General features: G+C 42.0%; 1 protein-coding gene across 1 annotated transcript; it reads left to right on the top strand.

Moving 5' to 3' along the window:
* The first annotated feature begins 41,435 nt into the window (after positions 1-41,435).
* LOC145067789 (uncharacterized) lies at positions 41,436-58,437 on the top strand. The gene is made up of 9 exons (XM_079014836.1): positions 41,436-41,572; positions 43,221-44,097; positions 44,143-44,654; positions 44,811-44,902; positions 45,475-46,136; positions 46,248-46,313; positions 46,425-46,480; positions 58,244-58,337; positions 58,390-58,437. The coding sequence occupies exons 1-9, from the start codon at positions 41,436-41,438 to the stop codon at positions 58,435-58,437; spliced, it is 2,544 nt and encodes an 847-aa protein (XP_078870962.1).
* The last annotated feature ends 13,652 nt before the right edge of the window (positions 58,438-72,089 follow it).

Below are 72,089 nucleotides of genomic sequence, written 5' to 3'. Positions count from 1 at the left end.
CCTTGCCTTTCTCACAAATTTATTGAAGTTCCTAAAAAAAATTAATAACAATTGGGTAAGCACGAGGCTTACTGAGTATCCCAAAACACCATATACCACAGTACATATACATGTATACAAGCCATGGCTCACGGTCTGCCAATAAGATATGTATTTTGGATTAGGCTCCCTACCTCCTTAACCGTTCCAACACAATCCCATAATTAAATCTATGAAAGCTTATAGGCTCCCGGCCTCATTAACTACTCCACCGTCACCCTCTATCCAAGTCCAATATCACAACAATTATACACATAGAGATTACATTCTAGATTTTGTAATGCCCGTAGATCAGGGCTAGTCAATTTAGAGACAATAAACATAAAAAATGACCTAATGATAGAAGATTATTTTGAATGAATAATCTTAACTAAGCTGTAGTATATGTTACAAGCATTCCGTACATATAAAGAACGCCGAAATCCGAGTTATAACGAAGAAGTTATGACCTGTCAAAGTTTCGCGACAGAACCAGCACGACGCTAAATGACGTAAAAAGTGAATTTACGTTAGAGCGATATTTAGCCTTAGTGATCTAAACTAAAGTCGTAGAGTTCGTTAAACCGAGAGAGTGCATAAAAAGAATGCCCAAATCTGACTTCGTATGAGGAAGTTATGATTTTTCTAAGTTTCAGCTTAGCAGTATGCAGCCCGAAGTTCGATTACGAGATCGAGTGATTTCTAGCCGAAGCAATCTAAATGAGAATCGAAGATCTCGTTATTAGTAGTGCAACGATAAAAAGACAGACGAAAACGGACGTCAGATGAAGAAGTTATGAATTTATAACGGAGTTTTCCTGTGCCGGCCTACTAAAGATAAATAAAAAAAATAAAATTCAAAATTAGCCGACGGAGTCTAAATGAAAGTTGTAGAGCGTAGTCTCACCTACGCATGGATAAAAAGAACGTCGAAAACGGAGTTCGTATGAAGAAGATATGAATTTTGGAAGTTTATTAAATAATTAAAATATTAAATTTAATTATAAATGTCTGATATTATCCGGGGGGGGGGGGGGGGGGGGGGGGAGTAACCGAGCTTATCCGGGTTACGCCCAACGTAAATCGAGGATCCAACCCACTATAAAAGGAAGTCGAGGTTGCCGAGTTCTTTGCTCCTTTTGTCTTCTTCCTCTCTCATTTTTGCATCGTTTTCGTGCAAGAAATATCCCGAAGCCCCAATATCATTCCCAGGACCCGAAGCAAGTCCGGAAGCCCCGAAGATCCTGAGAAGTAAAGATTCTGAGCCGAGGCTCTGCCCACGAGAAGCCCGGTTTTTGTGAATATCTCCCAGTTTCACCGAAGACTACTGTGACAACCCGAAAAACTTCTCGCATGCACTCTTCAATTCTTTCCAATATTAGACTTATTTTACTATATAGTAGTACCCTTTAGAGTCTAATGAAGCATTATAAATGTGATATAATCAAGCTAGGAGTGTTAAAAAGGGTTAACTCGAAGTGTAGGAATCAAAACCGGGCCAAACACTCCAACACATGGAGTGTGCGGCCACACACTCTTGTTTGCGGCCTCACACCTTCCCAACCGCACACTCCACCTATATATGCCACACTTAGATCATTCTTGAACACTTCCTTCACTTATTCAAGCATATAGCACGAAAATCCTCTCAAGTATCATCCATTCTCCTTGAAGATCTTCATAAAAGGTACCAAGAACACCAAGAACAACAAGATCACCATCTGGCCGCACACATGGCAGCACACACCATCTGGCAGCACACATTTCCGCACACATGTGCTGGCAGCACACTAGGCCGCACACCTGGCCGCACACACACATATAGTGTGTATTTTGGCCATACACCCTCTTGTATAGCCTTATAAACCCTCATACAATCATATATTATTATAACACTTCATTATAAGTGTTTACTAGTCCCTAAGGTGGTCCCAAAATCATCAACTAGTTTTTCATAACGCTAATTATATCCATATATGTGCCAATATATGCTAAATAGGATTCGCGCGTGTACTCAAGTCACCACTTGACACCTAGCGTCTAATCCAACATTTTCATCAGAACCACTCACTACAGGTGAGTTCATACCCCTTTAATTAAACTTTGAAATACTTTTGAATGTTTTAAATGCTTTTATGGGGGGGGGGGGGGGAATACAAGTTGAATGCTTATAGTTATTACATCAATCACATGTGATTAATAACTACAAAACCAATGACTTCATCACTGTTTCAAAATGTTTATCAAACTGTTTTACTTCAAAATGTTTGACAAACTCTTTTACTTATCAAATACTTTTATTTAAACTTTATTATACTTCTTATAAATTGCATGTCCATATATGTATAGATATATAAGAAATGTTTAAAAGGCTTAGGAAGGTCATCCGCCCTATTTCCTTTTCCTCGATTTGGATGTGGTCTGGTGGGATGTCGGGAAGCCGTCCAAGGGTCGTTTCAATATTAATTATATATCATATATGCATATATAGACATAAAAGTACTCCCATATTCATGCGTATTAGTTACATCAATTAGTAAGTTACCATCGGGGTAACACATGATCATACTACTACAATATCTAGATCAATGAGTCAGTTCATTCATGAGTCAATACTTATTACTATGAAAACATATACATTACATTACTATGAGAACATATACATGATATTACTATGCGAACATATACAACTATACTAGAAAGAGAACATATACAACGATACTAGAACATGAACAATACATTACATATACATACATACACTTACATAAATGTGATCCACTGTATCGGAGCATGCCTTAAATGTCATGGCCCGAGTTGTAACCAGAGTCTCTTGGAGGGAGAGCGTGAGTTTGCGTATAGATCTATACTGGATTGACTATCCTACACCTTGCTGCTAGCTACAGCCGGACCTGCAGGTCTGCGGCTGCCACACGTCATACCTTTTTACGACCTACATTTGTCGTTGATTTCTCAGTCGATAGTATGGTACAACTAATCACATGATACCTTAATATAAATCCGTTTTAAGGTAGTTAGTACATCAGTAGTTCCTATAATACAACACTACAGTACTACATTAATTTACCCATTACATACATTTAGTGATTATTTCACTTAAACATTTATGTACAAACTATATTTTGTTAATGATAGTTACACTTGGGAAATTACACACTTTTACAACAAACGAACATAGAAAAGAGTTAAGACTTGGTAGAAGGCTACTTTAATAGAAAATATAGGTTTTTCTAAGAGATTCAAACTTTTACAAACACTTACAAACATTTACATACATTTTACAAACTTACACTTGAGACATGTTCAAACGTTTTGATAACAAACACCGACACTAAAATACTTATGAACTCACCAGCTTAATGCTGATGCTCGTTTTCAAAATAACTTGTATTCTCAGGTCATCAGTAGGCAGGTACCGAGACCAGCTTTTGAGAAGATGGAGCGCATTCAGGACTCATCTCTTTATTTTGATTTACATTATTTTTGGTGTCTATAACTGAACACACTTGTATTAAAAATTATATATTTAATGCAATGGATGATGTTGTTTGCTTGTTTACTATTATTGTGTTGTGATACATCACATGACGTCCTCCGCCCCAGAACGTTTCCGTCGTTCTTGGTTTTGGGGTGTGACAGATTGGTATCAGAGCATTGTTTATAGTGAATTAAGTATATCAACCCATAAAAGATATAATAAACTATAAACCCATTCGGTGTCACAATGACAAGAACAAAAGTATTACGATTGTTAAATATCACATGTAAGCTCGGGGATGTATGGTCTGTCTTGGGAATGGCATAGCCTGATCAACTATGCTGGTCCGAGGAGTGATTAGCATATGCCCTAGAATGGTTGTGATATGTTAACAAGTCTAAAAACTTACCAACACTACTACGATAAGAACATTGGAATATAACATAAGTCTAAAATACTATAGGAGTAATTTGGCTTACTATAACTACATACCTGAGAACTAAAAAGGGTCTTTATCAAGTAGGTCAATAATTTTTAAGTGTGTACGCTAAGGTTATATGAAATTAGACTCAGAATCTGTGACCTTTGCCTCACTTCCTGTTACTTGTTTGGTTGTGGATTTGGAGTTAGGGCCACTTATTCGAATGACTATCCTACTCTAATTTCATATAACTGGTATACACTACACAAGTATTGACATAACTGATGAAGATCATCTTATAATTATCTTAGTTTAGTACGCCTAATTATAAAAGATTCTTATATCCCTTTTCTCGCATAGATATCATGGCTGGATTCCATCACGACGACCCGTACTTCCCAAATGAAGACAATGCAGGATGGCTCAAAGCAGAGTCCGATGATGAGCATCCAATCCCTTTGGATGATCACCTCGCAGAAGGCTTTTCTGACGGATCCGACTCCGAGCCGGAAGTCAACAATCTACCTCCCATAGGTCAAGCCCCAAACAACGATCCCCGACCAGCATTTCTAGGTCCCACTCCCTTGTGGGTGAACAACTTGAATCGCTGGAGCGACGAACAGGGTCAACCTTTACCTTACTTTGGGGACCGAAGCTTTTACAACGTTAGCGAAGGTGGTTCTGCGGATAGAGCTCTGCTTGTCATGGTCTGTAGAATTGCTCGAAACGTCGAACAAGGTCGAGCAGCCATCGACCGAGTCATGGAAATTGATGCCAACTCAGGCGTTAATACCATCCACATTCAACATCTAGAAGAAGCGCTCGAAGGGACGAGGAGAACCAATGATGCACTGCGACAACAATTAACCACCGAAATCGCAGAACTTCGAGTCCGCCAGGGAGCTCACGAACGACACCTCCGAGAAGTGGTTCGTCAACTGGCAGATATGAGGATTCGCCCTAGAAATTCCCGTCGTCATTAGAAGATGTCTAGTACATCTTTGTCTTTTGAATTAAGAAATAGCCTTTAGTATCTGGGCTCTTGGTAACGCTTGTCTGTAAAATATTCCTAACTCACAGTACGCTAACTAGGAATCTAGTAACTGTCAAACTTTTTCGTATGGTATGATGTAAGACCTACTGCTAGGTTGATTTTTCCCCGAACTTATTACATCAATAATACCAGTATTATTGACAGCTAACTAATCTGTGAGAAAATTTTTACACTTGCGTTTTCCTACTATTCTTCCCTATTGTGAATTCAATTCGTACACTCATTCAATTATTGGGCTATGGTTAGTTAGTCCATGTGTCACTCTCAACTTGCTTACAATTGATTCTTACCATTGTATCTGTCTTTATAAACTTATAGCTGAAAGATGCCTCCTCGCAAATCTCCCTGGAATAACCCTGCACCTCCACCACCTCCTCCTCCTGTCATCGATACCGCGGCTCTAAATGCTGCAGTAGCTGCGGCAGTGGCAACTGCCATGGCTCAATATCACTCAACTAACAACAGCCAAGGTGGAACCCCTGTTGAATCTACTCATGCTGAGATCCTGGTGCGCACGAAAGAATGCTCCTACAAGGATTTCACCAATTGTAAGCCGAAGTCCTTTTATGGAACCGGCGGAGTCATTGCCCTCTCGCAATGGTTCGAGAAGACTGAATCAGTCTTCGAAATCTGTTCATGCCCTGCTGCGAGCAAAGTCAAATATGCCGCATGCACCTTTGAAGGAGAGGCCCTGACGTGGTGGAACGGCCACGTTAAAGCTCTAACTCTCATCGGAGCCAACGACATGGGCTGGGAAACAATGAAAGACCTCATGATTAAGGAGTATTGCCCGAGGGGCGAAATCCAGAAATTGGAACAGGAACTTTGGAGCCTGACCATCAAGGGCACCGACGTGGTCGCTTATACCGCCAGATTTAGCGAACTGGTGGCTCTCTTCACCAATATGGTTCCCACTGAAGGGAAGAAGATTGAAAGGTACATCTGGGGACTGGTGCCTCTGTATCAAGGAAATGTTCTATCATCAAACCCCGCTACTTTTGACAGTGCCAAGCGACTGGCACAGTGACTCGTCGACCATGGAATTCAATCCCCAACAGCGACAACAACCCTAGCCATCCCGGAACCCTCCAAACCCGCTGACTCTAAGCGGAAGTTCTGGGATGACAAGAAGAAGCAGCGAGCTGCCAAAAAGCAGCAAATTGTGGTTGTACATGCTGCAATAACCCCTACTGCTGCTACTGCTCCAGTGAAGCAATATGCTGGAAGTTTGCCTAAGTGCAACAAATGCAACTTCCACCATAACGGCCCCTGCCGTGAAATGCAGTGTTCTAACTGCGACAAGAAAGGACACACTGTCCGTTTCTATAGGTCTCCGACAAGACCGATCACTCAAGTCCCTGGCTTAGGCGCGAGCCCAACCTGCTATGGATGTGGTGAAGCAGGCCACTACAAGAGGGACTGCCCCAAAGCAAAGAATGCAGGTGGATGGGGGAGAGTACTGGCATTAAGCCATGGGGAAGCGGTTGCTGACCCGACGGTGGTGACTGGTACGTTCCTTCTCGATAACTCCTATGCATGCATTTTGTTCGATAGTGGAGCGGAGCGAAGCTTCGTGAACCATAAATTTGCTCACATACTTAAACATCAACCACACGCACTTAAAGAACAATTCACGGTAGAAATGGCTAATGGGAAAACTGAAAGCACCAGGAGCATATACATAGGATGCAACCTAACTCTAGATAACCATTCATTTCCAATCGACCTCATGCCATTTTCCATTAAAAGTTTCGACGTTATCATCGGCATGGATTGGTTGAGTCTTCATCGCGCCGACATCATGTGCTTCGAGAAAGCAATCCGTATAAACCTCCCATCTAACGAAACTCTTATAGTCTACAACGACAAACCCAGTACAAGTCTTCGTATTATCTCTAGTATCCAAGCACATAAATACCTACGTAAGGAATATCGCGCATTCCTTGCTCACGTTGTCGATACAAGCCTCGAAACGAAAGAACTAAAGAACATTCCAGTAGTGAGCGACTTCCCCGACATTTTCCCAGAAGAACTACCAGGATTACCTCCACAACGACAGGACGAGTTCAGAATCGACTTAATTCCAGGAGCTACCCCAGTAGCCATGTCGCCCTACCGATTAGCACCAGCTGAAATGCAGGAATTATCTGGTCAACTTAACGAATTGCTCAGCAAGGGCTTCATAAGACCAAGCTTCTCGCCTTGGGGAGCACCGGTCTTGTTCGCTAAGAAGAAAGATGGATCATTCCGTATGTGTATCGACTACAGAGAACTCAACAAACTGACAGTCAAAAATCGTTACCCTCTGCCTCGCATCGACGATTTATTCGACCAACTCCAAGGGGCGACTTATTTTTCCAAAATTGATCTGAGATCCCGATATCACCAGTTACGAGTGCTAGAGGAGGATGTTCCGAAGACAGCCTTCCAAACTCGTTACAGACACTACGAGTTCGTGGTGATGCCATTCGGACGGACCAATGCACCCGCAGTCTTCATGGATTTGATGAATAGATTATGCCGACCTTACTTGGATCAGTTCGTTATTGTTTTTATTGACGACATTCTGATCTAATCCCGGAGTAAGGAAGAGCATGGCAATCACCTACGACAGGTTTTAAGAACTTTACGAACGGAGAAGCTCTATGCGAACTTCTCGAAATGTGAATTTTGGATCCGAAGAGTCGAATTCTTAGGACATGTGGTAAGAGAAGAGGGAATCCACGTGGATCCATCCAAAATTAAGGCTATTGAGAACTGGTCAGCACCAAAGACGCCTATAGAAATTCGTCAATTTCTAGGTCTTGCTGGCTACTACCGCAGATTCATACAAAACTTCTCCATTATTGCAAAACCTCTTACAACACTGACCCAGAAGGGCGTGGCCTTTGACTGGGAAGAGAAACAAGAAAGAGCATTTCAAACGCTCAAGCGAGCCTTGTGCACCGCACCAATACTATCCCTACCCGAAGGAATAGAAGACTTCGTAGTCTATTGCGATGCGTCAAACCAAGGGCTCGGTTGTGTCCTGATGCAACGGGGTAAGGTCATCGCCTACGCCTCGAGACAGCTGAAGACACACGAAGTCAACTACACCACACATGATCTTGAGCTGGGGGCAGTTGTGTTGGCCCTGAACATCTGGAGACATTACTTGTATGGCACAAAAAGCACTATTTTTACCGACCTCAAGAGTTTACAACACATATTCGATCAGAAGGAGCTCAACATGAGACAACGATGGTGGGTCGAGCTACTCAATGACTACAAATGCGACATTGTTATCATCCGGGTAAAGCCAACGTAGTAGCGGACACCCTAAGTCGGAAGGAATATTCTGGTCGAAGAGTCAAGTCGTTGACAATGACTATCCATTCGCACTTGTCTAAACAAATTCAGGCGGCTCAACTTGAAGCTATGAAACCTGAACATGTGGCGAATGAATCCCTCAGAGGAATGGATAAGAACTTAGAAGCCAAGGGTGGCGGAGCCCTATATTTCATGAACCGGATCTGGACCCCAAAGCACGGTGGTTTCCGAGACTTGGTCATGACCGAGGCGCACAAGACTCGGTATTCCGTCCACCCAGGTTCAGATAACATGTATCTGGATCTTAAAAAGCTATACTGGTGGCCTAATATGAAAACAGAGATTGCTACCTTCGTAAGTAAATGCCTTACTTGCGCAAAGGTCAAGGTCGAATACCAGAAACCCTCTGGTTTACTGCAACAACCAGAGATCCCAGAATGGAAGTGGGAGTGGATCACTATGGATTTCATAACCAAGTTGCCCAAGACAACGGGTGGACTTGATACCATACGGGTCATCATCGATAGATTGACCAAGTCTGCACACTTCCTGCCTATCAAAGAGACTGACAAGATGGAGAAACTTACGAGAACATACATTAGGGAAATCGTGCGACTACATGGTGTTCCTATGTCCATTATCTCCGATAGAGATAGTAGGTTCACCTCAAGATTCTGGCAATCACTACAACATTCCCTGGGAACAAGGCTAGACATGAGCACAGCCTACCATCCACAGACCGACGGACAAAGTGAGAGGACCATCCAAACACTGGAAGATATGTTGAGAGCCTATGTGATTGACTTTGGAAAGGCATGGGATACTCATTTACCCCTTGTCGAGTTTTCCTATAATAACAATTATCACACGAGCATCAAGGCTGCTCCATTTGAAGCCCTCTACGGCCGAAAGTGCAGATCCCCTCTGTGCTGGGCTGAGGTAGGTGATACCCAATTAGCTAGGGGGCAAACTTCTGACAGTACTCTCACAGGTCCGGAAATCATTCGGGAAACGACAGAGAAAATCGTACAGATCCGTGAACGATTGAAAGCCTCTAGAGACTGACAGAAGAGCTATGCTGATAAACGAAGAAAACCTTTGGAATTTCAGGTAGGAGACCGAGTCCTTCTCAAATTCTCACCCTGGAAGGGCTTGATACGCTTCGGAAAGCGTGGAAAGCTAAATCCAAGGTACATTGGGCCTTTCGAGATTCTTGCAAGAATCAGCCCAGTGGCTTACAAACTCAATCTACCGAACGAACTTCGTAACGTACATTCTACCTTCCGTGTTTCCAATTTGAAAAACTGTCTATCCGACGAGATTCTTGTAATCCCACTCGACGAGATCGAGATCAACGAGAGCCTCAACTTCGTGGAAGAACCCGTAGAAGTCATGGACCGTGAGGTCAAGCAGACGAAGCAAAGCCGTATCCCGATTGTGATGGTTCGCTGGAACGCCAAGCGCGGGCCGGAATTCACTTGGGAACGCGAGGATCAGATGAAACTGAAATATCCTCATCTTTTTACTTAGTTATTTGTAATAATCTAGTAACTTAAACTCAAATTTCGGGACGAAATTCCCTTAACAGGGGATGATGTGACCACCCGAAAAACTTCTCGCATGCACTCTTCAATTCTTTCCAATATTAGACTTATTTTACTATATAGTAGTACCCTTTAGAGTCTAATGAAGCATTATAAATGTGATATAATCACGCTAGGAGTGTTAAAAAGGGTTAACTCGAAGTGTAGGAATCAAAACCGGGCCAAACACTCCAACACATGGAGTGTGCGGCCACACACTCTTGTTTGCGGCCTCACACCTTCCCAATCGCACACTCCACCTATATATGCCACACTTAGATCATTCTTGAACACTTCCTTCACTTCTTCAAGCATAGAGCACGAAAATCCTCTCAAGTATCATCCATTCTCCTTGAAGATCTTCATAAAAGGTACAAAGAACACCAAGAACACCAAGGTCACCATCTGGCCGCACACATGGCAACACACACCATCTGGCAGCACACATTGTCGTACACAGGGCCGCACACATGTGCTGGTAGCACACTAGGCCGCACACCTGGCCGCACACACACATATAGTGTGTATTTTGGCCATACACCCTCTTGTATAGCCTTATAAACCCTCATACAATCATATATTATTATAACACTTCATTATAAGTGTTTAGTAGTCCCTAAGTTGGTCCCAAAATCATCAACTAGTTGTTCATAACGCTAATTATATCCATATATGTGCCAATATATGCTAAATAGGATTCGCGCGTGTACTCAAGTCACCACTTGACACCTAGCGTCTAATCCAACATTTTCATCAGAACCACTCACTACAGGTGAGTTCATACCCTTTAATTAACCTTTGAAATACTTTTGAATGTTTTAAATGCTTTTATGGGGGGGGGGGAATACAAGTTGAATGCTTATAGTTATTACATCAATCACATGTGATTAATAACTACAAAACCAATGACTTCATCACTGTTTCAAAATGTTTATCAAACTGTTTTACTTCAAAATGTTTGACAAACTCTTTTACTTATCAAATACTTTTATTTAAACTTTATTATACTTCTTATAAATTGCATGTCCATATATGTATAGATATATAAGATGTTTAAAAGGATTAGGAAGGCCGTCTGCCCTATTTCCTTTTCCTCGATTTGGATGTGGTCTGGTGGGATGTCGGGAAGCCGTCTGAGGGTCGTTTCAATATTAATTATATATCATATATGCATATATAGACATAAAAGTACTCCCATATTCATGCGTATTAGTTACATCAATTAGTAAGTTACCATTGGGGTAACACAGGATCATACTACTACAATTTCTAGATCAATGAGTCAGTTCATTCATGAGTCAATACTTATTACTATGAAAACATATACATTACATTACTATGAGAACATATACATGATATTACTATGAGAACATATACAACTATACTAGAAAGAGAACATATACAACGATACTAGAACAGGAACAATACATTACATATACATACATACACTTACATACATGTGATCCACTGTATCGGAGCATGCCTTAAATGTCATGGCCCGAGTTGTAACCAGAGTCTCTTGGAGGGAGAGCGTGAGTTTGCGTATAGATCTATACTGGATTGACTATCCTACACCTTGCTGCTAGCTACAGCCGGACCTGCAGGTCTGCGGGTGCCAAACGTCATACCTTTTTATGACCTACATTTGTCGTTGATTTCTCAGTCGATAGTATGGTACAACTAATCACATGATACCTTAATATAAATCCGGTTTAAGGTAGTTAGTACATCAGTAGTTCCTATAATACAACACTACAGTACTACATTAATTTACCCATTACATACATTTAGTGATTATTTCACTTAAACATTTATGTACAAACTATATTTTGTTAATGATAGTTACACTTGGAAAATTACACACTTATACAACAAACGAACATACAAAACAGTTAAGCCTTGGTAGAAGGCTACTTTAATAGAAAATATAGGTTTTTCTAAGAGATTCAAACTTTTACAAACACTTACAAACATTTACATACATTTTACAAACTTACACTTGAGACATGTTCAAACGTTTTGATAACAAACACCGACACTAAAATATTTATGAACTCACCAGCTTAATGCTGATGCTCGTTTTCAAAATAACTTGTATTCTCAGGTCATCAGTAGGCAGGTACCGAGACCAGCTTTTGAGAAGATGGAGCGCATTCAGGACTCGTCTCTTTATTTTGATTTACATTATTTTTGGTGTCTATAACTGAACACACTTGTATTAAAAATTATATATTTAATGCAATGGATGATGTTGTTTGCTTGTTTACTATTACTGTGTTGTGATACATCACATGACGTCCTCCGCTCCAGAACGTTTCCGCCGTTCTTGGTTTTGGGGTGTGATAAATACTGCTTCTACTAGTCGTAGTGTTGTCCGATCATCTTCTGATCAAGTGAGTGTATAGTTACTTTCTTATAACACATAAATATAAAGTATTAGCTATGAAATACGTGCTATGTGTTATATATTATTTGTCTATTTGAGCTGGAATTGGAATTGATGTTTTTATACGGGTGTTAAATGATTTAAAACTGTATATGTATTTTATATCTACAAATATGTTGGGTAGAACATGGGTAGATGAAGTAGTGGCGACTATGAGACGTAGTGCCTATTGAGTAAGCCTTGGTGACGATGTGACTTCGTGCCAATTGAGTGAACTTTGGTGACGATGCGACTTCGTGCCTATTGAGTAAGCTTTGGTGACGATGTGACTTCGTGCCTATTTGATAAACCTTGGTGACGATGTGACTTCGTGTTTGTTGAGTAAACATTGATGACTATGGAGTTAGCGCCAGTTAAGTGAACCTTGGTGACTATGGAGTTAGCGCCTGATAGCTATGGATTTAGTATCTAATAGATAAACTTTGGCAGCAATGGACTTCATGCCAATTTCTTAGGTAAATCCTTAGGAATGAATGAATGAAGGACAACTGGTTCTTAGGGTAAACCCTTAAGAAATAAAGGAGATATGGGGATGGGTATTTGGGTTGATTGTTTGATGATTGAATAGTAAATGTATTATTGTTGGTTGAAAACCCTATATGTTCACCAGGCTCCCAAGCTTGACCTACTCAGTTTTCTTTGTATTACAGGTAATGACACAAGAGTATAAGTTGGTGGACTTGACGAGAGATTTTGGATTATAGATCAGTAGTTATAAATAACTGTTGTAAGGTCTATTTTATACTGTTTATGCTTTTGGTCTGTATCGGAACATGACATCCTGAGGTTTTATTTTTTAATAAAAATACATTCTCTTTGAGAAATGTTTTGATAAATAGTTGTCACATTTTGTTTTTGGGACAAATTCCGTAACTGTTTTGTTTAAAAGATTACTCTGATTTTAAAAACAAAGCATAAAAAAATCGGTCTTTTCTAGCCATGAAATTGGGGATGTCACAGATTCTACTAGTATAGACACATTTATATTTTATACTTTACTCAAGAAAAAGAGATTTTGCTATTAGTTCTTATTTAGTAAATCTCTAACCTAACACACATCGGTATCTATTGTACTACATGATATAATGAGATAACTCACCTGGATAATTTACTTACATGATTGACAGCTAATTGGGTGATTCGGGTAACACGTTGAACACGTATTAACCTATAATACTTTAACTTATTAACTCCTATGACAATCAATGAAAGTTAATCCTTCACTAATCCCAATTAATACCGAGGTTTCTATCAAATAAGGATCGACGAGGCAGGACAGTTAGGAGACACGATCTTTTCGGTATATAGCTTTTGTGAAATTCAACAACAAGCCAATGTGACCATTCTAGGCACCTATCCCATAAGCAGATCAAACAATATTATAACTGTAGGTATTGATAAATCTTATTTATAGGTTCATAATAACAACTATGAACACAAGTATAAATTACATTGAAAGGGATATAAGTGTAACCTAACTTACAAAGATTTTTCTAAAAAAAGTCCAACAATTGCACTGGCAGAATTCTGGCCTGATAGCTACCAGCTGTCAGGCTCTCAGGGACCATAGGGCTTCACAAAAATACTAAAAACTAACGAATGACTTACATGTGGCGTTCATTGAAAGGTTCAACGTGGCAAAGCGGGTAAGTGGGGCAGATCTTCAAAAAATCATATCACAACCATATGAACTCCATTTTTCATGTTCTCTATATCCATGTATAGGTATTTCCAAGTAATAAAACTTTTATTTTGAACACATTTGCTAATTCTCAACTGATCTTAAATTTAACAGTGTACAAATATTACACTGTTAACGACCATGTAAAATTCATAACTTTCACATACAGACTCTGTTTTCGACTGTCTCTATATCGGACTCCTTAGTATGAGATCTTTAATTATTTTTACACTGTTTTGGTTAAAAATCAACCGATATAAAATTCAATTTATATGTCCGCAATACTGCACTGAAACATCGAAAAATCATAAATTCATCATATGTAGTCAGATTTGGACATTCTTTCTATGCACGCTCTCGATTTTACGATACGCTGAGTCGTAACGGTTTAATCACGAAACTTCGAAGAAGTATAACTTCTTCATTTAAAGTCAGATTTTAGCATTCTATATGTCTACGGAAATTGTATTGACGTTTCCTACAAGTTTATGACGATTAATTGGCCAATAAATAATATATTTTTTTTCGAATTTTATAAAAGACGGTTTATCTTGAATTCTATCGAAATACGAAAATGGGGTGTTACAACTCTCATCCACTTATAAAGATTTCATCCTCGAAATACCGCTCCTTGTGCACCTTAGGATAAGGCATACACTATCCTTTTGGGGTTTTACAAGATCAACCTAAGATCTAGCTAGCGTTGTTGCATTGAATTTGCCTATCTGTACTTAATTAGTCGTAGGACTTCGCTTTCTATCGTAGACATATCTCCGAATTCCTATGAAATTTTTTCAAAAACGGAAATTCTTCGGTTTAAACTTCCATAAATTACATGCTACATTTGGCGATCGCCTTTAGATGTAAAATGTCAACACCATCGATTGGTTATGAGGTGGTTAACTCTGAAATTTTATCTGTGACATTCTAATAGAATCCATTTTCAGGAACATGCCTTTAAAAGGCCTATGGTATATCGTTAAAATGCACACAGACCTAGTTTGTAAGTGGTTTCTTTACCAAGTTTAGGTGTTCCATCATCCTGAGATTTAACCAAAACTACTACAATGGTTTTATTAATTTGAAACCAATAGAATCAATACTCTAATATCATCTTGAGGTTTAACCAAAACTACTACAATGTTTTTCTTAATTTGAAAACAATAGAATCAATACTCTAATATTGGTGATGGATTCATTATAAAGCCTGATTATCTTCCAACGTACTAGCTTATAAGGAACACTAGGTCACCAATAGCCTTCTCGCAAAGCTCTAACTATTTATCCATGGCAAGGTACAATTTTTTTGAGCAATTCATTCCTAATCTACATTGTATGGATAATAAAGACAATTGTCATCCTATGTCAACCTAAGAATATTGAAATTTGATCCTAGTTTTTAATGCTTAATTACACTTATCAGTTATTGAGTCTAAGAGTTGCGTCACTGGGCTTTTGTATTCGCTCTAGTATTATCACGGTTTCATCCTGTCCAACCATGTTTTTATTATTAGGGTTTAGTATTTATGGTGCATGTATGCATCGTTATTAGGGGGCTTCTTGATCATTATCTCATTAATTGTACTATAACCGTAACACACCTCTATAGTAGAAGTTCTTGGTCGAGCTATTCTGAGGTGTTGCAGATTCAATCATTCAACCCTTTTTGATTCATTGTGTGTTCAATGTTTTATTTACTTTTTGATTTACTAGCTAAGAATTTAAACAATCTTAAAAGAGTTTTCAACTCATCAATTGGTATCAAAGCAGGAGACTGTGTAACCCATACATATCTCTTCTATTGAAGAAGGTTTTAGGGTTTCCGCTATCATCGCTTTCACTAGAGTCGTCATCTGGTTATTGACGCAGCTCTTAGATCTCGATCTTACCCTAACACAGTTTACTAGTCTGATTCTTGGCAGGTTATCAAATCGAATCATCATGTCACACAACAACTCTAAATCAAACCCCATCAACATATCCAATAGTATCGGATCTACCACGAGAATCCTGATTTTATACACTCATGATTATGAAGTCAGGACGCATCACTTTAAGGACTACGTCCTTGGTTCAGAGGAAAATGTGTATCTAATTTGGGTGGCGATCACAATGGGTCCGTTCGCTCATTCTGGAACGAGTAAAATCATCAAGACGCAAAAGGAATACAATCAGCTTATGATTGACGTAGAGAAAGTTCCTCAAGACGAAAAGGACAATCTGATACATTTCGTCTAGTTAATACATCCACAACAGCTAAACAAATCTGGGATAGGCTTAAGAAGTTATAATCTAGAGATGAGGATTTAGAGCACTCAATACAAACTCTTTTGCTCTATGAGTTCGGTGACTTCAAGCAAAATCCCAAAGAGAAACTTATTAAAGCGCTTGATGGTTTCAATCATCTTCTCAGCAAGATGATCAAGCATGGAATTGGTAGAGAGGTAATCGAGCAGAAGGTCACTTTCATGAATGACCTGAGACCTGAATGGATGGCGGTGGTTTCAACTGTAAAAGCTCATGAATACTTCAAAACCTATTCGTTGGCAAAGCTTGTGGGAATAGTCAAAACACACGAAAGCGTTGTGACTAAGGAGACGAATGTGGTTTCTAGTATGGGATCTTTGGCCCTTCTCTCAACGGGCAAGAGTGTGGATGAAGAAGAAGAAGAGTTGGATCTTTCTGAATGTGATCTGACAAAAGAAGAATATGCATTCATGATCTCTAATCCCAAGAAGCTTGCTCGTAAAAAGTTCCCTACCTACAAGAACCGAAACTAGAAAAGGAGCCACAATTCTGAAAAGGCGAAAGAGGAGATTAGAAATTCTCCTCAACAAGAAGAAGTGAACAAGTAGAGCAAGCTCGTAGGTGACTTAGGCTATGAATGCAATTTCTGTTATGGCAAAAATCACTTTGCCATAGATTGTATGTTGAGAAAACTGTACGAGAAGAAGGATGGAGAAGATGATAAAGCGTATCACCTGCACAAACTGGAAGAAATAAAGAAGAAGAAAACCACTAACAATTCTATGAATGTATTAATTGTGTAGGAAAACATTGTTGATGATGAGTTCGGAAGCGTAGAAGTCTGGTCTATAGACTCTGAAGATGAAGAAGTTCGCAAGCTCACACATGGCAGGGCTTTTGTGGTGAAGGAAGATAACTCAGAGTTTGCTGGAAGGTTTTTAATGGTGACTGCTGGAGTGTCACAAATGAGGCTACACAACCGATGGTGGAGGTGAAGGAAAGAGAAGACAGGTGCTTCGCTGCCAAACCGATGGGTGAGCAGATCAACGAATGTGATCAGTCGATCAAGAAGGTACAATCCATTCTCGAATCACTAAAAATACCAGTCACGAACTATGAAAAGGAATTAAATGAATTAAAATTCAAGTTTTTTAGTTTAATTGGTAGTCTAAAACAAAATCGTCTACCAAATGCTAACCTAACTGATGAACTCAGCAGGGTGTCTTCAAAGAGTGAGGAGAGAAGGATGTGGATAGAGAAGAAGGAAGTGGAGTTAATTAGGGCGAAAGATGAAGTGATTTATTTGCAACGTGATAACTTGAAGCTTTTGAAACAAAGAATTTTTTTTGTTTGATTGCTAAACGTTTATATAATAATATCACTCAATTGCATTTAGGTTGTGAGACTGGTAAACAGATTCATCAAATGATTTTTTTCTTCCTAGAATTAAAGGAGGACGAAGTTGATATTGATGGTTATAACTGTGAATCTATTGTTTCTTCAGATGAAATTTCCGACGACTACAAGATCGGTCTGGACAAAATCGAGTCCTTTATTATGTACAAAGACCATAAGGACACGCTTAAAAACCTTTTGGACGAGAACGATAAATTGAAAATCAAGACCGAAACCATGCAGAAATGTGACTCATTGAATGCCAAGTTGAGTTCAGAAAACAAAATAAATGTGGAAAACACATCTAAATTTGATGAGGACAGTGATATGAGTGAAATATTTGTAGAGGATGAATTTGATTGTTTAAAATTTGTCAAAAGCGAAACCGAACCTACCAAAGGTCTTATATCTGAAAATTCGGTTGAGTTCGCTCTAATGTCCCAAGATAAATCCAATGTTCTGAAAAAGAAGGTTGTGGTATATAAAAAGATACAAACTGTACCAAATCAGGTATACACCACGACAAGGGTTACTCAGAAACAGACAGCCGAACTTACAGCCAGAGTAAACGAAGACAACACAAGCGGTTGTGATAATTATTTTTAGTCTTGTAGCACCTGGTTCTTGGTATGTATTCTGTTACTAAATCTTCATTTAATTTTTTGCATTTTTGGCCTTGGACTCGGCGAGTCGAAGGACTGACTCACCAAGTAGAAGCGGGATTAGACGCGGGACATAAGTGATGGACTCGGTGAGTCGAGTCCCAAACTCGGCGAGTAGCCGCTGTTTGGACAAAAACCCTAATCCAAGGGTTTGCACCCTATTTAAGCGACCATATGAAGCCTCCTCTCCCCCTTTATGCTCCCAAACACCCCTCATAGCAACCCTAGCCGTTTTTGTGAAGATCTAAGGCTTTTTGAGTGATTCTTGTGAGTTTTGGTCTCAAGGAAGAAGAAAGAGCATAGAAGGATCAAGAGGGGACTGAAGGATTCGAGTTTGGTTCATCATTTGCAGTCTTTGGAAGGTATAAAGTCTAAACCTTGCTCATTCATTTGTTAGATCCCTCCTTGGGGTGATATAGGGCTTTTATAAGCCATTTTTGGTGGCCAACCATGTTTGCAAACATGGTTGGGAGTTTGGACTTCTGTATCATGTCATTCTATGTGCCACAAGTCAGATCTAGGTTGCTTTTTGCACCAAGCAAGGCCCCATGCAACAAAAGAACCATTTTAGAGCCTTTTAAGCTCTAATGTCCCATGCATGCACGTAAAGTTTGTAACTTTACATGCTAGATCGAGTTTAGGGGCTTGGATCTATCATTTGGTTAAGTGTTGTACATCAGAAATCGAAGTTTTAAAGAGGGGATGTGACCGATTTGGCAACTCCATTCTTGGACTCGGCGAGTCCAAGGGTTTTGGTCCTATATCAGTGAGGGTCATAAGGACCAGTTGAGTGTGGAAGGGTTTTAGGAGTCCTGGGGAGTGATCCAACGTTCTGGACTAAGCAAAGTGTTCTGGGAATTCATGGTACTCGGCGAGTGCATGAACGGACTCGGCGAGTCCAAGACAACCTTCATACAACTCGGTGAATTGCTCATCAACTCGGCGAGTCGAGGACAGAACGTGTTCATAGAATGAAGAGTAACTCGACGATTTGTTCATACAACTCGGCGAGTCAAGTCAGGACATAAGTATTAGTTGATGATGAACTCGACGAGTTGTTCATACAACTCGGCGATTCGGATGTGGATTCAGTCAGTGTTCATTTAGAAGGAAAACTCGTCGAGTCATCACCTAACTCGACGAGTAGAGACGAGTATGAGGTCTGATGGAAGGATAGGGACTCAGCGAGTTGACGAGTCAACTCGGCGAGTCAGGTCAATTGGAAGTTGACTTTCACTTTGACTTTGACTTGGTCAAGGGGTAAAATGGTCATTTTACCCTAACGGTAGATGTCAGTTTCTGACAAAGTGTTTGTGGGAATTATAGCCGGAGGAGTTCCAGAGCAGCAGCAGCAATCAGAGGATTTCTGCACAGTTCAGCAACTACGAGGTGAGTTACTTTCCAGTAGCGGTGGGTCTACGACCACAATGCTGGCCCACCAGTAGGGTTCATATGTTAGGTGATTGTCTTCGTGATATAATCTAGGTTGCTACTACCTAATATGTTATATGCTAGCATGATATGTTGTATGTGATAGTAGAAGAGTTCGGTTGTTAGGACCGAAGGGTGGTCAGACACCCCAGATACCTCTGACGGTATGTGATGATAAGTTTGCATGCTGGCTTGTATGTTATATGCGATAGAGGTAGTAGGAGGGGACCAGTCCCCGAGGTTCGGTTGTTAGGACCGATGGGTAGTCAGCACCACAGAATGGGTCGACACATGTAGGTCAGCGCTCCAGAATGGCTTGACACGGGTAGGATGGCACCCCATAATGGCTGCACGGGTAGGTCAGCACCCCAGAATGGTCGTACCGGGTAGGTCGGGCACTCCAGAAATGCCTGGCTGTATGTATGTGATATGATTGTATGGTATGTGGTATGATGGGGGAACTCACTAAGCTTTGTGCTTATAGTTTTCAGTTTTGTTTCAGGTACCTCTTCAGCGAAAGGGAAGGAGCCGGCGCGGTAGCGGCACATCATACACATACACTTTGGTTTTCCGCATTATGATATATTATGGGATTGTACTATGACATTATTACTATCTTCATGTGATGGGTATTTAGACACAAGATATGTTTATTGAAATGATATGATCTTATGACGTTTTATTACAAATGTTTTATAAACTACTTAATTTAAACGAAATTTTTGGACATGAAATTTGGGCTGTAACAAGTTGGTATTAGAGCCCTGGATTGAGGGATTCGGACACACCCTCGGGGGTGTCTGAACTCAAATCGAGGGATTAAATGATTTTGTAAAAGGAAATGTTTTCTAAAAGATATGTAAAGAGTTTTCGAGAAAGAACGAAGTGTGTGATGTGCGCGACCGGCCGAGCTCAAGTAAGTACTCCCCAAAGTACCCATACAAGTTTATGTTATGTTTATCAGTTTCAGTAGAACATCATGCTAGAATATGAATAAGGATCTAGGAGTGATGCCTTATGTTCCTGCTTTATATGCTTCAGCTTATGAGAGTTGCATGCTAGATTTGAGTAGACAAGAGTAGGATAGTCTGGTTAGGTTATGCCTAATAGTATGAGCTTAGCATTGTATGCTAGTGCAGTCCCCGATGGTGTAGCTCTTGTTTGAGTCCTAATCGTTGTGGGGATGAGTCCTTTACTTGAAGGATTATCCAAGCCTCATTGCATGTGATTGTATTCAGGTAATGGCTAATTTGCATTACAAAGAGAACTTCAGCAGCTGAGGACCGGTTTGGGTGGAGTCGTAGCTTTCCTAGGGTAAGCCTAGGATAAGATTAGCAGAGATCAGCAGTGGTAAAAGGGATCTGGTGGAGTCAAGGCAGTCCTTGAGGAAGGTACGGATAGATGTGGAAGGTAGTATGGGCCCATACTAAAGGAAGCAAAGGATCCGTACCCGACTTGGGGAAGGGTAAGACAAGACCGGGGAACTTGTAATGGATGTGATCCCTTTAAAGATACCAGTATCACTAATAATTGCCTGTATGTATTGCAGAATGGTGGTACTACATCAGAGGCCAGCAGTTGGTAGTTCTGGAGAGGGATCGGGTTCGAGATCAGGTTCCGAGCCAGCAGATGAGAGGCTATGCGAGTTCATCACGTCAGAGATCACCAGAGGCATCCTTGAGTCGACCCCCATCATTTTTGGGTCGATCAAGGAAAGTATAGTTGAGCTGATGGAGGACCGCCTTAGGGTGTTCAGGAGTGACATGGCATCGGGCCAGTCAGGATCTCGCACACTGTCCTTTAAGGACTTCAGGGGCAGTGGTACGCTAGATTTCCATGGGGCGAAGGACCCCATAGCTGCCAGACGGTGGATTGCAGACATCGATTCTGCATAGTTGACTAGCTTTTGCCCCGAGGGGTCGAAGGTGGGATATGCAGCAGGATGTTTATGAGACCGAGCTAGAGATTGGTGGGAGTCTGTCGGTGACTCATTGGGAGCCTCGGCTGTTGAGGCTATGACTTGGTCGGACTTTGTGACCAGGTTCAGGGTAGAGTTTACACCAGCTGTCGAGCTTCAGCAGCTGGCCAGGGAGTTTTTGGATATGAGGCAGACGACAGAGACTGTGGCGGAGATCACCGCCAAGTTCCGGGAGAGGGCGTTGCTGGTGCCCCAATATGCGGGTGATGAGGATATGAGGAGGACCCGCTATCATGACATGCTACGAGCTGATATTCGGGAGCCTGTTAGTTTTTCAGCTCGCCCTACCCTGGAGTCTATGATTGCCAGGGTGAGGGAGAGGGAGATTGATCTGGAGCATGTCCAGAAGAGGAAAGTGGAGCAGGAGCAGTCGATGGGGGCTTCGGGGAAGAAGCCCAAGGGATCGGATGGTAGGCCGTAAGGCTAGTCCGGACCGGGCCGCTGTAGGAAATGCGGCAGGCCGCATGAGGGGGCATGTAGACTGGGATCGTCAGGCTACTACAAGTGCAGCAAGGCGGGGCATTTCCACAGGGATTGTACTGCCCCTGCATCAGTTATTCAAAAGTTTGAGTTGCTGTGTTTCCACTGCAACCAGAGGGGCCACAAGAACGCCAATTGCCCCTAGTTGACAGCAGCATCAGCGCCGATGAAGGCGCCAGCTCCAGCGCCCTGCGGATCAATGATGGCTAGCAGGGCAAGACAGAGGCTCCAGTGGTGAGGAGCCAGGCATTCCAGTTGACTACTGAGGAGGCACGCCTTGCACCCGATGTGGTGATGAGTATGACTTCTTATTTATCCTATTATGATATGCTGCTGTGATTTTGATATATATATATATATATATATATATATATATATATATGTGTGTGTGTGTGTGTGTGTATGTGTTTTGTTTAGGATCGTTCCATATGAACGGTATTCCAGTTCAGGTATTGTTTAATTCGGGCGCTACCCAATCTTTTGTTTCTCTTGCGCTCAGCAAGAGATTTCCCGAGTCTTTAGGCATACTGGATTGCCCTCTAGATGTAGAGATTGCGGATGAACGTTCCGTACGAGCATCGACGGTGTTCCGGGATTGTGTATTGAGGTTATTTGAGGAGCGCTATCTAGTGGATCTGGTTTCCATACCTTTACGGGGAAACAAGGTTATTATCAGTATGGATTGGTTGAGCCCCAATGGGGCAGTGATCAACTACGCGTGACAGTTGGTGCGGATTAGTACCCCAAGTGGGGGAGAGTTGGTGATTCAGTGCGAGAGGCCACAGAGAGGACCAGCTTTATGTTCGGCAGCGAGAGCCAGGCGCTACCTCCAGTAGGGTTGCACAGGTTATGTCGCGTATGTTATGGATACCCGGGAGGCGGGTAGAGCGATGGTGGACGAGGTGCCCGTAGTACGAGAGTTCGCGGACGTATTCCCCGAGGAGCTGCCTGGAATACCTCCAGAGTGCCAGGTGGAGTTCAGAATCGACCTAGTCCCTGGTGCGGCTCCGATAGCCAAGGCACCCTATCGGTTGGCTCCTCCTGAGATGCAGGAGTTGTTTACGCAGCTACAGGAGTTGCTAGACAAGGGATTTATCAGGCCAAGTAGTTCGCTTTGGGGAGCCCCGATTCTGTTTGTAAAGAAGAAGGACGGGTCGCATCGTATGTGTATAGACTATAGGGAGCTGAATAAGGTAACGGTGAAGAACTATTACCCACTCCCGAGGATTGATGACCTCTTTGACCAGCTACAGGGAGCATCTTGGTTCTCCATGATTGATCTGTGATCAGGATATCATCAGATGAGGGTCAGGGAGGAGGATGTGCAGAAGACTGCATTTCGGACGCACTATGGCCACTACAAGTTTGTGGTGATGTCCTTCGGGCTCACTAATGCTCCTGCCGTGTTCATGGACCTCATGAACCGCGTGTGTAGACCGATGTTAGACCGGTCAGTGATAGTGTTTATCGATGATATCTTGGTCTATTCCAAGACGTAGGAGGAGCACGAGGAGCCCCTGCGGGAGGTGTTGGAGACTTTGAGGAGGGAGAGCTTGTATGCCAAGTTCTCCAAATGTGAGTTTTGGTTGCGCGAGGTGCAGTTTCTTGAGCACCTTGTCAACCAAGGTGGAGGCCGTGATGAGATGGGAAGTTCCGAAGTCTCCATCTGAGATTCGAAGTTTCCTGGGATTAGCGAGCTATTATCGGAGATTCATCCAGGATTTCTCCAAGATATATGTACCGTTCACCAGGCTAAAGAGGAAAGCTGTGGTATTTCGTTAGGGGCCTGAGCAGTAGGCAACGTTCGAGACACTAAGACAGAGATTGTGCGAAGCGCCAATCCTAGCCCTGCCAGAGGGCATGGAGTATTTTGTTGTGTACTGCGATGCGTCCATCTCAGGTTTGGGCGCGGTGATGATGTAGAGAGGGCATGTCATTGCTTATGCCTCGAGGCAGCTGAAGCCTCACGAGGCGAACTACCCGACGCACAATTTAGAGTTAGGGGCGGTGGTCTTCGCCCTCAAGATTTGGCGGCATTACCTTTATGGGGTTCGGTGTACCATTTACACGGATCATAAGAGTCTGAGGTACCTCATGGATCAGCCGAATCTAAACATGAGGCAATGCCGGTGGATGGATGTGGTAAAGGATTACGATTGCGAGACCCGTTATCACCCGGGTAAGGCCAATGTGGTGGCCGATGCGCTTAGCCGCAAGGCGGTGCCGATCGGGGGTATCTGCATGAGGATGACAGCAGTGACTCCGTTGTTGGAGCGGATTCGGGAGGCTCAGCAGGAGGTTATGAAGGAGGAATATCAGAAGATTGAGCGGATTATGGGGCAGGTTTCCTCCTTTGACTACGACAGCCGAGGGTTATTGACTCTTCACCGTAGGCTGTGGGTCCCTTATCATGGAGGTGTGCGCTAGGTCCTGATGGAGGAGGCGCAGAAATCCCGATTCTCTATTCATCTCGGGGAGACTAAGTTGTATAGGGATCTTCGTCTGGACTATTGGTGGCCCTGCATGAAGCGGGAGGTGCCATGGTACGTGGAGGCAGGTATGGTGTCTAATGGAAGGCTAAGGACTCGACGATTTGACGAGTCAACTCGGCGAGTCAGGTCAACTGGAAGTTGACTTTGACTTTGACTTTGACTTGGTCAAGGGGTAAAATGGTCATTTTACCCTAAGGGTAGATGTCAGTTTCTGACTAAGTGTTTGTGGGAATTATACCCGGAGGAGTTCCGGAGCAGCAGCGGCAGCAGTAAGAGGATTTCCGCACAGTTCAGCAACTACGAGGTGAGTTACTTTCCAGTAGCGGTGGGTCTACGGCCACAATGCCGGCCCACCAGTAGGGTTCATATATTAGGTGATTGTCTTCGTGATATCATCTAGGTTGCTACTACCTGATATGTTATATGCTAGCATGATATGTTTTATGTGATAGTAGTAGAGTTTGGTTGTTAGGATCGAAGGGTAGTCAAACACCCCAGATACGTCTAACAGTATGTGATGATAAGTTTGCATGATGGCTTGTATGTTATATGCGATAGAGGTAGTAGGAGGGGACCAGTCCCCGAGGTTCGGTTGTTAGGACCGATGGGTAGTCAGCACCACAGAATGGATCGACACGGGTCGGTCAGCGCCCCATAATGGCTTGACACGGGTAGGACGGCACCCCAGAATGGCCGCATGGGTAGGTCGATACCGCAGAATACCCGTACGGGTAGGTCGGCACCCCATAATGGCCGTACCGGGTAGGTCGGGCACCCTAGAAATGCCTGGCAGTATGTATGTGATATGATTGTATTATATGTGGTACGATGGGGGAACTCACTAAGCTTCATGCTTACAATTTTCAGTTTTGTTTCAGGTACCTCTTCAGCGAAGGGGAAGGAGCCGGCGCGGTAGCGGGACATCATACACACACACTTTGGTTTTCCGCATTATGATATATTCTGGGATTGTACTATGACATTATTACTATCTTCATGTGATGGGTATTTAGACACAAGGTATGTTTATTGAGTTGATATGATCTTATGACGTTTTATTACAAATGTTTTATAAACTACTTAATTTAAACGAAATTTTTGGACATGAAATTTGGGTTGTTACAAGTTGGTATCAGAGCCCTGGTTTGAGGGATTCGGACACACCCTCGGGGGTGTCTTAACTCAAATCGAGGGATTAAAAGATTTTGCAAAAGGAAATGTTTTCTAAAAGATAAGTAAAGAGTTTTCGAGAAGGAATGAAGTGTGTGATGTGCGCGACCGGCCGAGCTCAAGTAAGTACTCCCCAAAGTACCCATACAAGTTTATGTTACGTTTATCAGTTTTAGTAGAACATCATGCTAGAATAGGACTAAGGATCTAGGAGTGATGCCTTATGTTCCCGCTTTATATGTTTCAGCTTATGAGAGTTGCATGCTAGATTTGAGTAGACAACAGTAGGATAGCCTGGTTAGATTATGTCTGATTGTATGAGCTTAGCATTGTATGCTAGTGCGGTCCCTGATATGAGGATAGAGTTGCTTGAGATTGTTTCCTTTTGTCCAAACACTGTTTGCTTTGTGCTTTGTGGGCCTTGCGTGATGGGAGTTAGCTGTTAGGTGAATACGTTAAAGTCACATGTGATCAGGGTTGAATAATCTCAGAGTGTTGGATTTGACCCTATGGCGTAGCTCTTGTTTGAGTCCTAATCGTTGTGGGGATGAGTCCCTTACTCGAATGATTATCCGAGCCTCGTTGCATGTGATTGTATTCAGGTAATGGCTAATTGGCATTACAAAGAGACCTTCAGCAGCTGAGGACCGGTTTGGGTGGAGTCATAGGTTTCCTAGGGTAAGCCTAGGATAAGAGTAGCAGAGATCAGCAGTGGTAAAAGGGATCTGGTGGAGTCAAGGCAGTCCTTGAGGAAGGTACGAATAGATGTGGAAGGTAGTATGGGCTCGTACTAATGGAAGCAGAGGATCCGTACCCGACTTCGGGAAGGCTAAGACAAGACCGGGGAACTTGTAATAGATGTGATCCCATTAAAGATACCAGTATCACTAATAATTGCCTGTATGTATATCAGAATGGTGGTACTACGTCAGAGGCCAACAGTTGTCAGTTGTGTAGAGAGGGATCGGGTTCGGGATCAGGTTCCGAGCCAGCAGATGAGAGGCTACGCGAGTTCATCGCGTCAGAGATCACCAAAGGCATCCTTGAGTCGACCCCCATCATTTTCGGGTCGATCAAGGAAGGTATAGTTGAGCTGATGGAGGACCGCCTCAGGGCATTCAGGAGTGACTTGGTATCGGGCCAGTCAGGATCTCGCACACTGTCCTTTAAGGACTCCAGGGGCAGTGATGCGCCGGATTTCCATGGGGCGAAGGACCCCATAGCTGCCAGACGGTGGATTGCAGACATCGAGTCTACACAATTGACTTGCTTCTGCCTCGAGGGTTCGAAGGTGCGATATGCAACATGATGTTTACGAGACCAAGCTAGAGATAGGTGGGAGTCTGTCGGTGACTCATTGGGAGCCTCGGCTGTTGAGGCTATGATCTGGTCGGACTTTATGACCAGGTTCAGGGCAGGGTTTGCGCCGGCTGTCGAGCTTCAGCAGCTGGCCAAGGAGTTTTTGGATATGAGGTAGACGACGGAGACTGTGGTGGAGATCACCGCCAAGTTCTGGGAGAGGGCGTTACTGGTGCCCCAGTACGCGGGTGATGAGGATATGAGGAGGACCCGCTATCATGACATGCTACGAGCTGATATTCGGGAGCATGTTAGTTTTTCAGCTTGCCCTACCCTGGAGTCTATGATTGCCAAGGCGAGCGTGAGGGAGATTGATCTGGAGCATGTTCGGAAGAGGAAAGTGGAGGAGGGGTATTCGATGGGGGCTTCGGGGAAGAAGCCCAAGGGATCGGATGGTAGGCTGAAAGGCCAGTCAGGACCGGGCCGCTGTAGGAAATGCGGCAGGGCGCATGAGGGGGCGTGTAGACTGGGATCGTCAGGCTGCTACAAGTGCAGCAAGGCGGGGAATTTCAGCAGGGATTGTACTGCCCTTGCATCGGTTATTCAGACGTCTGAGTTGCTGTGTTTCCACTGAAACCAGAGGGGCCACAAGAAGGCCAATTGCCCCCAGTTGACAGCAGCACCACCGCTGGTGAAGGCGCCAGCTCCAGCGACCCTGGGGATTACTGATGGCCGGTAGGGCAAGACAGAGGCCCCAGTGGTGAGGAGCTGGGCATTCCAGTTGACTACAGAGGAGGCACGTGCTGCACCCGATGTGGTGACGGGTATGACTTCTTATTTATCCTATTATGATATGCTGATGTGATTTTGATAGATATGTATGTGCTTTGTTTAGGATCGTTCCATGTGAACGGTATTCCAGTTCAGGTATTGTTTGATTCGGGCGCTACCCGATCTTTTGTTTCTCTTGCGCTCAACAAGAGATTTTCCGAGTCTTCAGGCATGCTGGATTGCCCTCTAGACGTAGAGATTGCTGATGACCGTTCGGTGAGAGCATCGACGGTGTTCCGGGATTGTGTGCTGAGGTTATGTGAGGAGCGCTATCTAGTGGATCTGGTTCCCATACCTTTGCGGGGAAACAAGGTTATTATCGGTATGGATTGGTTGAGCCCCAATGGGGCAGTGATCGACTGCGCGTGATAGTTGGTGCGGATCAGGACCCCAAGTGGGGGAGAGCTGGTGATTCAGGGCGAGAGGCCACAACGAGGACCAACTTTATGTTTGGCAGCGAGAGCCAGGCGCTACCTCCAGCAGGGTTGCACAGGTTATGTCGCGTATGTTATGTATACCCGGGAGGCGGCTAGAACGACGGTGGGCGAGGTGCCCGTAGTACGAGAGTTCACAGACATATTCCCCGAGGAGCTGCCTAGAATACCTCCGGAGCGCCAGGTGGAGTTCAGGATCGACCTAGTCCCTGGTGCGGCTCCGATAACCAAGGCACCCTATCGGTTGGCTCCTCCCGAGATGCCGTAGTTGTCTACGCAGCTGCAGGAATTGCTAGACAAGGGATTTATCAGGCCAAGTAGTTCGCCTTGGGGAGCCCCGATTCTGTTTGTGAAGAAGAAGGACGGGTCGCATCGAATGTGTATAGACTATAGGGAGATGAATAAGGTAACAGTGAAGAACCGTTACCCACTCCTGAGGATTGATGACCTCTTTGACCAGCTACAGGGAGCATCTTGGTTCTCCAAGATTGATCTGCGATCAGGATATCATCAGATGAGGGTCAGGGAGGTGGATGTGCAGAAGATTGCGTTTCGGATGCGCTATGGCCACTACGAGTTTGTGGTGATGCCCTTCGGGCTCACCAATGCTCCTGACGGGTCAGTGATAGTGTTTATGGATGATATCTTGGTCTATTCCAAGACGCAGGAGGAGCACGAGGAGCACCTGCAGGAGGTGCTGGAGACTTTGAGGAGGGAGAGCTTGTATGCCAAGTTCTCCAAATGTGAGTTTTGGTTACGCAAGGTGCAGTTTCTTCGGCACCTTGTCAACCAGAACGGGATTTCGGTAGACCTGGACAAGGTGGAGGCCGTGATGAGATGGTAGGTTCCGAAGTCTCCATCTGAGATTCGGAGTTTCCTAGGAGTAGCGGGCTATTATCGAAGATTCATCCAGGATTTCTCCAAGATAGTCGTACCGTTGACCAGGCTAACTAGGAAAGTGGTGGTCTTTCGTTAGGGGCCGGAGCAGCAAGCAGCGTTCGAGACACTGAGACAGAGATTGTGCGAGGCGCCAATCTTAGCCCTGCCAGAGGGCATGGAGGATTTTGTTGTGTACTGCGATGCGTCCATCTCAGGTTTGGGCGCTATGATGATGCAGAGAGGGCATGTCATTGCTTATGCCTCGAGGCAGCTGAAGCCTCACGAGGCGAACTACCCGACGCACGATTTAGAGTTGGGGCGGTGGTCTTCGCCCTTAAGATTTGGCGGCATTACCTCTATGGGGTTTGGTGTACCATTTATACGGATCATAAGAGTCTGAGGTACCTCATGGATCAGCCGAATCTAAACATGAGGCAGTGCCGGTGGATGGATGTGGTAAAGGATTACGATTGCGAGATCCTTTATCACCCGGGTAAGGTTAATGTGGTGGCCGATGCGCTTAGCCGCAAGGCGGCGCCGATCGGGGGTATCTGCATCAGGATGACAGCAGTGACTCCGCTGTTGGAGCGGATTCGGGAGGCTCAGCAGGAGGCTATGAACGAGGAACATCAGAAGAGTGAGCGGATTGTGGGGCAGGTTTCCTCATTTGACTATGACAGCCGAGGGTTATTGACTCTTCACCGTAGGGTGGGGTCCCTTATCATGGAGGTGTGCGCCAGGTCCTGATGGAGGAGGCGGACAAATCCTGATTCTCTATTCATCCCGGGGCAACGAAGATGTATAGGGATCTTCGTCTGGACTATTGGTGGCTCTGCATGAAGTGGGATGTGGCATGGTACGTGGAGCGGTGCTTGACCTGCAGGAAGGTCAAGGCCGAGCATCAGAGACCACAGGGAAAGATGCAGCCGTTGGATATCCCGCTGTGGAAATAAGAAGATATTACGATGGATTTTATCACGAAGCTTCCCAGGACCGCACGGGGCATGGATTCGATATGGGTCATCGTGGATCGATTGACCAAGAGGGCCCACTTTATTCCGATTTAGGAGAGCATCTCGACCAAGAAATTGGCCGATATCTATATCAAGGAGGTGGTGGCGTGGCACGGAGTGCCAGTTTCGGTGATTTCTGACAGAGACGTGCGGTTCACTTCCAGGTTTTGGAAGAGGTTTCATGACGAGCTGGGTACTCGTCTGCATTTTAGCACCGCTTTTCACCCGCAGACGGATGGCCAGAGCGAGCGGACCATCCAGATTATGGAGGATATGCTGCGGGCATGTTTTTTAGATTTCAGAGGTAGCTGGGATACCTACCTATCGTTGGCAGAGTTCTCGTATAATAACAACTATCATGCGAGTATCGACCGTCCTCCCTTCGAGATGTTGTATGGGAGGAGGTGCAGGACCCCGATATGCTGGGGTGAGGTGGGCCAGAGATTCATGGGGAGCACCGAAGTATTGCGCAGGACGACAGAGAAGATTCAGCAGGTCCGGAGTAGGCTTCAGACTGCTCAGAGTCGGAAGAAAAGTTACGCCGATAAGTGTCGATCAGACCTGGAATTCCAGGTCAGGGATATGGTTCTCCTGAAGGTGTCGCCATGGAAGGGCGTTATCCGATTTACGAAGCAGGGAAAGTTGGGCCCAAGGTATATTAGACCGTTCAGGGCTGTATCCCGGGTGGGCAAGCTGGCGTATCGGCTGGATCTGCCAGCCGAACTCAGTCAGATCCACAACACTTTCCACGTCTCCCAGCTGCGGAAGTGCCTAGTGGACGGTACAGCGGTGGTACCCTTGGATGACATTCAGGTTGATGGCAGCCTGAATTACATCAAGCGGCCTGTGGCGATCCTTGACCAGAAATCGAAGGATCTAAGGAACAAAAGGGTAGAACTCGTGAAGGTGCAGTGGCAGCACCGGAAGGGGTCGGAGTGGACTTGGGAGCCGGTGAGTGAGATGATGGAGCACTACCCCGAGGTGTTTCAGGATCGAGCGGCAGACTTCAAGGACGAAGTCTGAAATAAGTGGGGGAGATTTGTAGCACCTGGTTTTTGGTATGTATTCTATTATTAAATCTTCATTTAATTTTTTGCACTTTTGGCCTTGGACTCGGCCAGTCGAAGGACTGACTCGCCGAGTAGAAACGGGATTAGACGCGGGACTTAAGTGATGGACTCGGCGAGTCGAGTCCCGGACTCCGCGAGGAGCGGCTGTTTGGACAAAAACCCTAATCCAGGGGTTTGCACCCTATTTAAGCGACCTTATGCAACCTCCTCTGCCCCCTTTATGCTTCCAAACACCCCTGATAGCAACCCTAAGGCTTTTTGAGTGATTCTTGTGATTTTTGGTCTCAAGGAAGAAGAAAGAGCATAGAAGGATCAAGAGGGGACTAAAGGATTCGAGTTTGCTTCATCATTTGTAGTCTTTGGAAGGTATAAAGTCTGAACCTTGCTCATTCATTTGTTAGATCCCTCTTTGGGGTGATTTAGGGCTTTTGTAAGCCATTTTGGTGGCCAACCATGTTCGCAAACATGGTTGGGGGTTTGGACTTTTGTATCATGTTATTCTATGTGCCACAAGTCAGATCTACGTTGCTTTTTGCACCAAGGAAGGCCCCATGCAACAAAAGAACCATTTTAGAGCCTTTTAAGCTCTAATGTCCCATGCATGCACGTAAAGTTTGTAACTTTACGTGCTAGAACGAGTTTAGGGGCCTGGATCTATCATTTGGTTAAGTGTTGTACATCAGAAATCGATGTTTTAAAGAGGGGATGTGATCGACTCGGCGAGTCCATTCCTGGACTCGGCGAGTCTAAGGGTTTTGGTCCCATATCAGTGAGGGTCATAAAGACCGGTTGAGTGTGGAAGGGTTTTAGGAGTCCTAGGGAGTGCCCCAACGTTCTGGACTAAGCAAAGTGTTCTGGGAATTCATGGTACTCGGCGAGTTTAAGACAACCATCATACAACTCGGTGAGTTGTTCATCAACTTGGCGAGTTGAGGACATAACGTGTTCATAGGATGAAGAGTAACTCGACGAGTTGTTCATACAACTCGGCGACTCAAGTCAGGACATAAGTATTAGTTGATGATGAACTCGACGAGTTGTTCATACAACTCGGCGAGTCGGATGTGGATTCAGTCGGTGTTCATTTAGAAGGAAAACTCGTCGAGTCATCGCCTAACTCGACGAGTAGAGACGGGTGTGAGGTCTGATGGAAGGATAGGGACTCGGCGAGTTGACGAGTCAACTCGGCGAGTCTGGTCAACTGGAAGTTGACTTTGACTCGGTCAAGGGGTAAAATGGTCATTTTACCCTAAGGGTATATGTTAGTTTCTGACTAAGTGTTTGTGGGAATTATAGCCGGAGGAGTTCCGGAGCAGCAGCGGTAGCAGTCAGAGGATTTCCGCAGAGTTCAGCAACTACGAGGTGAGTTACATTCCAATAGCGGTGGGTCTACGGCCACAATGCCGGCCCACCAGTAGGGTTCATATGTTAGGTGATTGTATTCGTGATATGATCTAGGTTGCCACTACCTGATATGTTATATGGTAGCATGATATGTTGTATGTGATAGTAGTAGAGTTCGGTTGTTAGGACCGAAGGGAAGTCAGAAACCCCAAATACGTCTGACAGTATGTGATGATAAGTTTGCATGCTGGCTTGTATGTTATATGCGATAAAGGTAGTAGGAGGGGACCAGTCCCCGAGGTTCGGTTGTTAGGACCGATGGGTAGTCAGCACCCCATAATGGCTCGACCCGAGTAGGTCAGCGCCCCAGAATGGCTTGACACAGGTAGGACGGCACCCCAGAATGGCCGCCTGGGTAGGTCGGCACCCCAAAATGGCCGTACGGGTAAGTCGGCACCCCAGAATGGTCGTACCGGGTAGGTTGGGCACCCCAGAAATGACTAGCAGTATGTATGTGATATGATTGTATGGTATGTGGTACAATGGGGGAACTCACTAAGCTTCGTGCTTACAGTTTTCAGTTTTGTTTCAGGTACCTCTTCAGCGAAGGGGAAGGAGCCGGCGCGGTAGCGGCACATCATACACACACATTTTGGTTTTATGCATTATGATATATTTTGGGATTGTACTCTGACATTATTACTATCTTCATGTGATGGGTATTTAGACACAAGCTATTTTTATTGAAATGATATGATCTTATGACGTTTTATTACAAATGTTTTATAAACTACTTAATTTAAACGAAATTTTTGGACGTGAAATTTGGGTTGTTATAGGTCTGCTCCAATTGACAATGCAGATGAGGCTGTCGGTTTATCAGAGAGAACCTCATAGAGAATTAAAGGCAGATATGTGGCAGAACCACTTAACAAGCCCGCAAGCTTTGATGTACCAAGCATAAGTGATACCAAAGAGATTCCAAGTGAATTTGCGATGGTGGAAAGCGAAACCTCTTCATTGAAGAGTGAAACTCATGCTGAGAGACCGAAACCGAAAGTAAACATTCACACTTCTCGAAAGAAACTTGCTAAAAAAATGCCAGCGAAACAGGGGATATCAAAAGAATCTAAATGATAGGAAGCAGTTTTGGGGATCCCAAAACTCCAATTATGTTCACACAGAAAAGGCGTCCAGTCTCAAGATGAAAGAAAGATCAAAGAGTAACTTGGACTCACTTCCAATCTTATAGACAGACGAACCGAAGAAGCAATTTCTGTCCAAAATTTAGCAGTGACAAGAACCGAAAGACAAGTTTCGGTCCCAAATCCCATCCTCCTCACTCTTAGCCAAAACAAAATCCTCACAAGGATGTCAAGGGAAAAGGAAAGCTCGTCTCAGAATACGAAACACAAACGAAGAAGACGATAACTTACTCTAGGAAACATGAAAACAAGTTTGTTAAGAATCGATATAAAATTCGACAGTCTGATTCTAACGAATCGAAAGCCAATAAAATTAAAGTATTCACCATCAAAAGGAAAGACGAAACCACTTTAATAAAACGAACATACTTGGTTGATCTTTCTATTGGTATTCCCTGTCCTGTAAAAGCTTACATGGACTCAACCAACTTTAGGTTCTTAAATCTGCTTGATTTTTGCAGGTTATTCGTGATGAGCAGTTAGACGATGAATGGTATATTGATAGTGGCTGCTCGCCTCACATGACAGGGAGAAGGGAAGAACTAAGGGAGTTTAAAGCTCTAAAAGATGGTGGATGTGACAAGTATGGAAATAACTAATATGTCACAATAATAGGCTATGGAATAATCACGAACGGAGATTTTTCCACTCGAAAGGTGGACTACGTGGAAGGATTGCAACACAATCTCATAAGTATCTAGCAATTGGTTGTAGGAACTGGCCTAAAGATCTCATTTGATGATGAAGGGTCCGAGATCATTGAAAAGAAAACAAACACAGTTCTGTTGAAGTCCCAGCGCAAAGGCGAAATGTATCCATTAAATCTGAACCCAATACGAGGGAGGACTATTGTATGTCTTTTAATGAAAGCTCCTTCTGATGAAAGTTGGCTATGGCATCGACGACTCTCACACCTTAATTTCAAAGACATCAACAAGCTAGTTCTTGGTGATCATGTGCCAGGCCTGCCACTTCTAAAGTTTGACAAAGAACATTTGTGTGTTGCATGCGAAATGGGAAAGCAACGCCGGAAGAGTCATCCCACACGTGTTAACACAATGATCATCGAACCTCTTGAGCTTCTACACATCGATCTGTGCGGACCATCAGCCATAGATAGTATTGGTGGTAGTAAGTACATTCTTGTAATAATTGATGATTTTTCACGTTTCACCTGGGTTTTATTTCTTAAACCGAAATTAGAGGCGACTCCAAAGCTCAAAAACTTTATAAAGCAATTAGAGCTTCAAATGCGAAAGGTGGTTAGAAATGTACGAAAGTGACAACGGATTGGAATTCAAAAACCAAGAGTTTGAAGAATTTCTTACTGAAAAGGGAGTGTCTCACAACTTCTCTACTCCCTATAATCCACAACAAAATGGTGTAGTTGAAAGACGAAACCATTCGTTGTGTGAAGCGGCCCAAACCATGCTCAGCTTCGCTTGTTTACCTCTGTACTTCTGGGCTGATGCGATTACAACTGCCTGCTATACCTAGAACCGATCCTTTCTCAATAAGCGATTTTCTATTACACCGTATGAAATTCTAAATAATCGTAAGCCTATTGTTAAATTCTTTCATTTCTTCGGTTCCAGGTGTTTTATGTTTAATTCAAAAGAGAATCGAAGCAAGTTCGATGTGAAGGCAGACGAAGGGATTTTTCTTGGCTACTCTCTTACCTCCAAGGCATTTAGGATTTTGAATAAAATATCAAAGAATATAGAAGAAACCTATTACGTCACTTTTGATTACAATTACGTGAAGAAACTTCAACTCACTGAAAGTACAATAGAGGAGATCTTTCCACAAACAGGTCACGTCACGGCTCCTATATCAAATATGTTCGAAGAGTACATGCGGCTCTTTGATGAACCGGAGAATGGAACTCTATCTGAAGCGAAAGCGGCTGATAATAAAGTTGACAACCTGAAGAAGATAATCAATGAAGCTACAAAAACTACAGATAGAGAACCTCAAGGTCCAAGCGAACCCACAAATGATCGCACTAAATTCCAGGGGGAGGGTTTGTCCTCACCAAAACAATCTCATTTGCCTTTCCATGGGGAGAAACCATCTCCAACGAAGAACTATGAAAGTCCAATCATGGGGGACAATTCTGAACTATGAATTGGATCCCGCTTATGATCTGAATTTTCCTCCACTCACAAAATGGACACGAGATCATCCGAAAACTCAAGTAATTGGTGAATCAAATGAGGGAGTTCTTACACGCTCTCAACTGAAAGCGAAGCAAACTACTTTATTCTCTCAAGTAGAATTTTGTATGTTTAATTCGTTTGTTTCCAAGATTAAGCGGAAGACAATTAATTCTGCACTTGATCACTCTGATTGGGTGCAGGCAATGAAAGAGGAGCTAAATGAATTTGAGCGAAATCGAGTCTGGAGACTGATTCGCACTCCAAAGGATGCATCTGTGGTTGGTTTAAAATGGGTATTCAGGAACAATATGGACACAGAAGGGAACGTGATATGTAACAAGGTAAGGCTAGTAGTTAAGGGATATTGTTAGGAAGAAGGTATAGATTATGAAGAAACCTTTACACCTGTAACAAGGTTAAAATCAGTTCGGATCTTTCTGGAATACGCTGCTCACATGAATTTCGAATGTTTTCAAATGGACGTCAAATGTGCGTTCTTGAATGGAGAACTAGAAGAGACGGTGTACGTTAAGCAACCACCTGGATTTGTGAACGAGAAGTATCCTGATCATTGCTATATTCTGGATGGTGGTTTATGGTCTAAAGCAAGCCCCGAGAGCCTGGTATGAAACACTAACTCACTTTCTTACTATCTCAAAATTCAAACAAGGTTCAGTTGAACCAACCTTCTTTCACAAGAAAGAGGTTGAATACCTAATGATCGTCCAAATGTATGTCGATGACATCATCTTCGGTTCTACGAATCCCAGCTTAACGACTGAATTCTGGAAGTTGATGGAGACTAAGTTTGAGATGAGCTCAATGGGTCCAATTAACTTTTTCCTTGGACTGAACATAAGATAGGGACCCGAAGGCATATTCATTAATCAGGAGGCTTACACAAAAACTCTACTGGCGAAGTTCGGTATGATGGGAGATTCTAAAGTAAAGGTTCCAATGGCATTCGGAACGAAGTTTACACTATCTCTGGAGAAACTAGCTGCTGATATGACACTCAATCGTTGGATGATAGGTTCTCTAATGTATCTAACAACTAGTAGACCATATATTATGTTTTTTGTCTGCTATTGTGCCAGGTTCCAAGGTAATCCACGTGAATCTCATATGTTGGCTGTGAAAAATATCTTCAAATATTTGAAGCGAACCTCGTCTCCCGGTCTTTGGTACCAAGTAAAAACTGTCTTCTTTGTTCAAGCATTCTCTGATGCTAATATGAGAGGATGTGGTCTAGACCGAAAGAGCACAACTGGCGGGTGTGAATTCCATGACGGAAAACTCGTTAGCTTGCAATCCAAGAAACAAATGTGTGTGTCTCTTTCTACGGCCGAAGCTGAAGACATCGTTGCAGCATCATGCACTTCATAGGTGATATGGATACAAAGTCAACATAGGGACTATGGCCTAAATATGAAGAAAATTCCCCGCTATTGTGACTCAGAAATCGCTATTCGGATTTTTCACAACCCAGTGCAACACTCCAAAACGAAACATATAGCACTGAGATACCATTTCATCAAGGACCACGTAGAAGATGGTAACGTTGAAATCCACTTTGTTCGATCCGCTGATCAATTAACTGAGATTTTCATGAAAGCCTTACCTGAAGCAAGTTTTAATAAAATACTCCAAGGCTTAGGAATCATGGAAGTTGAATAAGTACCAACACTACTTTCGCCTCATTAAAATTAGACAAGCGAAATAGAGTGAACACTCGGTTTATTTCGGTTCCGGATTTTTCGGGAACCGAAATGAACCAAACACTCGGTCCATTTCACCTCATCACTCCAAAGATGAAGTTTCGGTTGTATAATTTTTCTACCTATGTATGTCTTTTCTCAATTAATTTTATGTTTTTCTTTTCTGTTTTTATTTCTATTTAGAAAAATTCATAAAATCCAAAAATATTTTCTTTTCTGTTTTTATTTCTTTTCAAAAAAAATTTCATAAAATCCAAAAATATTGTCTTTTATGTTTTTATTGTTAGTTTTTCAGAAAAATCAAAATGATGAAAAATATTTTATTTTGTGTTTAGTTCTATTCAGCTTTCTTTTTCTCAAATAAAATCAAAATACCAAAAATATCACATTGAAAGGACTCATGGACAACTTCCAATGGTGGAGCTGGGGCAGGTATGACTCTCTTTATCCTTGTATTAGCTAAGTAACCCTAGAAGCATGCTGCTGCATGTTGACCGAAGCCTCAAAGACTTCAAGTGAAGCCTTAATGATTCGATGTATACAAATCGATTCTTCCCAATTAGGCTGATAAAATCACTTAAGTCACGAGCTACCTTACTCTTCTCATATTGAGTCAAGAGTTAAATGCTTAGTTACTTTCGCATAGCAGAGGTACTTTCGGTTCTTTAACCACCTCAACCCCTTTCTCCATCATATTTCATTTCATACATGTAACCCTTGAGACTCTCAACATTTACCACCGAGGTTTACGGTTAAACAAAATTTGTGTTAATGATCTTAGTTTCGTTTCACCATGTGGTAAGTGAAACCCAAAATCCAACACCTACAATGAATTGGCGGTGAACAATGAAACGTTCTAGTCATCACCCATATATTAACGAAACCACTTTAGTGGGTGGTACTAAGAAATCTATTTTTATTTTCGAGCGATCTTTATGAAATTTTTTGATACCAAGACTTTTCTTCCCAAGAGATCCAGTTTAATTTTGTTTTTGAGATTTCTATAACGTCACCAAGCCACTGAAAAATGTTGAAACCTACTTGTTTTATATGCCACATTGGTCTCACAAGTACTTCATCTTACTTTCGGTCTTATATCAAGCTCCGTAATGAGATTGAAGCGAAAGCAACCCGAATAGCCTTATTCTAAAAATATGCCTTTCAATGCTTCTTCATATGCATCTGATTGTATTTTAACGGGAAACCACACAAACACTTCTAAGTCTCTCTTAACTTTGAAGGAAGAGATTCGTGCCCGGGTTCTACTGTTTCGTGTCTTAATTGACATCACTTATATCCCACAAATAATTTGTTATATTTATTTTCCTTTGGCACACTCGTGCACGAATATCTTTATGATTTTCCACAAATTTTGATCTTGATACTAATGGCTATTTCTCAGCTCTATGGTTTTGGTTCAAAATGTTACATTGTCTTTATGAGCGAAGGCACTTCAATACAAAAGAAAGCGAAAGGATGAGTCCACATTTCAAAGGGAATTTGAACCGTTTTAACATCAAAGAGGCGATGAATGGATAAGATTTTAAAGGGCTCGTGAATTTGAATCGTTTCCTTTTCTCACGCTGCCTGACATGATTGACACACTTTTCAGAGTAACAGTTGTCAAATCATGCTTTTTCAGGCATCACATTAGAGGATTGTACAATCATCACTCCAGATTTTTCTCTCTCTCATGGTAATAGTATGAAGGGATTTCTCACTTCACTTTTACATCTTTACCACGTACAAAATCCTCTCGAGCATTAAACTATGATTTCTCTCCACTGTTCATCTTCTTCTCTTCAAGCTTCATCAATGGCGGACTCATCATCCCTTCATGAAAAATGCGCATAGTTCTCGCTTCTCACCATCAAGCCAAATCAAAATCTGATCAACGAACTTTCTCCTTTTCAGTACGATCCTTACATGCTTCAAGTGGTTGAGTGCCTTAAATATTCATCACTTGTTTTTGCTCTTACAAAGGTGGAATCGGTCCCGATGTCACTTCTTTCTCAAGTCTACTCAACAGCGTTGTACGATAAAGCCAAGGAGAGAATTTTCTTTGAGATCTTCAACCATAAGACTTCGATTTCAAAAGTTTGGTTTGTTCGTTGCTAGGGTTTGTCGTCAACGACTCCATGATCAACCCAGATTCGATCACCATGACTCAGTTTTCACCATGTTTTATGATATGGGGTACACCAAAGTTCTTACCACAGTGAAGAAATTCAATAAGTCATGCCTTCCTCCTCAATTGAATGGTCTTTTAAATCTCCTTTTCAAGGGTTTTTCGGAGAGGGTTTCAGGTTCTGATGGGGCAAGCAAAGCATTCATCACTCTTCCTTACGGTCTTTACCATGGGGTCAACATGGACTATAGGTCTATTCTCTGGGCTCAACTAGTACAAATCCTCACCTTAGCTTCTCGTTATTCTGAAATTTCCTGTGGCAGGTTTTGGACCTTAGTCACTCAATGGGCAATGGCGAAATTCAACATTCCAACAATGGCACATTCTTTGATGTCATCTTCAGCCACTTTTCACACGACAAAGATTATTGTGGCCAATCCATCCAAATTTTTGTTCATCGGCTTCGTTCCTGAATCTATGTTCAAGTGTGTTTTTGGGGAAAGCAAGCTCATGAATGAAATACAAGAAGCTTCCTCCTACGGGACCGAGGCAGCTCACCCCTGAAATCCAAAGCTCGTTGGACGCTGCTGATAAACCAGCGAAACGAGGGAAGAAGGTTGAACGAAAAAGCGAGAAGGAAGGACCATCATCTAAAGCTGTTACACCTAAAAAGCGAAATTTAGAACAAGCAGCTCCTTCCGCTCCTAAGAAGTGAATGATCAAGAAGATGGCACACAAGCTTATGGCTCCCTCTTCAAGTGATTCAGACTATGTTCCTTCTGACCAACAACCCGAACCAGAGTCAAGCGATAGTGAAGATTCTCAACATGAGAGTTCACTCCAAGGAGCTTCGCCTCCACCTTCACCAAATCATCGAGGTAACCGAAACTCACCCCTTCCTCTCCTAGTCACTCTGTTCCTATCACCATTGCTCCATGCCCACCTTCCATCTCCTCTTGAACTACAACTTCTTTACCAATACCAACCCCTTTATTCACCGAAATTACCACCACCACTATGAAAATTACATCTGAACCTCAATTTTGTGTCAACGTATCTGATATGGGGTCGCCTACTTCAGGAACCGAACCACCCGTTACCTCTAAACCTCTTTCACCACCTATCTCAAATGAATCTGACACTGTTCTCGGTAGGGAGGATATTCAGTTTGATTCCTTATATTATAGCCCCTATGGAGTTGAGAGCGATGATGATGATGAAGCTCCTATAACAAAATGGCATTTAAGGGATCTCAATGAAAAGTTTGACAGATTGCTTTCTTCTTCCTCTTCTGCTGCAAGCGAGACTTACTCAGAGGTTGCTATCAAGGATATGTTTGCAACTTTTGTCAAGGAACATGACTCATCTATTTCTAACGCTGCCAAAGCCATTAAAGCTTCCACCTCATCTTGCCAGAAAGCAACAACTGCTGTTGAGGAATTCACAAAAGATTGAAAGAAAACGATCGAAAATGTCGAAAAACTAATCTCTAATGCTAAAGTTTTTTCTTGATTCTCTTCAAGCTACTGCTCAAAAGAACGCTCAAACAGTTAATGCCTCAGTTGATAATCTCACTAAATCCCTTCAAGCTGAGAAGAAACACTTTGAAGAAGCACGCCAGAGTATCAAGTCTGACTACTCTGAGCTTTAAACTTATGTCCATGTCCGTCTTGATAAACTCCAGGCTGATCTTGCCTTGGAAAACAAAGTTATGGATGAAGTTGCCCTCAAAACCACAAAGGTTAAGACTCAGGCCTTGAAGCTCACTCAAGCACACAAGGAAATCGATGACCTCAAGTCAGAGAGAGTAGTTATCAAAAGTTGCGTTGGTGATGTGCATTCTCTTCTCTCCAATATCCAGGAGGCTCATGGTTCGGTCATTACTATCACCGTTCGACGACACTTGGCTGAGAGGTTGAGACCAGCTCTTGTTATACTGTGACAACCGTCAATTCTGGTCAAGTCAAAGTCAACTAAAGTCTACAAGTCAAACCGGCCGACTCAATTAACCCTTGTGTGCTAGGGTTTACATTAGGCAATTACTGCACAACTCGTTATTCTAATGAGAAATCATCAATTGAAAAGTTCGTATATCTAGATTTCCTTAACCTAAAAATATGGTAAGTAATAAGCCAAAGCGATAAAACACTATTGCATACTCAACGGGAGTGTGTAAGATCCTTAAACATGGCTTAACGGCGCTTACGGACCTTGCGTTGCGAAGCCTAACACTCAAAAATGTCACAAAAGAAGCCTCTCCCAATCTCTTTCACTGTATCTCTTTCTCTATTTAAAATCTCTCCCAAAGCTCTCTCAAAAGTTCCTTTGACTTTTTGTAATCATTCGGATCATCCCGACCCTTAATCGGGTCAAAAACCACTTAAAATGGAGTAAAAATGGGCAAAATAGCCTTAAGAAACCGAAACCCCTCTTTATGGGGTGAACCCTCTTAGAACCGAAGGTCCCCTATAGGGACCGAACCTGCTAAGAACCGAAGCTGGAAGAGCCAAACCCGAACCTCGCATAGGACCGAACCCGAAGGTCCTCTCGGACTGAACCCTCCTTTCGCCTTCGCCTCATCTTGCCTTCAGGCCATTTCGCTTCATGCACCTTCGGTCCTATCCTGACAACCGAGTTCGGTCCCACCCTCTAAAGGAGTGAACCCTCACACCTTCGGTCCCCCATGCGAGAAGCTTCGCAGACTTCACTTTTCCTTCCCGGTTTTCGACTAGTTTTGCGTTTTAAGCCCGTTTTTGATTATTTTAATGCGGGATTTTCACCCAAAAACATATTTTAACATATAAACCCCTTATTTCATAATTAATGACGTTTTGGGGCATAATACTTATCCATGAAGAATGGGTGGGGTATTATTGGTGGAATGTGTTGGTGATTTTATCACCAAATATATTTTAGTGTAATGGACTTAACAAGTGTTTGAAGAATAATGTTTTAGTTATAATACAAGTTCAGAGGTGTGGGAGTGCACACTTGTATTTACTAAACATTGTTAGTATCGAACCCTAATCTACTGTGTCAAGTTAGGAGGTGTGACAGTACAAGGACTAATCTATTATTCTTGAATGATGCAAATTCAAAGACTAATCTGTCTTTCTGAAAGATGCAAACTGTTCCCATTTATCCGTTGAGTTGATAAATCCGGGAAAATAATGACTCCTTTGAAACACAGAAAAACAAAAAAAAAACCGCTACTTTCTTCATCTTCTTCTCAAAATAGATTTTGATTTTGTGCCTAAAATCTGAATTGTTACATCAGGAATTATCCCAGTTTGGATTTCATGACACCCAAGGCATATAGGGTCGAAATATCAAACAAGGAAAGTGTTTACACGATTGCTGTTTGTTATCCAGATTTTCATATCCCTATTTCGAATTCCCTAACAATCTTGTTTGATATTTCTGTTTTATGGAAAAAAATGGCTGGCAATTCACTGAAAGACATGAATACTTCGTTTGACAAATTGGAGAAATTTCAGGGCCAAGATTTTAGATGTTGGCAAAAGAAGATGCACTTCTGGTTGACCACTTTGAAAGTTTTCTATGCTCTTTCTACTCCAAAACTAGAAGAGGTTGAAGATGCAAGTCTGGAACAAATCAAAAGCAGCAGCAAATGGAAAAATGACAACTACATCTACCTTGGTCACATTCTGAATGGTATGTGTAATTCCCTCTTTAACACTCATCAAAATATTGAAACTGCAAGTGAATTGTGGAACACACTTGAAGCAAAATATATTGCAGAAGATGCTTCAAGTAAAAAGTTCATTGTTTCTGATTTCAACAATTATAAAATGGTTGATTCTCGATCTTTAATGGAACGATATAATGAAATCCTACGAATTTATGGTCAATTCAAACAACACAACATGTCCATGGACATATCCTTTGTTGTTTCAAGTGTGATTGATAAACTTCCACCCTCATGGAAAGATTTCAAGCACCATCTAAAACATAGAATGGAAGAGATATGTTTGATTCAACTTGGGAGTCATTTGAAAATCGAAGAAAGACTTCGTGATCAAGAGAATGACAAAGGAACTGGAAAGGGAAAATCTGATTTTGGACAACCCCAAGTTCGTATGATTGAATATGATAACGAAGACAATTCTAATCACAAGGGAAAGGGTAAAAATGTAAGTATGAGGGTAACAAAAAAAAGTTGAACAAAAAAATACAAGGATTCCAAGGAAATTGTGTGCTGGAAATGCCATCTGAAAGGGCATATGAAACGTGACTGTCGGGTGAAACTTGGACATAAAGGTGCAAGTGGTAGTGGAAAAGATGGTGCAAGTGGTGGCAGTGGATCTCATGATCAATCTGCAACCAAAGGTCAAATTACTATTGATGTTTTAAGTTCAGTATTCAATGTTATGCTACTAACTCCAGAAGTTTCTTTTGTACACGGGGTTGATACAGATTCATGGTGGCTTGATACATATTCTATACATCACGTGTGTAATGATGAACGATGGTTCACGAAGTTAAACATAGTAAATAAAGGTTCTGCCTTACAAATGGCGGATGAAGGATCAAAGCCAATTTTAGGAACTGGTGTTGTTAGTATTAAGTTTGCTTCTGGAAAAACAATTAATTCGTTTGATGTATTGTATGTTCCAAAGGTTCGAAAGAACCTTGTGTCTAGTGGTTTGTTGAATTGTATGTGTTATAAACAAGTGATCGAGTCGAACAAGTATGTGTTGTCTAAATGTGGAATATTTGTGGGATTTGGTTATTATTGTGAACGTGTTTTTAAGTTAAATGTTATGAGTTGTTTTGCATCACATGTCAAATCTACTTGTATGACTTCTGCTTCTAATCTTTATAATTCTATATTATGGCATAATAGATTAGGACATATTCATTTTAAAAGAATGGTTTACATGTCAAAATCCGGATTGATTCCAGCTTTTGACATTAATTCTGAAAAATGCAAAACTTGTATGTTAACTAAAATCATGAAACAACCGTTTCCAAATGTTAATAGAAAATCAGAAGTGTTGGAATTGATTCATAGTGATCTATGTGATTTCCATGCTACACCTTCCTTGGGAAATAAGGAGTACATTGTTACTTTTATTGATGATTCAAGTCGGTTTTCTTATGTATACTTGTTACATTCCAAAAATGAAGCTTTGGAAAAGTTTAAAGTATATAAAACCGAAGTCGAATTACAGTTGGGTATTTCTATAAAATGTCTTAGGACAGATAGGGAGGAGAGTACATGGATTTTGAATACTTTCAATAAGTTGGAATCATTCATGAAACCACAACTCCTTACAATCCACAACAGAATAGTGTTGCTGAACAGAAAAATTGAGTTTTAAGAGAAATGGTAAACTCGATGCTTTCTTTTTCGGGTTTAAGTGAATGCTTTTGGGGTGAGGCTATGCTCACAACCAATTATGTGCTAATCCGGGTTCCTAATAAACGAAACAAAGTTACTCCTTATAAACTTTGGCACAAGAAAGCACCAAATTTGAATTATTTTTGAATTTGGGGATGTCGAGCAGTTGTGAAATTACTCGAACTTAAAAAGAAAATTTTGGGTGAAAGAGGAATTGATTGCATATTTATTGGATATGCAGAACATTCCAAAGGCTATAGGCTTTATGTTAGAGAACCTAATGAGGCATATTTCGTTCATACCATTATAGAATCGCGAGATGCTATTTTCGATGAGCTGCGGTATTCTTCAATTCAAAGACCAAAGGATCTGATTCCAAGCACAAGTGAGGTGCCAAAATCAGATGTTAAGGAAGTTGTTTCAATTCCTGAAACACAACAACTTTGTAAAAGCAAACAAGTTCGAGTTGCGAAAAATTTTGGCAAGGATTTTCAACTATTTCTGGTTGAAGGTATGAGGGATAATGTGGAGAAACAATACTCATACTCCTCTCATCTTGAGACTGATCCAAAGACTTTTAAGGAAGCTATGGAGTCTCGAGATGTTGCGTTTTGGAAAGAAGCGGTTGATGAAGAAATGTCATCCATTATGAAGAATAATGTTTGGGTGTTATCTGATTTACCTCCTGGTTCTAAGCCTTTGGGATGTAAATGGATTTTCAAGAATAAAATGAAGGTAGATGGAGCCATTGATAAATTCAAGGCTCGTCTGATCATACAAGGTTTTAGACAAAAAGCTGGTATCAATTATTTTGATACATATGCACAGGTAGCAAGGATTTCAACCACTAGATTGTTGCTTGCTTTGGTAGCTATTCACAATCTAGTTATTCATCAAATGGATGTTAAAACAACTTTTTTAAATTGTGATCTTGACTAGGAAGTTTATATGAAACAACCAGAAGGTTTTGTTTTGCCTGGAAATGAGCAAAAAGTGTGTAGACTTGTAAAATCATTGTGTGGACTTAAACAAGCTCCAAAACAATGGCATTTGAAGTTTGATGAAGTTATTTTGTCTAATAGTTTTTTTTTAAACCAATCTGAAAAATGTGTTTAGAGCCGTTTTGATTCATCTGGATCTGGTATGATCATTTGTAACATCCAAAATTTCAGGTATTATATTTATTCATTTTATTTTGAGTTTTATGGAAGAACTCGGCGATTTGGTGTGTAGACTCGCCGAGTAGAGACGCGATTTCTCACCCGGATTAATGAACGGACTCGACGAGGCGCATTGGTGGACTCGGCGAGTCTGCGCTGTTTAATGAAACCCTAATTTATCGGGTTTGGGGCCTATTTAAAGGGCCTTATGGCCGTCATTTGTGCTCACCAGTCCCTAGAGTAAAACCCTAGTGAGCTTGAGCGTTTGGAGTGAGATAAGGAGCCATTGTTGACCTTGGAGGTGTTATCTAGCAAGGGAAAGGAAGCTATAGCCAAGGGGAAACAAGAGGATCAACTTCCTGAAGATCTGAGGTCCAGAACATCACGTTTGAGGTACTATTTTCAAACCATTTTCTGTTATGGTGATGTTCATGTTGATTTAGGGCTTATTGAGCGCTTTTGTGGCTAGATCTAGTGCTTCCTTGGTCCCTTAAGCGAGTTAGGTTCTGGATCTGGACCCTTGGAGGTCCAGAGTGTCCCTTTGTCCAACCTTTTTATGAATCCATGGAGGTTTTGGTTTGGGGTCTTTGTGCTTGAGGTCAAAACACCATTTATGAGTCATTAGGTGTGTTATCAGCACCAAGACATGAACTTTACGTGATGAATAAGCTTGGAAGGACTGGATCTATGAGTTAGTGAAGCAGATCTGACCTCAGAATGTCGTTTGGGGTTGTGCATGGAATGCACTCGCCGAGTCCATTTCCAGACTCGACGAGTTGGTGCGGGTTGTTCAGTGATTTCGAACCAGGTTTTGAGTAACCGAGTCGGGTGAGTGACTCGGTGAGTCAGAAGGGACTCAGAGGAATCGGGTCCCCATAGAGACTCGGCGAGTCCACGCCACACTCGGCGAGTTGAGTTGACCGTTGACCATTGACTAGAGTTGACCGGTGTTGACTTTATAGGGTTAGTCAACCTTAGTTGGGAAAGTGTTAATTAGAGATGTATTGTGTTATAGGAGGACTATAGCTCGGGAGATCGAGCACTAGTGATTTCAGGGATCTAGGAGTTACCAAGATACACGAGGTGAGTCTTATCACTATACTTTACCTGGAGTAGGTAATCAGAGTTATATGACAGAGTATTTGTATGCTATATGTATGTTATGTGTTGTACTACGTCATTTCTATGTGATTTATGTTGTGCATGTTTATAGAGTTGGAACCGGAAGGTTCACAGAGTTAGAACCAGAGGGTTCACAGAGTTGGGTCCACGCACCCACAGAGTTATAGCCTCGAGTGGCTAATATGTGCTATGTGTGGTATTTTGGGGAACTCACTAAACTTTGTACTTACAGTGTTTGGCGTTATTTGTTTCAGGTACTAGTGAGGATCGCGGGAAGGCGCCGGCCTGATCAATACACACGCGGGATTTTTTATGTGATGAGATCTTGGGATTTTTATATGTTATGGATTTGAGCTTCAAACACTGATGTTTTTATGAATACTAAATGAATTATGCTTTTATAAAATGCGAAAATTTGTTGTGAAATTTACGGTGTTACAAGTTGGTATCAGAGCCTTGGTTTGAGGGATTCGAGTACACCATCGGGCGTATTTGAACTCAAACTGAGGATTTGAGAAATATTTTCAAAAAGAGTAAAAGATTTTTGGAAAACGCGGAGTAGAGTCGTGTGTACGATCAGTCCGCACCCGAACGGTGATTTCCTAAGATACCCTTATATTATGTGTTATGATATTGATATCATGTATTCTCATGCTAGAGTAGGCAAGGTACTCCTATTAGGACTAGAGTGGCCTGATTTGTGACGCCTTAGCCTAGGGAGAGGTGAGCTACTATGAGATGCTTGAGAGTGAGTAGGTAGCAGCGAGGAGCTTATGAGAGATCTGTTAGAGAGTGGATTATGCATAATAGAGTACTTGGAACTTGGGATCCGAAGAGGAGGACTTGGGGTGTATACTGATACGGTGCGGACAGTAGTATTGGGCCCATACTACTGAAAGCACTGGGGTGGTGTACAGTCCAAGTAATAATCATTGGAATGCCAAGGATCAAGGAGGGATGAGTTGTCGAGTGTGAGTATGCTCGAATGGGTTCTAATTTATCGTATGTTGTATTTCAGAGGTAGATCATGGTGAGGACACGTCTTATGCCAGCGAGCAGTGGGGCTAGTGATGAGGAGATCCGCCAGATCATCCACGAGGAGGTGGCTGCGGCCATCAGGGCAGAGATACCAGAGATGTTCGGGTCTATTAAGACCACACTGATTGAGACTTTCGACGAGCGTTATACTGCTCTTTCTGAGGCTGCTGTTGCAGCGGCCACCGTAGCTGTTGCTGCTGCGAGGCCTCAGGGTGGTGATGCGTTGCTGTTCCGAGAGTTCAGCAACACAAAATCGCCGGAGTTTGACGGGACCCAGGAGCCAGTGGCGGCTATGAGATGGATTTCAGACATAGAGGGGTGTTTCTTTAGATGCTCATCTCCTGAGCATTTGAGAGTCCGGTTCGCGTTGAACCAGCTTCGCTTGGGAGCGAAGGACTGGTGGAAGTTTTTGACGGCGTACTTTACGCCTGCTGAGCTTGCGGCAGTGACTTGGGAGAGGTTCACTGCCATGTTCCGAGATGAGTATGTTCCCCAGGTGGAGAGGGAGCGTTTGGCCCAGGAGTTTCTGACCCTCAAGCAGGGTACTGAGTCTGTTACGGTGATTACCAGGATGTTCCATGAGAGGGCGATGTTCTGCCCTGAGCACGTGTCTACTGAGTAGGCACGTCTGAGCCGATATTTGAGTATCTTGAGGAGAGACATTCGGGAGTTTGTGGCGAACTCCTCATACCGGACATTTGCCGAGCTTCAGGCAAATGCCCGGAAGAGGGAGATTGAGCTAGAGACTCAGGCTAGGGAAGAGGCGGAGTCTCAGGGGGGGGATCGGCGACCGGCACAGTCCCAGCCGGCAGCCAAGCGGGCCAAGCCCACTGATCCCAATTCAGGGTGCCAGAAGGGCCGCACTTGTGGAAAGTGCGGCAAGGGTCATGATGGAGTTTGTAGATCTGGATCTTGCTAAAAATGTGGCAAGGAGGGGCATATGGCCAAGGACTGCCCCAAGCGGTTTCCAGTGTGTTTTCACTGCAACCAGACCAGACACCGGAAGGCAGAGTGTCCGTAGTTGCGAGGATCAGCTCAGGGAGCACCTCAGGGATCTGCCCCTGCCGCCATCAGAGCTACCGAGAGTCGGCCAGTGAAGGCCGAGGCGCCGAGAGCACGAGGGAGAGCCTTTCAGTTGACCGCGGAGGAGGTCCGCGCAGCGCCTGATGTCGTGGCTGGTATGTATTCTTTCGTGTATTTATTTTGATGTTGAGATATTATTCTTATATTATGTTTTGCGTAGGTATTTTTCATGTGAATTCTGTACCTGCCTTGGTGTTATTTGACTCGGGTGCGAGTCGGTCTTTTGTATCTTTGGCTTTTAGTCGGCATATCAGTATTAGTCGTGAGGCGTTGAGTCGGCCTCTGAGAGTTTCCATAGCTGACGAGAGGGTGATATATGCTACGGAGGTGATCCGTGGGTGCATATTCGAGATTTTTCGGTGTTGAGTTCCCGATTGATTTGGTTCCTATTGCGATGGGTGATGTCTGTGTCATTGTGGGCATGGAGTGGTTGAGCAGATTCGGTGCGGTTATCGACTGCGAGCGGCAGCTGGTGACCATACGAGACCCTAGTGGGGGAGTTCTTACGGTGTACGACGAGGGTACACGTTCTGGGTTAGCATTTTGTTCGGCAGCTAGGGTGAGGCAGTGTCTACAGCAGGGCTGTAAGGGCTTTGTGGCGTATGTGATGGATACGCGGGTTGACTCAGAGAGGCCGATGTTAGTTAAGGAGGTTTCGATAGTGCGTGAGTTCCTGGATGTATTTCCAGAGGATTTTCCGGGTGTGCCTCCCGTGAGGCAAGTGGAGTTCAGTATCGATTTGGTTCCGGGGGCCGCGCCTATTGCCAAGGTGCCTTATCGCCTTGCTCCTCCAGAGATGCAAGAGTTATCCTCGCAGCTTCAGGAGCTGCTGGGAAAGGGATTTATTCGGCCGAGCAACTCGCCGTGGGGAGCGCCAATCCTTTTTGTCAAGAAGAAGGATGGTTCACACCGGATGTGTATTGATTACCGGGAGTTGAACAAGCTGACGGTCAAGAACCGTTACCCGTTGCCGAGGATGGACGATTTGTTCGATCAGTTACAGGGAGCATCTTGGTTCTCCAACATCGATTTGAGGTCTGGATATCATCAGGTGAGGGTGCGAGATGAGGACATCCAGAAGACAGCGTTCAGGACGCGTTATGGGCATTACGAGTTTGTTGTGATGCCTTTCGGGCTCACCAATGCCCCGGCAGTGTTCATGGATCTCATGAACCGAGCGTGCAGGCCGATGTTGGATCGGTCGGTGATTGTATTCATCTACGACATTTTGGTATATTCGTGATCTTGAGAGCAGCATGAGGAGCATTTGAGGAAGATCCTCGGAGTTCTGAGATTGGAGAGGCTTTATGCCAAATTCTCCAAGTGTGATTTCTGGTTGCGAGAGGTCCAGTTCCTAGGGCATCTCGTTAACCAGAAAGGGATATTGATCGACCCGGCCAAAGTTGAGGCAGTGATGAGTTGGGAGGTGCCGAGGTCACCCTCCGAGATCAGGAGTTTCTTATGGTTGGCAGGTTATTATCGGAGATTTATCAGGGATTTCTCTAAGATCGTAGTGCCACTTACCAGGTTGACCCGGAAGGGTGTCGCTTTTTCATGGGGCCCCGAGCAGCAGGCCTCCTTTGACACACTTCGTCAAAGGTTATGCGAAGCCCCGGTGTTAGCCCTCCCGGAGGGGATGCAGGACTTTGTGGTATACTGTGATGCGTCGATCTTGGGATTGGGAGCGGTGCTGATGCAGAGAGGGCATGTGATAGCATACACATCAAGGAAGCTGAAGCCTCATGAGGCGAGGTATCCCACTCGTGATCTAAAGTTGGGGGCAGTGGTGTTCGCCCTCAAAATTTGGCATCACTATCTGTGTGGGGTTCAGTGTACGATATACACGGACCATAAGAGCCTGAAGTATTTGATGGATCAGCCTAACCTAAATATGCGGCAGAGGAGGTGGTTGGATGTGGTCAAGGATTATGATTGTGAGATCCTGTACCATCCGGGAAAGGCTAATGTGGTAGCCGACGCCCTAAGTCGCAGGGCGGAGAGCGCCCCATTGCGAGATGTATGTTTGCGGTTGACCGTGATGGCTCCGGTGTTGGACACCATTCATGGAGCACTGGCTGAGGCCGTGAGATCGGAGAACTAGAAGAGAGAGCGAGTTGTTGGATTGGTATCAGAGTTTGTTACCGATGGTCGGGGGCTTATGACATTTCAAGGGCGTATATGGGTACCGTTTGTGGGAGGGACGCGTACCATTTTGATGGAAGAGGCTAATCGGTCAAAATTCTCGATCCATCCTGGGGCCATTAAGATGTATTTAGACCTGAGGAGAGAGTATTGGTGGCCCTGTATGAAGAGGGATGTTGCGTGGTTTGTGGAGAGGTGCTTAACCTGCCGTAGGGTTAAGGCTGAGCACCAGAGACCGCATGGTAAGTTGCAGCCGTTGGAGGTTCCCGAATGGAAGTGGGAACAGATTACCATGGATTTTATTACCAAATTGCCAAGTACTGCTAGGGGAGTCGATGCAATTTGGGTGATTGTGGACAGGTTGACAAAGAGTGCCCACTTCCTTGCTATCAGTGAGAGTTCTTCCGTAGAGAAATTAGCAGAGATGTATGTGAGGGAAGTGGTATCACGGCATGGAGTGCCGATCTCGATTGTTTCAGACCGGGATGTGCGTTTTACTTCCAGATTCTGGAAGAAGTTTCACGAGGAGTTGGGTACTAGGCTGCATTTTAGTACCGCATATCATCCCCAGACTGACGGACAGAGTTAGAGGACGATTCATACGCTCGATGACATGCTCCGGGCATGTGTGTTGGACTTCGGGGGGAGTTGGGACACGTATTTGCCCTTGGCAGAGTTTTCCTACAACAACAACCATCATTCGAGCATTGGTATGCCACCCTTTGAGCTGTTGTATGCGAGGAGGTGTCGGACCTCCATTTGCTGGGGAGAGGTCGGGCAGCGTGTTATGGGTAGTACGGAGATTGTGCTGCAGACGACACAGCAGATACAGCGGGTCAGGCAGAGATTGTTGACCGCTCAGAGCCGCCAGAAGAGTTATGCGGATAGACGACGACCCGAGCTCGAGTTCCAGGTCGGTGATTATGTTCTTCTGAAGGTATCTCCTTGGAAAGGAGTGATTCGATTCAGGAAGAGGGGCAAGCTAGGGCCCCGATATATTGGACCGTTTAGAGTGATCGCGAGGGTGGGCAGGGTAGCGTATCGCTTGGAGCTACCTGTAGAATTGCAGCAGATTCATAATACCTTCCATGTGTCTCAGTTTAGGAAGTGTATAGCAGACGAGTCGGCGGTAGTGCCGTTAGAGGACATTCAGGTGGATGCAAGCCTAAACTACGTGGAGAGACCAGTTGCGATTGTGGATCGGAAGATCAAGGTTCTGAGGAACAAGGAGGTGCCTCTGGTACAGGTTCAGTGGCAACATCGGAAGGGATTCGAGTTGACCTGGGAGCCAGAGCGTGAGATGCGGGAGCAGCATCCGGAGCTATTTCAGGAATGAGACTTCGAGGGCGAAGTCAGATTTAAGTGGGGGAGAATTGTAACATCCGGAATTTCATGTATTATATTTATTCATTTTATTTTGAGTTTTGTGGAAGAATTCGGCAAGTTGGTGCGTAGACTCGCCGAGTAGAGACGCGATTTCTCACCCGGATTAATAATCGGACTCGACGAGTCGCATTGGCGGACTTGGCGAGTCTGCGCTGTTTAATGAAACCCTAATTTCACGGGTTCGGGGCCTATTTAAAGGGCCTTATGGCCGTCATTTGTGCTCACCAGTCCCCAGAGTGAAACCCTAATGAGCTTGAGCGTTTGCAGTGAGATAAGGAGCCATTGTTGACCTTGGAGGTGTTATCTAGCAAGGTAAAGGAAGCTATAGCCAAGGGGAAACAAGAGGATCAACTTCCTGAAGATCTGAGGTCTAGAACATCACGTTTGAGGTACTATTTTCGAACCATTTTCTGTTATGGTGATGTTCATGTGTATTTAGGGCTTATTGAGCCCTTTTGTGGCTAGATCTAGTGCTTCCTTGGTCCCTTAAGCGAGTTAGGTTCTGGATCTGGACTCTTGGAGGTATAGAGTGTCCCTTTGTCCAAGCTTTTTATGAATCCATGGAGATTTTGGTTTGGGGTCTTTGTGCTTGATGTTAAAACACCATTTATGAGTCATTAGGTGTGTTATCAGCACCAAGACATGAACTTTACGTGATGAATAAGCTTGGAAGGACTGGATCTATGAGTTAGTGAAGCAGATCTGACCTCAAAATGTCGTTTGGGGTTGTGCATGGAATGCACTCGCCGAGTCCATTTCCAGACTCGACGAGTTGGTGCGGGTTGTTCAATGATTTCGAACCAGGGTTTGAGTAACCGAGTCAGCTGAGTGATTTGGTGATTCGGAAGGGACTCAGAGGAATCGAGTCCCTGTAGAGACTCGGCGAGTCCACGCCAGACTCGGCGAGTTGAGTTGACCGTTGACCATTGACTAGAGTTGATCGGTGTTGACTTGATAGGGTTAGTCAACCTTAGTTGGGAAAGTGTTAATTAGAGATGTATTGTGTTATAGGAGGACTATAGCTCGGCAGATCGAGCACTAGTGATTTCAGGGATTTACGAGTTACCGAGATACACGAGGTGAGTCTTCTCACTATACTTTACCTGGAGTAGGTAATCAGAGTTATATGATAGAGTATTTATATGCTATATGTATGTTATGTGTTGTACTGCATTATTTCTATGTGATTTATGCTGTGCATGTTAATAAAGTTGGAACCGGAAGGTTCACAGAGTTAGAACCAGAGGGTTCACAGAGTAGGGTCCACGGACCCACAGAGTTATAGCCTCGAGTGGCTAATATGTGCTATGAGTGGTATTTTGGGGAACTCACTAAGCTTTGTGCTTACAATGTTTGGAGTTATTTGTTTCTGGTACTAGTGAGGATTGCAGGAAGGCGTCGGCCAGATCAGTACACACGCGTGATTTTTTATGTTATGAGATCTTGGGATTTTTATATGTTATGGATTTGAGTTTCAAACACTGATGTTTTTATGAATACTAAATGAATTATGCTTTTATAAAATGCAAAAAATTGTTTTGAAATTTATGGTGTTACATCATTTGCTTGTATGTAGATGATATGTTAATTTTTGGCACTGATCAAAATCAAATTAATGCAACAAAGAATTTATTGTCTTCACTACAATAATATTTTTGATGATATGTGTGATCATTTCACTCCTTTCTACTCAAATCATAGATTTCTTACACAAACTCCTTCATATTTGTGTTAGATCTTCGAATCTTCAAGCAACCTTCCAAGTGTTCTTGAGTTGAACACCTCCCTTCTTCAACATCCATCCACAGAAATCACTCAATCTGAGTTCATACCCCTATCTTTTCACGATTTTCTTAAGTTTTAAGGAGGGGGGGGGGGGGGGAATACAAGTTAAAACACCAAGAACACAACTAAACTCATACAACAACTTTCATCAGAAACGTTTAACTCCATTCACGGACTGTTTTAGTCAACTTAGGAATTTTAGTTTTCAAAACTGTATTAGGTTCAAATAGTTTAAGCTTATACCTTTAAAATGACTACTTGCACATCTCCATACGATTTTTCTACAATTTATGGTGATTTTTACAAAACTTCCTATCATTTCAGAAATGAATTCGGACCAGTCTGTGAATATGAACATTTTAACACAAGTTAAAGACTTCCAAAAATCATAATAAAAATTATGAATAAACTAGACAGATTTTATAAACTCTCAGAATATACGGATTCAGTTTTCGACTTCGTATGATTTTTGTATGATTTTTCTAAAACGGTGTAGAACGGTTAAAAACTAGTTAACAACTTATAACTTTCATAACACTTTGTATTATGTTGAGCAAAGTGTATAACAATAAATTCTAAATATTGAATGTATTTTGTTGTTAGTTTATCATCATAAACTGAAATTTAGTCATTTATGATAAGGATTCTTCATTCATTTCGAACACATGTAATAAATTATAATAAACTATAATAAGCATAGTTTATGGATTTTTTTTACTACATGAGAAAGGTTTTACTCTCAAAACAAATGGGTTTTTCATATACTACATAATAGTAATAGTTTATGGACTCATAGAATTAATGTATTTTCATAAAAGGGGTTCTTTTACATTACAAACGTTTTGGATAAACTATAATAGGTATAGTTTATGTATCATTTACATTTCAAACTCATTTACCTGTAGTGACAAAGAACATGGTTTAGCATGCGGAATTTAAGTTTGCACAATTGAACATGGTGATTTGGGTGTTTAAGAGATATATTGAATGTATATGGTGTTTACAAAAAGGATCTAGATCTAGACTACATAATTAACACACACTTACACACTCACTTTTACATCTCTCAATCACACCTCTACAAGTGGACAAACCCACCTTATATATAGGTGTTTACATGTCTCTCTCTCACTCTCTATCTCTCATTAGTCAAAGGGCTAATGCACCACATGCAAGTGGGTTTTACAAAAGTCAAACATTTACAAAGTCATGAATGAATAACTTTGCACCCCAACATTCTCCCCCTCAAAGTTAGGAATGAATGACCCACTTCAAATCTTCCAAAATCAAGCACTACGCGGTTCGAGCCTCAAAGGTGACACATGTCGAAACGAACTTCAATCTTCAATTCTTCCACGACTCTTCAATTTGGGCTCTAGGATGTGAGACCATACAATCCGAGCAGCAACGAATGATCAAGAGTATTCCAAACTCCAAATAATCATCCTAAAGTTGCGCATAAAAACACACCCCAAAAATCTTCAATAATTCCAAACCCATTTCGAATACATCACTTCCGAACTTCCAATTGCATCATCTCATAATCTTCAAAACTTCAAGATCACTTCGGTCTTCAAATCCGTGTAATATGAAAAATTCAAGTTCGAATTTCCATATAAAACTTCTCCCCCTTTTTATAATCGAAATTTGATTATAAAACTCCAAGGAAAAAGAACGTGCTCTATTCAGAATTTTTCATGTCAAAACTCCCCCTTAACATGTGGCATAATAATTGTGCTTCAATCCGGAAAATCCAAAAAATATTGAATTTTTAGCTTCGTTCACGGATCGCCTTTGACAAAATTTCTTAAAAATGGGTAGAAATTGTCAATTTCAAAATTCTGCAGTGACCCGTTGCACCAAAAACAGCCAAATATGCGAAACACATTCCCATTTGCGAAACTGCATTTTTTTTTCAGCTTTTATTGCCATTTTGCGAAGTTGGATCAATTTTGTCATTTCGTCAAAAGATCAGGGACCAAATGCGAAACTTATTTGTTTTCTTCTTCCCCAATTCACTAAATGTGAAATACTTCGCATGTTCCATTCTCACACCGTTCGCATCTTTCTCCCACTATAACAAAATATGCGAACACAACACAATGATCTTTTTCAACCATTCACATTTTAATCCAATTAATCAAATGCGAATTTAACTGAGAAACCCAAATGCGAACCCTTCTTTGAATTACTCATATGTAGAAAGTTTACATCTAGATGCGAACTCCACTGATTTCAAATGCGAATATCATTCTTGAGATCAGATGCGAACTTGATACAGATCTTGGAGTCCAAACGTGCGAAACCAAACCATCAACATCATTCAGTTTGTTCATCCAAATCCATCCAAAATCCAGACTCAACAACCGAACACAAATGCGAATCCAGATTCAAAATCTATCGATTTCATCAGACTTCGCATCTACTTGCGAAAATCCACAAACCAAAATCCAAAAATTTTCGCACATCGACCAAAGAACAAAAATCTTCAAAATCAAATTCCAAGTCTTCGTTAAAATCAAATGCGAATTGCTTCAACTGTTCGCATCGTTTTCTGATTCACCAACCGATTCCAAAATCAAACCTAGACTCATAATCATACAAATGCGAATCATTGACATCATAGCTTCTGTTGTCAAGAACAATCGATCGACTCCAACACAGTAATCGTTCTTCATTCTTTTTATTACAGGGACCCCAAAATCAACATCGTTTTTCAATTCCAAACTTGCGAACTCACATAATCAACCAAAGCATCTTCAAAAATCAAACCGATTTCGCAAACAACAATTGATCGACCAAATCAGTTCTCAGTTCGTTCCCATCCATCGTTCGTCAATAAGATCATAAATCCAACTGATTTCGAAATTAATCTCCAAATTGGACTTGATTTCAAGATCTATATCCCCAAACCAACTTATATTGAGCAAAATCAATCTCCAATCCACTGAATCAGCTCCAGAATGTCAGATTTGAGTGTTTCATAGTTTGACTTTTCAAAGTCAACGAATCATAAACACTAAATCAATGGTTTTGAAGTTCAATTTCAGATCAAAAGGTGTTCAAACAACTGTTCTAACAATATTCTTCATCGATTTCAAGTGTTCTTGACTCAGATTATCAAGATCAAAAACTCAATTGTTTAATTTCTTCACTTGAACATGTATGAAATCGATTTCATCATGTTCCAAATCACATGAAATCGAATCACATTTACAGATTCGCATCAACATCGATTGAAAACAAAATGAGAAAACGAGATTTAAGAACACAAGAACAATCGATAAACAAGATACAGAAGCCGATAGTACAAGTAAGATATGCGAATGTACATATTATCTTACGAACAACTATTGATGATTCAGACGGATTTTAAAGACTTCTGGGCTTACTTCATTGAAAAATCGGATTGAAATGAATATCAATTGGGCTTGAAACAAGATGAATAGTAACAGATCAAAAAAAATATAGATCACAAATTTGTTTTGATTTGGGCTCAAGGAATGAAAATGAACAGTAAACAATTCGTGATTTAATTGATCATAACAATTGATCACAATGAGAAATTGATTTTGATTTTTGAATTGATCTAAAAAAAATAATTGGATCAACAATGAGTTTGAAATGGATTAGATCCAATAAGGCAAATCGATCAAAAATGAAAAACGCAAAGCACGAATCAAATATTACGAGAGATCATAGAGAGAGACTCACCAAAATTGATCAAATTGCAACAAAAATTGCCAAACCGAGAATCGTTCTTCAAAAGTCACGTTGATCGTGAAAACCAAGCCCTGATACCAATTGTAGTGACAAAGAACATGGTTTAGTATGCGAAATTTAAGTTTGCACAATTGAACATGGTGATTTGGGTGTTTAAGAGATATATTGAATGTATATGGTGTTTACAAAAAGGATCTAGATCTAGACTACATAATTAACACACACTTACACACTCACTTTTACATCTCTCAAGCACACCTCTACAAGTGGACAAACCCACCTTATATAGAGGTGTTTACATGTCTCTCTATCACTCTCTATCTCTCATTAGTCAAAAGGCTAATGCACCACATGCAAGTGAGTTTTACAAAAGTCATACATTTACAAAGTCATGAATGAATAACTTTGCACCCCAACATCACCAAAGGTTTTCAGTTCAATTCAGGTAAATCTGTTAATGAATAAATTTGTGAGACATTCGCTTCAAGTTACATCGAAGTAACGAAATCAAAAGTCCTGTAAATTGTAACCAGAGTCTCTTGTAGGGAGAACGTGATGGTTGTACTTAGATCTATATCGGGTCTGCAAATCCACAACTGAGTTGCATGCAACAGCTAGACCGGCAGGTCTGAGGTGACTTGTCGTTTAACTTGCGACGCCTGAAGAACGTCGTATTACGAGGCCGTCTGAGTCATAGTATGGTTATAATAACTCACATGTGGTATTAACAAAACATAAGATTTACGGGTTTTTATTTTTAAATTAAACGAGTTTATGTCGATTTAAACTTGCATAAATTACTTGATTATGAAAAAATACTTCTACATTTCGGTGTTGACATTTAAGACTACATGACTTTTATAAGGAAAATATTGGATTTTCTGTGGAAACATATTGCTATTAAAACTACATTCATCTAGAATTGTTAGGCTTCAACTATAATTGCTAAGTGTATACGCTAGAGTTATTTAAGAATCTAGTCATAATCGACTTAGAATTGGTGGGTCCGCCTTATTTCTTGATCCTTGTTTGGTTGTGGACCTAGGGCAGACCCATTATATTCGACGGTTTATTTAATTTAAATTTTATATAACTTATATACACTAGGTGATTATAGAAGGAATCTACGGGTCTTTCTAGGGTACATTATTGCATAACATAGGAGCATTCATTTTACACTTAATAAAGAAAATATTGGATTTTCTGGAATCATACTCTATCACTTTTATAAGGAAAACGGTTTCTTCCTCAATCAAAACTCTTATGAACTCATAAACTTAATTGTTGACACTTTTTCAAAACTACTTGTATTCTCAGGAAATCAGTGAAATAGGAAAACAACATTTTAAGGATGGGATGTTAAATCATCAAACAGTTCATTTGGTCATCATAATGTAATTGATTTTGAAACATGTAAACTTACTATGATGTAACTTTTTCAATTATATTTATGATGGTTGTATTTACTTTGAGCACTATTATACTCGTTATTGTGATACTATACATGAAGTCCTCCACCCCCGGACGTTTCCACCATCCTTGGTTTGGGGTTGTGACAGATTGGTATCAGAGCATGGTTTATTGTGAACTAAGTATATCAAACCACATGAGATATGCAAACTATAAATACATTGGGACTAAAGTCCCTGATTAAACATTTCCAAACAACTATACTTTTATAAATAAATAGTTTCTTGTTAAAAGTGTACATGCATACATACTAAGGTCAGCATCATACTAGAACAAAACAAAAGTAGTGATTTGTGAATGCCACAAGTAGGCTTGGGGATGTATAGTCAGGTTTGGGAATGACATAGCCTGATCAACTACGTCTATCCCAGAAGTGATTAGCATATGCCCGGGAATGGTTGTCTTGTCGCAACAAGTCTAAAAACACACCAACTCTATCTACAAAGAAACATTGAAAACATAAGACAAACATTAAAATACTTTAGGAGTATTTTGTGGTACTATAAATAACTTATGTGAAAACTAAAGACCCCTATTAGTAGGTCTATAATGACCGAGTGCATACGCTAAGGTTATACATAATTAAAGATATTATAGACTCAGAATCTATGACTATTGCTATACTTCCTGTTCCTTGTTTGGTAGTGGACTTAGAGTAGAGTCATTTATTCGAAGGTTTATTATATCTTAGATTATGTATAACTGGTATGCATTATGTAATCATAGAAGTGACTAATGAGGATCACCCCTATAAGTAATTATAGGATTAGACGTCTATTAATTATCTCTTCTACCCCTATTTTCGCACCAGCAACGTGACGGGAGCTCAACTACCAAGCGAACCTATTCCTCCTAACTAGCAAAATGGTGGTTGGATCAGAGAGATATTCGAAGAGGATCTTGAAGAATTAATAGAGGAAGACCCTGACGAAAATTCGGAAGAGGAGCGAGAGGAAGAGAAACCGAAGGAAAACAAAGGAAAGGAAGAAATGGGAGAGGACCCCAATGAGGCTTCCATGGTCCGACGCCTCTATAAGCCGTAGATTTATAGAGACAAAGTTAGGAATAAGGTCAATACCCTTCGTATGGCATGGATGAGGCTTCTACAACCTCAACAGAGGGGGATTAGTAGATAGGGCTCTCCTTGTCATAATACGCCGCATCACTCACTTGAGCATACAAACACGAGCAACGGTCATCCAAAATCATGGAGGTTGGTGCTACCACCAAGATCGCCGCAATTCTCCTTCGTCACCTGAATGGAGGCCACAAACAGATCAAAGAACACATCAGAGCCCTCAGAGGGAAGTGACCGCAACTCGAGCCGACACAAGGGAGTATCGGGAACGTCAAATAGCGTTAGAGAAAACACGTTGTAAAAGTAGGACATCAAATAACAGAAGCCAAGGCAGAGGATAGGGCAATGCAGACTTTCATATCTTCCTCCTATGGTCCACTAAACACTACCTGCCACGAGTAGCGAGAACACTACTGACATAAAATTATAGACTCAAACTCCTGGCGTGCGTTTGAACGCTTCCCCGTTATATACATAAATTCGACCTTTCAAATTCAGAGACTATGCTGTTCAAGGGGTCGCGTCACTATCGAATTTTTTTTCCGTACCATAATGTAATATGGACCTTCTATAAGGTCAAACTTTCCAGAACTTTATGTACTAGACTATATCAATGAAATTATCATACATTTTATTTCATTGGGAGTTTACCAAATATATCATAAACCTGGTATTACAAACGATTCGATTATGGTGACTCTGAGATTGCTTAATGTATACCTCCAGGTTAGGCATAATTAAGAGACGATCAAATTAGAAATGGTGAGTCCGCCCTGGGTCCTGTTCCTTGTTTGGTTGTAGGCCTAGGGCAGACTCATTAAGTTCAACGGCCTATTGGACCTTAATTATACACAATTGGTATATGCCAAGTGATCTTGGGAGTGGATCAGGCGTGGAACAAAGATTACAAGGTTTCATTCGATTCATTACTACCAAATTTATAAGTTTATTTATATAGACCTCTACTATGAATTGATTGCAACATTCGAACAATAGGGAAATACTATACTTGAAAACTAAGAACCTAGTTTTACGACCCCCGACTAATTACCATTACAAAAAGACTTATACCCAATTTGTCTTCGAAATTCTATAACAGAAAGATGCCACCTCGTAGGTCTGCTAGACGCACTGGCGGAATGCAAACAAATCCACCACACCCGCCTCCCTAATATTATCCTGTCATGTTCCAAGTTGCGGTCACAGTCGCGGTGGCAGCTGCTATGTCCCAAATCAGCACTGACAATACTAGAAGGACAAGGAGTGGTACTAATAACTCCACTCAAGGAGGAAGCCAAGGGTGCACGAGTGTAAGTCCCTAATCTACTTGTGTATCAATCAGATCTGTTTGATGGTGCAGAATCCCAATCAAACGGATGATGTCAGATCAAATAGAAGAGAAGGAGAAGAAGAATAATATGAATCTTGCATGTATTGATATGAATGAAGATCCGGATACAAGAGATTCACACACACTAACACACACTCTTCTCTCTGGACCGTGCACTCTCTTCTATTCATTAATCTCTACTCCTCACCCCTAACACCTATATATATACAAGGGGAACATGGGCCGGAGAACATGGGCTGTAAATGGGTTTACGGACGTAAACACAACCGTAAACACGTATACGCCCGTAAACACCAAGTTGTTTACGGTCCAAGACACAAAAATATATTTTTCTAGAAAAGTAAAGTATAAACCATATTTTTGACCCAACAATCTCCCCCTTGGTTTATAACATTCTTTTCTTAATTGACTCAACAAGCTCCCCCTAAAAAGTAGCTGGCTTTTCTTGTTAATCTTCATTGGGAGATTGGCTTCAACATTTATCTTCAAATTCTTCACAACTTCAAGATGTACTTGATGAATCTTTAATGAATCACTTCATCTTGAGCACGTGAGCTTTTCTTCAAGATTTGACTCTGAGCGCACATTGGGTGAGGATGCTTGATGTACTGATTCTTGTAAGATGACGCTTTTAGCTTGAGAATCTTTATAGAGAACTTCAGAGAGAAATAATTTTTTGGATCACTTCAGCAGGTTCATAGATAGCAGCAGATTGATTAAGGAGGCTTCAATGCAATTCGTCACATAATCTCCAATTTCAGCTTCACCTTGCTTCTGGGGTTGAAAGATTGAATGTTGAAAGAATAATCTTCATTTCTTGCTCCTTCGAATGAGAATTCTTCGATGCTCACGGACGAAGCCTTGTCTCAGAAATCTACGACACAAACTCCATGAATTTCATCTTCACCTGAATTCACTTTTCAAGACAAAACAAAACTAAAAGAAAACTTAGCACACAAATTAAAACAAAAACAAAAACAAAAATATTTTTGGAAATTTGATTTTCTTGAACAAAAAGTAGAACATAAATAACACTATTTTTTGATTTTGAATATTCTGATTTTTTTTTTTAATTTAATTCTCCCATAATATTTAATTTAGAAGAACACTATGAACAAACTTAAAAAAATAATAGCTAACTTTAAGAGTGATTTGGGATCAAAGTTTTTTAGACATCCTTTATCCGTTTATCAGTACCTCTCCCTTCATGACTAAATTTGGTCAATCGCCGGTATTGTGGTCCACCTAAACACGAGAGATTGTGACAAAATTAGGACATACTATAAGTGACAAGACAATGTGATCCTAAGTTCCTAGATAATATTCCTTAAGGACCATTCAGCTGACGACGACCAAAGATATTGTTGTCCACCTAAATTGAGCAGCGAGAACTACAGACAAATTGTATGTGTTCAATTTTAATTGTACTAGAACGTGTTTCCCACCTCCAGATATGCTCTAGCCATCAAGTACTTTCAGAATACTCCTTACACCGGGTGAGCAGACAATTATTAAGAGAGAAGATAAATTTAGAATGCATATGCTATACATCCAAGTCGGATCTCTTCCAATCACGCAAATGATGAAACATATGACTAACTGAGGCTTTTAGAGGGATTGATAAGAGAATGAAGCATATACTGTGTACCAGGTCGGATTTTGAGTCACGCAGAGGAGACAATATATGGCTAACAGATAGAAAGAATTGCATAGAGAGAAGATGCAGAGAGATAGAATTGCATATGTTACAGTCCAGGTCAGATCTCTCGATCACGCAGAGGAGGCCACATATGACTGACAGACAGAAAGAAAAAAATAACCTTCTACAGACCTAGTTTATCGGAATTCCCCAGTAACCCCATCCAACCGGAATTAAGGATAGAATCCGCACAACGAGGAAAAGTGAATCCACAGTTCTAGATACGGGTTCATTTAATGTGATCGGTAGATTCTCATGTATATCTCCCTGCTCAACCTATCCGAGCGTCGTATTGTCATGCTAAATGGATCTATCTAGGTCATGATTTCAAGTCTCTAGATTCCTTAAGTTCATCTATGCCTAGTCAAGTCCATTTTAAATCTTTCGTGCGTACCAACGCATCGAACACAGAGCCTAGACAATTCAGATTTAGTCCTGATAAGTTATAAAATAAACTTGAAGATCGATTAGATCTTTGTAACAGGTATTACGATGAACACAAAACAATAAATAAGACAAGAGTGAAACAAAATATGTCGAATGATTAGATCAAACAATCCTCAGCAGAGCTCGACTAAGAACTTCCGCTGTAGAGGATTTAGGGTTACAAGAACGATAAAAATAAACTTCTGAATAATGCTCTGATCGTTCTACTCTATCCTTCTTTTAAGATGCATGCAAGCACCTATATTTATATTAAACCCTACTAAACTCACGGATGGACAGGCCCATACCGGAGATACAAAAATGGACTAGCTAACGAGCCCAATAGACGCAACATATTATACAAAATACGACCCAACAATCTCCGCTTTGCGTCAAATTGGAGCGAGACTACTTCTTCTTCTTGCTTGGGCCAGCAGCGGGAACTTTCTTCGTAGTATCAAACAGATGAGAGATTAGCGCGAGAATAGTCTGTCTGGACCGAATGTACCATTGAATCATGTCATCGAAGTACTTGACATCATCCGCTGTGTTTTGCTTGCATCTGTGGATGATCCCCAAAACATGCTCTAAGCAGGCAGTGGTGTAGAGGTGTTTGTCAGCCAAGGCAAAAAGACATTTATGTCCTTCGTTCGTGGTAAAAATGACTGAATTCCTCCTCGAGTCAATTTTACCCATCTGCATTTGGTTGAGATCACTGGTAGAGCCAACAGGATATATTGTTGGTTTCTTCTTAAATACGCTCGCTATCTTCCGATCCATCAGTGCAACTTCCATGATGTAGCACACAATCATCCTCTTGAAATGGTCGATGATCGCACCGTATTCAGCTTCGTTGGTGAGTAGGATGTTGTGCAAGATTATCCAATCATGGGGATTAAGGTTTGGAAGATCTGCAAGGGAAATGGCATGTTCGGTTTTGACAGATCCCCGAAGTACCTTGAACCGAATGTTGATGAAGTTCCCTTCAGTATACGGCTTCAAGACCCGAACGTTGACAATTTTTTGAGCGCTCCAAGTCTGATACTGAGGTTGAGCGGCCTTCAGATAAAAATTGATCAAGTCCCAATCAACCTGTGGATGAGAATGAGGGAACTCTGAAACATTGGAGAAGGCATGAAAGATGAACTCCTTCCGGGTCAGTGACATGTCAAACTGAGAGTCAACGGTGTTGGAACAATCAAGAGAGATTACAGGTTCCAGCCACAAGATACTCGGTGTGTCAATGGCTTCTTTTATCATCCTCTCGAGAGTCCAGGCAGGAAAAAGAGTTTTCCTACTCTCAAGAAGGTCGTGGGCTTCCTTCTATTTTCTTTCTGCTTCTTCAGCCTCTCTAGCCACACGAGCACTGATATCAGCCCCATCGTTTCGACTTTTTCGCTTCAACAACTCAGCGATAGTCTCTCTATCTTCATCTTCATCCTCCTCAGCAATGTTTTTGCCTTTATCTTTCACACCAGAACCGGAGGCTTGGCCTACTGGAGGAGGTTCGGTTGTGTGAGTTGCTTTTGAGGTAGGAGGTGGTTGAGTCATTGATTCCTTCTCTCCCCCTTGTTTCGGAATGGACACGAAATCAAGTAGCCCTTCGATTTTGCTGAGCAGGGTAAGGGCGGGAGCGAGCTTTTCTATAAGGGTACGCCTCACAGAGTAGTTTAGAATGGGATCATGTGCTTCGAGGATGTTGGAGATGGCAGAGTGGACATCCGAAACACACGACTGTATCACCTCCCTTTCGGACCGAAGATAGTCAATCTCCTATTGAGAGTTGGAGAGTTGAACACTCTTGACCTTCAGAACGGTGGTCTTCTTGGCTAGAACATCCATAAGAGAGTTCTCGGCAGCCAAATCTTCTTGTAGCTTGGAGAGACGCTCGTCAATGGTTGTGCGAAAGGCTGAGTTGTCGTCTGAAAGTGTTTGACGAAATGAAGCGAAGGACTTCAACTCAGTTGAGACTGACGTTGCCAGCTGATGAACAATAGGTTCTAACGTAGTCTTGGAAGCATTTGCACTCTCCTGTAAAGACTTTAACAGGGCAGAGGCATCAGAAAATAGTTTATCGACTTTTTCGATCGCAACCTGACAGGCTTTCGTTGAGGCGTCTATGGCGGAGGTTGCAGAAGCAAGAGAATCTTGCTGAGCTTTGGAGAAAGCGTCAACAATCTTCTGAACTGCATCTTCAGAAAGGGATGTCTGAGTAGTGGAAGAGGAGGCGATGAGCAATTCAATCTTATCATGGAGCTCCTTGAGATGTCTTTTTGTGACAGGAGCGTCATCATCGTCATCACTCTGAACTTGAAACGGACTATAGTAGACCGAGTCAAACGTCATATCCTCCCCGCCAAGGAGTGGTTCTTCTCCCTCTGAAGCATGACTAGGAGAAGGTGGTGGTGGTGAAGCTGATGGTACAGTAGTATGGGTAGGTTCGGGTTCAGTTGTTTCGGGTGTTGGTGTAGGTTCGGGTGCTTTTGTGGTTTCAGGTGCTGGAGTGGTTTCGGGTGCATCAGTATGAACCCCCGTATCAGATATGTTGGCTCTAACATCTGCAGTGGATGTTGTGGTTGCGTCAGTGAATATTGGTGTTGGTATTGGGATAGAAGTGGGTGGTATTGAAGTAGTGGAAGTTATGGGGGGAATAGAAATAGGAATGGTTTTAGGTGGAGAGGAAATTGGAGAAGTAGATGCATGAACTTCTGGGGTAGGAGATCTGGGTGGAGTGTTGCCATGTGGAGAGTCATCAGAATCTGAACTCTCACCCTCAAACTCGCTTGAGGAGGAAGCGATAATCAACTTTCGCTTCGGCTGAGTTTTTCTTCTCTTAAGCTGTGGAGACTGAGCAGGCTTGGTGGGTTTCCTCTTCTTTGGAGATGGGCCTTTTGCTCATTTAGCCACCTGTTTCCCCTTATCAGCCTTTTTGCCTCTTGGAGCAGGCTTGTCGGCGTCATATATTGACTTCAACATCTCCGGAGTAAGATCCCTCGGACCAGAACACTTGAACCCTTTGTACGTCTGGATAATCCGGCTGTCAGCAGGAACATCCCCATACATAGTTTCCGGAATATAACCGTTGAATGGAAACTTTGAAGCGTCCGATACAATGATCTTCGTGGTATGGAAGGTACCAATCGAAGACATTGGAGCACCAGCGACAATGGGGACGTGGTACTTGTCCATCACCCATTTCGTGATAAGTAGCATATGATATCTCTGAATGCCTGGAGGTAGAGGAGAGACTCTGGATGAGTTGTTGCCATAGAACAGACCCATAATCCATGTTGATGCCATTGTAGATACCATACATTATGGAGAGAAATAAACGGCTGGCACCATCAGATCCAACACTTCTTTCGGATAACCCCTTGAATAGCATAGTGAACATCCCATTCCACTGTGGAGGTAGGCACGACTTCTTGAACTTCGTGACCGTAGTAAGCACCTCCGTATAACCCATGTTATAGAACATGTTGAATAAGTGACCCATTGGAATCGTTTCAGGGTTAACCCTCGAAGAATCAGGTTCAAACCCTAACAGGGAGCAAAACCGTTGCTTTGAAATTGACGCCTTGTGCTCAAAGACATAAAAAAAATTCTGTCAACGACCTTGTCGTAGTGAGCAGTCGCAAAGATCTGTGACAAGAATTCCACCAGAATAGATTCAGCCCTGGTAAGCGCAGGAGCGATCGGAGAAAAATTCAAACACTCGATGATGGGGAACATGAAGGCGTCATAAGCATGAGGGGTTAAATCGATGATTAGGCTTTGTTGTGGGCGAATGGGCAAAATGTGGGATGTTGCGTGAACAGAAGATGAATCTGCCATTGCTTGAAGAAAGTGGAGAAGATGATGAACAGGGAAGGATTAATGAATTTTTGCTCTCTGGGAATTTTAATTGTAGTAAAGATGTAAACGAAGGATTATGTTGCCTTTTATACTGGGGGTTAAGGAGAGAGAAACATCTTCCCAAATCTTCGATTGAAAATCGAAGGGTTTTTTGGAGTTGACTGATGCGTGACAGTTGGGGTTGCCGATGATCACACATGAGAGAGAATGTCAGGCCCCTAATAACACGCCTTCCCATCAAGCGTCGTTTGGAGACGAGATGGTTCAAATTCACACGCGCCATTTGAAATCAAATTGATTAGACCCCCGCCTGAGTCAGCATGTCGTCATCTTATCCCTTTAAATTGTAACAGCATCCTTTGGAAAGATGCTCCCACATGGATTAAAATCAACCACAGCCTTTAATCAAATGCCAATCCAAGTAAAATGCCTTGTAATTAATAGAACCTGAATTTAGGAAAATCAAAGATTTTCGTGCTTAGGGTGTAAAAGAAAAGAAATAAAGCAATATTTTGGGAAAATATGTGATGTCAATAAAGTCACGAAACAAATGATCCCAGGCACGAATCTCTTCCTTCAAAGTCAAGAGAGACCTTAAAGTATTTGTGTGGTTTCCCGTTGAATAACGATCAAACACTTATTAAGAAGTGTTGAAAGGCTTCTTTTAACTAGGCATATTAGGGTGGCTTTGGCTTCGATTCAAAATTCCTAATCTTGATATAAGATAGAAAGTGAACGAAGTACTTGTGAGACCGGTGTAGTCTATTGAACAAGTAGGTTGGAGAAAATTTAATTTGGCTAGGAAATATATATAAAATCTCAACAAAAATTTAAAATTGGATCCCAAGGGAAGAAATGTTATTGGTTTTAACAATTTCATAGGAATCACACAAAAGAAAATTTTGAGATTTCATGGAGGTAAGTCCGTCAATTCATTAGTGAAAACTAGAGAAAATTAATTGTTTATCGTCAACTCGTATTGGGTATTGAATTTTGGGTTTCACATAGCTCGTAGTTGCACGAAACTAAGATCATGAACATAGTAATTGTGTAACCATAAACCTCAGTGGTTAGTTCTGAGAGTCTCAAGGGTTACGTTTGTGAAATGAATGTGATGGAGAAATGCAATTTAGATGGTGTAAGAAATCAAAGTGCCTCTGCTGTGAGAAATAGGACCAAGCAGAAAACTCTTATCTCATGTGAGAAGAGAGTCAGGTAGCTCATGATTAGAATAAATGTGATAGCCTAATTAGGAAGACAAGGTTTGTGTATACCAAGTCATTAAGGCTATTATTCAGAATCAGGTGAGGCTTTGGACACATACAACAGCATGCTTCTAGGGACACTTAGCTAATTCAACAATTTCCCCATAAACGAACACAAAAAAAAAATAAAGCCAAAAAGAAAATGAAGAACAAAATATTTTTGGAGTTTTTGAGTTAATTAAAAATATTGTTGGAATTTCTGATAATAAAAAGAATAAAAATGAAATAAGACATAAAAAAAATACAGAAGAAAAAAAATTGGAACCGAACCCGAGCGTTTGGTTTATTTCGGTTGTGAAAAACTTTGGAACCGAACCCGAGCGTTCGGTCTATTTCGGTGAGAAAAATTTTCGAAGCGAACCCGAACGTTCGATATATTTCGGTTGCCAAAGAAAATAGGGTTTTAAAAAGAGAATAACTTTAACAATAAGATAAATGCATTTGGAACAATTATACATAAGATCTACAACCAAGAAAACTACCTTTGATTGATGAGCGAGAAGCAGATTATTCAACCGAACCCGAGCGTTCGGTTCATTTCGGTACATTAGTACAAGACCCGAACCCGAACGCTGGGTCTATTTCGCTTCTTACTTTAGAGTTTGAGCGGTAATTTTTGGTACTGACTCCAATTCCATCATACCTAGCCCTTGTAGAATTTTGTTGAACGACACTTCAGGAAGAGCTTTAGTGAAAATGTCAGCCAGTTGATCAGTGGTTCGAACGAAATGAATTTCGACGTTCCCATCTTCCACATGATCCTTAATGAAGTGATACCTCAGTGCTTTGTGCTTAGTCTTGGAGTTTTGCACTGGGTTATGACAGATCCTAATTGCACTTTCAGAGTCACAATATAGTGGGATCTTTTTCATATTGAGTCCATAGTCCCGGAGTTGACTTTGGATCCAAATCACTTGAGAAGTACAGGAGGCAGCTGCAATGTATTCTGCTTCAGTTGTAGATAAAGACACACAAGTCTGTTTCTTTGATTGCCAGCTAACTAACTTCCCATCAAGAAATTGGCAGCCTCTCGTGGTGCTTTTCCTGTCTAGTCCACAACCTCCAAGGTCTGCATCCGAGTAGGCTTGAACGAAGAAGCCTGAGTTGGATGGATACCATAGGCCTAAAGAGGTAGTTCGCTTGAGATAACGGAGTATGTTCTTCACTGCAAGCATATCAGGTTCACGTGGATTCGCCTGAAATCTAGCACAGTAACAAACAGAGAACATTATATCAGGCCTGCTAGCAGTAAGATACATCAGAGAACCGATTATCTGGCGATATAGCATAATATCAACGACTGGCTTATCCAAGGATAGAGTAAGCTTGGTGCCGAACGCCATTGGAGCTTTAACCTTTGAATCTCCCATCATGCCAAATTTTGCAAGGAGCGTCTTCGTGTAAGCTTCCTGATTAATAAAGATGCCTTCGGTTCCCTGTCTAATATTTAAACCAAGGAAAAAGTTAATTGGACCCATTGAGCTCATTTCAAATTTAGTCTCCATCAGCTTTCTGAATTCAGCCGTTAAGCTAGGATTCATTGAGCCAAAGATGATATCATCGACATAAATTTGAAGAATCATAAGGTGGTTACCTTCCTTCTTACGAAAGAAGGTTGGGTCAACCGAACCTTGTTTGAATTTGGACATCTTTAAAAACTTGGTTAGCGTTTCATACCAGGCCCTCGGAGCTTGTTTCAGTCCATATACGGCTTTGTCCAAAATGTAACAGTGATTAGGGTACCTTTCATTGACGAATCCAGGAGGTTGCTCCACGTACACCGTTTCTTCAAGTTCTCCATTTAGAAAAGCGCACTTGACATCCATTTGGTAGACCTCAAAGTTTTTGTGTGCAACATAGGCAAGAAATATTCTAACGGATTCTAGCCTAGCTACAGGAGCAAAAGTTTCTTCATAGTCGATTCCTTCCTCCTGACAATATCCTTTCACCACCAGACGGGCTTTGTTTCGTATCACGTTGCCTTCCTTGTCCATCTTATTTCTGAAGACCCATTTGAGACCAACAACTGAGGCATCTTGAGGAGTTGGAATGAGGTGCCAAACTTTATTCCTTTCGAATTCATTCAGTTCGTTTTGCATAGCTTGAACCCAATCGGAGTGGTCAAGAGCAGTGTTAACTTTCTTTGGTTCAACTTTTGAGACGAAGGAGTTAAACATACAAAATTCTACTTTTGAAAA

Source organism: Lactuca serriola, chromosome 8 (genome assembly GCF_051521515.1).
Source record: "Lactuca serriola cultivar US96UC23 chromosome 8, Lser_US96UC23_V15, whole genome shotgun sequence".
Taxonomy (NCBI): domain Eukaryota; kingdom Viridiplantae; phylum Streptophyta; class Magnoliopsida; order Asterales; family Asteraceae; genus Lactuca; species Lactuca serriola.
The sequence above is the reverse complement of the archived record's forward strand: the minus strand, read 5'-3'. Positions and strand labels throughout refer to the sequence as shown.

Coding starts and splice junctions, on each gene's coding strand:
- LOC145067789 (XM_079014836.1), top strand. CDS start 41,436: ATGCTAAAGTTTTTTCTTGATTCTCTTCAAGCTACTGCTCAAAAGAAC. Junction 41,573..43,220: donor GAAGCACGCCAGAGTATCAA/GTCTGACTACTC, acceptor TTGTTACATCAG/GAATTATCCCAGTTTGGATT. Junction 46,137..46,247: donor ATTTTGATACATATGCACAG/GTAGCAAGGATT, acceptor GATCTTGACTAG/GAAGTTTATATGAAACAACC.